At 34.1% G+C, this 72,089-nt stretch overlaps 1 pseudogene; it reads right to left on the bottom strand.

The window, feature by feature from the left end:
* Positions 1-53,620: 53,620 nt before the first annotated feature.
* Positions 53,621-53,749, bottom strand: LOC150101875 (U4 spliceosomal RNA; annotated as a pseudogene).
* Positions 53,750-72,089: the final 18,340 nt, after the last annotated feature.

The following is a 72,089-nucleotide window of genomic DNA, read 5'->3' as shown; positions in this document are numbered from 1 at the left end:
TCCTTATAGGGAGCATTCCGCAGACCTGTCACCAGCTTTGTCACTCGTCTCTGAATCTTCTCCACCACCTTTCCCAAGAAATGCATCCAATCTGTGCACAGTAGTCAACTTGGCCAAATCATAGCCTTATAAAGAGGGATAATAATCTCCCTATCTTTACTTGTAAATGTGCTGTCCAACACCAAGTAATTCTATGAGCAATTTTGCCAACTCATGCAATATGTCCTCTGAACATATAACAAACCAAGTTTAATGAGATGCATTAAGCTTAGCATATTTGAGTGAATGAACTTAAGAAAGTGCTCTTTTAACTTAGAAATTCCTGCCGTACCTCTATAGTAACTTTTAGGAGAGCAAAAGTTTTGAATTGCCAGATTTCCAAAAGGTTCTACTAATTTTTATTCAATATCTTATTCTTTACATCACATCCAATAAGTGACGTAATCACGAACAAGAGTTCAATTCTGAACGGCTGCTGTGTTTCGAATTTGAAACATAGATTGATTTAAGTCAAATACAGTAATTGATTGGAAGAAGTATCAGTTTTACAAACATCCAAAATTGCTCCTCTGAACAATTTAAGTTCTAACTTGTTCGTCTATGAAACGGATAATCTTAGAAATTTTACACAGAACCGAAGAGCCATTCGTAAATATTCTTACTTGAAAAATTCATCCAAATAGATTGTGTCTGTTCCTTCTGAATTCATACACTACGTCTTTCATGTAACCCCATAGATAAAAATCTACAGCAGGGACAAAAAGAATTCTTCGAGGTGTTCTTTATGAAATGTGGAATTTTTTCTCATTCTGGAAATACATCTATTTTATTCTCAGAGGAGACATTCTGATCCATGAGTGTTACAGTGACTATCGCAATACTTTCCACACACACACACACACACACACACACACACACACACACACACACACACACACACACACACACACACACACACACACATGATATTCGATTAAGGAATATTCAGCGAAATATATGTCGATTGAACAGTTTAAGTGAGATGTTCATATTCGCCTTCAAAACTGATAAAATGATTTTATAAGAATATTATAATTTATTTATAATTCATAACTTATAATTTATAATTTAAATTATAAATACATAAAATATATTCTCACATAATTTCAATCTCTAAGAACATTACAAAATTTACCTCTATCATCTTACGATATTGTTTTAGTAGAAGCGAGGTTTTATTCTGATTTCAGATGCTTTGATATCTTTTTTTTTTCGAAAGAAAATAAAACCTTGATACAAAGAATCCTCAGACTCTTTTGCTAACCTTCTAAGATGCTTCTGCTCTTTTTGGGAAAAGTACAAAATAGAGAATTCCAGAGATGGAGTTAAGTATGCCTCCTATCTTCCAGAAAAGAAGATGAAACTGCATGTAAGCTATTTCCTGTTATTTTTGTTCAAACTTAAACTCTCTAGAGATTTTGTTTCTTTGTTTTCGTCAACTCATAGCCAATGGTGTATAACAAATCGATATTAGTGACAGGTGCAATACGGTTTGCTAGACTAAATTCGTCTAAAATATTTTTTGTTCTAAGCGAACTGTAACATGCGAAACATCCTGTCAATCTATGAAAGGTGCCAGTAAAAGCTTATGGTGTGTGTTAAACGTAACTGTAGTGTGCATGAGAGACCGAATTTCCGAAAGCATATCACCAAAATTTCTGATTCAGTTGGCCTTCTGTCAGTTTTGACTTTGAAAATATTTGATGCTTGGAAGGAATCGACATGGAAAAGTTATTAGATAGACATCGAGTGTTCTGCATGAGCATACATATATCCTTAGGGGAGGAACAAAGCGGTAGGAATTTGACATTTGACATCTTTCCGTATTTAAGGGGTTAAACATCTTTCATGTTTATCCTCTTTAGGAAAATGCATATTTTCTCTTATTTATATAAAAACTAAATCAGATATTATTGGAGATGTGATTTAGCTTATGACCACTGTTTATATATTCGTTTCTTTATTTTTGTAACTTCTGTTTAATAATTATTAACTATTGGTGGTTTAGTTTTTATGACAAATTATTTATTTAATTTTTGGGGTAGATTTAGATTTTGATAAGCATTCCGCTATCTGCATACCTATTGCAAAGCATAAGTGCCTCTGTAACCCCTTTGGAATTGGCGATTGTTTCCACAGTCCTAGACTGCGAGAGAAAGAAGACTGTCCTAAGTTCGGTTGTAGTCGCCGAATAAAGCAACTTTTCATTGCCTTTTTTTTTAGTTTCTTCATTTTTACACTGCATATTTACAACGCAGTATAACAAACCCACTGCTTTGATCGTTATTCGTAGACCGAATGCTGCGAGCACAAATAAATAATCGCCAATATTTATATAATTATGAGGATATTAAAGTAACGCAATGCCCAACCATCAACAAGTGATAAGATATCTATATTTAAGTATTTTAAATTGAAATTAAAATAAGAACACTATACTATATTGAACATGCAATAATTATCGCTAACGATAATTATTGCATTAACGATACAAGTTCGAATTTTTCTGTCCATGACTATTAGTAATTAGATTTATGTACCTCCGTAGCGCAGTTGAAAGAATGATGGACAAATGTGTCTTCCAACTGGAAAAGACAAGTTGAATGCTTGTAATACCGAGAGGAATCATTATATCGTCTTTTCCAAACAAGCTTATACTTAGCTGATCTTATACAGATCTTGCAGGGTCCAAGACGAAGTTAGCATTTGCATCTTGCATCTTGCATAGAGGTAATATGAAATCAGAGTAAGCAGTTAACAGACCAAATACTATTAATGCGCAATAGATGCCGTAGTATACTGATTATGGATTACACATGGTGTGTAGATGGTGGATTAAGGAGCATAAACAATGGATTATGTCGTGTGGAATGACTTCTCGCGATAGCACTTGGTGGTGACGTAGAAACCTTCGGCTTTGGTCAATTGCCACAGTACCCTTCTGAAAAAGAGTATTGATGACACAATTATAGTCATAAATACAAGAGGACATTCATTTTCCATTGCATTATAAATGTTTTGCAAAACGTTTACAGTTAAATACTGAGTCTGTGGTTAAAATCTATTAAAAGAAAAATTCATTTGAAATGTGTTTAGAAGTAATTTATATTACTTCTAAACACATTTTATTTTATCCTCGGTATTTAGAAGTAATTTATATTACTTCTAAATACCGAGCTAAACAATTTAGAGGAAGTGTATATGATTTTTTTTGTTCTTAATTTCTCGTGGTTAATGTTTCTCATGGTTATGAAAAATTCACAAAAGAAAAAATCACGTGTACATTCTTTACGAGTTATTTAGCTCAAGATAATATAAAATACTTCTAAATACCGACTTTTATGTGATAATTATCTTCAGTATTAGATATACTGCATGTTCAACTGAATTACCATTTTGCAATACTGGAGATGCTAGTGGCAGTTTAAAGTTATTATTTTAACTTCGGCTATTGAGAAATTCCCAACAATTTCAGGATCTTAGGACATTTCCGTTTGTTAAGTATAATGTGTTGATATTAGAATAAATAAAAGTACCGTTTAAGACATTTCCAGATCTCTAAAAATAATGCAAAATAATGCCTTAGGGGCTCACATTGGTAAGTACGGGCATGGCACACCTGAGACACCCGAGCTAGATCCAATCTTACTTTTTACAACTACAGTTTCCACTATCTAATAAAGAAAAAGGCAAGCCTAGTTGCCTTAAGGCGACAGCCCCACCACTAGAATACATATCGCCATGCGAGTAACTTGACACAGGGAAACACATGTCACTTTCAAGTCTCAACGAAATCTAAACCAGACGGAAAACATGGAAAAAGACTGAACATTTGAAAATATTAACACACTTTAGAAAAAGAAAAACATGCTGAAATATGCTACATGGAACACTAGAAGCACACTACGTGAAGAAGAATTCAATAAAATTTTAAATGAAAAAAATATAGAAATTACAGTTCTTACAGAAACAAAAAAAGAAACTTAAAGGAACCAAAGAAAAAACTAATTATCATGTGGAAAAACAAATAGGTGCGTAATGATTTGGATCCTGAAAACAATTAAAGTAAAAATAACTCATTATACCTACTATAATGAAAGCCTATTAGAAGTGCGATTAAAATTAAATAAAGAAAATTTAATAGTTGTTGGTATGTACGCCCACGATGAAGTAATAGAAGAATAAAATGATGACTTTTACAAAACGTTACAAGGAATATACGGAAAATTAAATAAAACAGATAGTATAATTATAGTTGGCGAACTTATTGCTAGAATACGAATGAAAAAAAAAAAAAAAGATAGAAAAATATGGAGAACACTAAACTAAAATGGAAAACGACTTATTAATTATATAATATATAATAATTTAAAAATGATGAATACATTCTAGAAACAAAAAAAATATACATAAATATACATGGTGTGCAAGAGGAGAAAAATCAATAATAGACTATTTTAAAGCAAATAGAGAAGCAGCAAACCTCTTCCTAGATGTTAAAGTCAGGCGAGGGCTAGAAATAGATACAAATCAATATTTAGCGCAGGTAAAATTAAGGTTTCCACCAAATTGGTTACAAAAAATAAACAAACTAGAGAACCAAAATGCACTATAAAGTAACATTACTAAGCGATTTAAGTATAAGAAATTTATACCAACAAAGTATTAATAACATTTCAGAAAAAAATACAAAAAAATGAAGACATCGAGAAAGAAAGGTCAACAAAGAATATAAACAAAGAAATTAAACAATTAATAAAAACAAGTGAAATGGGATTCATGAGATGAACTGCAAAATACCCTTTATTAAACAAAAAAAGACAGGAACGAAGATATTTTAAAATAACTAAACATAAAATCAGTAGAAGAAAATCTAAACAAATGCAAACAAAATTGGATAGAACATGTAAACCGAATGGCCAACCCGAAATCCTAAACAAATCATAAAATATAGCCTAATCGGAAAGATAAGGCCGGGCAGACCATGAAAGTGGAGATTAGATGGATAATGAGACCTAAACAGACTAATATGGTCTATGTTAGTAATTAACGTTATGATGATAATGAAAAACTAATTGCAATAAGAAGCGCTATGTAATTTTCAAAGTCGTCCACTTTTCTCTTTCCATTTAAAAGAAATGTTCCAACAATGATTGACTAATAAAAATATTTAAAACATTCTTCATTTCAACAGTTAAAAATTCGTGTCTAACAGGGAAGCTTACTATGCCTTTGATATTAACATATTCATCTACCGACAACATTCATTGTCGCATGTACATCTTTTTATTTGTTTTATTTATTTTTTTTTTTTAACAGCAATGCAAGTTTTTTTTTCTGCATTTGTTTGTTTATATTGGCTGTGCCTCGAAAGGAGGAGTACTTTGATTATAGAAAATATTCAAAGCTTAACAGTGCTGTAAATATAATGAAAGATTTATTTATTGAAGATTGAATATTCCTTATTGAGTGCCTGTCGTAAACGCATCATCAGATTAGATTTTCTTCACTTCCACTCTTCATGTATTTGGTATGTGCAAAGGGAATCTCTGAAGATCTTGTGTGGAATGTCGATTCCAAACAGTAACATTCTTTCATGTTAAGCGTTATTCTGGTGTTCTTTATTTTTCTAAACACCTCTGAGAGGCAGAAAAGACGTTTGTGAAAAGCTTTACCTGGATTTGTGCTACTGAGCACAGTTTTTGTTCTCGCTTGCTCTGAACCACTCACACAATATTAAAGGAAATGCTTCCAAGCTTTTTTAGTGTTCGATGTGTAATTTGAAAAAGTGGTGCAGCTTATATAAATATTATCTTGCAATTGTTATTTTCCTTATGAATTAATGCTTTTTATATAGATGAATTTAATTATTTCCGTCATGATGTCGGCACACCAAATATTATTATGTATAAGTATAATATGTAAGATTTATAAAGTCATATTGGCGATCAAGGAATCGACCGTGTGATGCGGTGATTAATACCCTTGGAGGGTAATGGATGGCAATGCAGTAGGCAATGAAGTTCCAATTGAGGCTCGGCTATTGCTGTTACCCTCTTACCATGATCAGATCTTTAATAGCTCAATAACACCTTTTCCCTACACTGTCCTCTACAGATAACGGGGAAGATGAAAAGCATTCTTGCTTTAAGCCAGTCCTTATAAGGATTGGCGATCAATTGTTAAACATGTTTTATTCAATTTTGTCTTGTGGTTTCAATGAGTAAGTGACTTTGGCTATTAATGTACAGTGGTATCGCCCTAATCCGAACGAATAAAAACCGTTTTCGTTCGGATTAGCGAATTTTCTCCCAAGAGAGAACAATAAGTAACGTTTAAGACATAAATAATCAGATTCTAACGGTACATCAATTTATTTCTGTAAATAAATTAACTGTTGGAAAAAAGCTACTGTACTGTAATGTAAGACAAAAAAATAATATCCTGCACAAGTTTATTTTAGTAAAACATTTAATTTCTATTTACCTGTATTGTTGAGGATTCTTATTTAATAAAATTCCATAGTTTAGTACGTAACTTAATTTGCATAAAAATATCACTTTTTTGTGCAGAACACAAAAAAAAATGTCACAAAATAACACAAAAAAAGTTTTTATTTCTTTGTAAAAAAGTCACTGATTTGCTTTTGCTTCTTGGAAACTAAACGTTTTTCGAATGCTTCTTCTCGGAGATGCATTAGCAACAAACTTTTGTGGAATGGCGTATCATTCTGCTTAGCCCATTCTACATGCATATTAAAACTGCCAACTCTCTCTTCATGTTTTACTTTTTTTTCTTCGAGTTCTTTATCATCATCATCGTCTTCTAATTCATTCTGCAACGTCATATTTATAATTTCAGCATCTGATTGATTTCGAATTCACTTTCAGTTCTACCTGTAATCCATTCCGCAACATTTGTTGGTGAAATTTCAAAATCTGGATTTATATTTTTAACCAAATTATGCACGTTTTGAATTTCCTCTTTTTGTGTATATTTGTGATTCATGCTGACAATACAGTACGTACTGCACAGTATAATAAAGCAAGCGTGAACACACAATAAATCAAAATAGGCCTCTAGTATAACCATACAATCGACAGTATGAAAAAAAAAACTGTACTGTAATAATAATAAAATAAATAACAGTTAAAATAATAATTATTAAATAAAAATAATAACACACAAAATAATAATACGTAATAATTTTTTTTTTTGTTTCAAACCGCAGTTCGGATTACTGGAGGGTTCTGACTAAAGAGGTTCGGATTAGCGAGATACCACTGTATTTCAAACTTTCATTAAGAAGATGCAGCACACAAATTGCATTCATTGGTTGAAGCAGTTTGGTTATGAGTTCATCCCACAATTTTCATGCTGAAAGTTTGTTCTCGGTATGAAAAGGTTTATGGATCCCGTGACCTACTCATTTGCATTCATGATAAGACAATACTGTCTCTTTAAATAAGACGTATGTTCCACAATTTAACACATTCATATAATTGCAAATAATTATAAATTTCAAACTATTTATAGAATCAGTAAGGGGAAACACATTCACCCTACCTACAAAGTGAATGCTTATAATATTAGATATTAGATTTTTGTACAAGACCAAACAGTTCACTTTGTGTACTGTTTGGTCTTGTACAAAACCTAGTAGCTAATGTTTTGACATTTGATCATTATAATTACACGAGACAGCGGTTACCAAACAGCGTCAGCAAACAGTTTTCAATCTCTTTCATAAATGTGAGAAAAGGAAAATATAGAATTTGAAAGCCTCTGATTATCTCCAAAGAGCTTCGGGATGGTGGTTTAAAATGTTACCACAGTAAGGAACAACGTACTATTCTTCTTGGATGATTCTCCAAGAATTCTCCTGTCCTCCAAGAACGTCAATAAACATTTGGTAACATCCCTCCTAAATTTGGATTACTGAAATGATTAAATTGACGGTCCGATGATGGCAAAGAGGTTTCGGATGGTTTTAGAATGTTCCCATATTTAGGAGGATTAAGATGAGATTATTTTCCATCCTCTTGACATTCCTCGCTTTCCAGGTCAATATGATGAAAAGGTCAATGATATTCACAGAGAATTTGGGACTTAAGTTATTTGGCATTCAGACGATTCTTGGAGACATCCTTGGGTTAATTTGACTGAACTCTGCGCTTACCTTTTCCCAGTGGTTCTTGTCGTTGGTATATTTGTTTTCATAGCATTCGCTGTTGGAATTGTTTCCGCTAGCAACTCCGTATTGTCATCGAAGACATCTCGTCGAGAGAAAGACGTTTCTTCATGATTCTTTCTGCATGTCTTCTTGAGAAGGCCTTTCTAGTACTATTGGTTCAGCAGGACCATTAGTTACTTTCTACGTTTTCCTATTATGCTAAGTTTGAAACTTAGAGTTAGTTTTCCCTAATGCTGATGATAAACAACTTTCTGGGTCTAATATCTCTTAGAAGAATATTTGTTTTCGTCATTTGTGTAATGATGCACACCTAAATCGTGTCTCAGATTAAAATTGCTAAAATGACACGATTTAGAAGAAATCTGCAAAAAATGATGATATTTTGTTATCCCGCAAACAAAATCGAAATAGAAAACGTATTTCTTCACTTAAAATATAAACTCGGACCATTTAAGTATGTCTAGGGAGGGAAAAGAGAAAATTCTAAAACAAGACCAAACAGATTGCTTATCGAATCATACGAATAGGCTAGGTCATAATTTATTGTCTATACACAAATGCCAGGAGCATTAGAAACAAAGGGGTTGAGTTTGTTGCTTTATTGAATACGATGTGGCCTATGATTGCTCGCATCAGTGAAACCTGGCTATCAGAATTAGATATGGTGAGGGCTCAAGTGTAACGGATGTACTATTTTTCGGAATGACAGCAGAGATAGGAGAGAAGGAGGAGTGCTACTAATGATATCAGATGACTGAAGTCCAGTTAGGGTAGAAATGTAAGAAAACAATGATGGTAACAATGTCCCATGTAACAATATGTTTGCGTCTGGTGTGAAGTGAAGGTTAACAGAATGAAATATATGATGGGTGTTGCTACAGACCTGGCGGCTCAGTTATAGGGGACGATGAAATGCATCGCCAATTTAGCCTTATTGGTACCAGGAGAATGATCCTTATGGGTGACATTAATTTTCCAAATATTGATTGGGTAGAAGAGAAATCTCATGATAAGAAAGAACAGGAAATTGTATTGTTGTGAGACAACTTTCTTAAGCAGCATGTGAAAGAAAGAACTCGAGGTCAAAGAGTGTTGGATTTGCTCGCAGTCTCAGAAGGAATCTCTGTCAAGAATATGGCTATTTTACCACAAATTGGTGACAGTGATCATTCTGTTCTTTCTTGAGACGTATCTACTTGTATTCAAGCTCCTGTTAAAACAGGCTACATGCTGAAATACAAAGCTGTAAATTATGATCGACTTAGAAGAATACCATCTTTGGCCCCATGGTATCAGTTACGGAATGGTAAGAATGTCAGCAATGCATGGGAATCTTTGAAAAAGTGCTTGATTGTGGCGGAATCTGAATGTATCCCTAGTGTTCGAAGAATAAATAGGTTGGGAGTGAAATGGATGGGCAGCCTTATTAAGCTAGAGATCCACAAGAACAGGATGATGTGGAAAGAATATCGTGAGAATACGAGTGAGGGTAGTTATGAAATATATAAAGCTCAGGCCAGAAAAGTAACAAGTATTATTGCTAGAAAAGCTAAAACGGTTAATGAAACGAAATTCACCATGCAAACTAAAGACAATCCAAAAGACGTTGCAAAAGAAAGAATGAATGTGGAAGAATAACTTTATTGAATGCAGATGGTACACGAGTGTCGGAAGCTGAGGAGATTGTTGAGTTAATGAGTGCTCACTTTGGTAAGATATATCAACCAGGTGATTGTAGCATGGTGCATAGTGCTACTACTACGTTGGATGAAGAGTTAGAGGTTCATAAAAATGAGGTTGAAGAGCTTTTGCATAACCAGGATAGGAATTTATCAATAGGGACAGATGGAATATCAGCCCGTTTTCTAAAGGAATGTTCAGCTGAATTGGCTAGGCCTTTCACACATTTGTATAACTTGAGTCTCAGTTCAGGAATGATACTACAAGAATGGAAGTAATGTATGATAGTTCCATTGCACAGGGGTGGTGCAAAATCTGACGTGTCTAACTATTCACCTATTAGTATCTCTGGTGTGGTAGTGAAGATTTTAGAGAAGTTGGTAAGAACTCGCATACATAAATGGGTAGACAAGCATTCTATACTCTGCAGGGAACATCATGTGTTTACTAAAGGAAGGTCATGTTTTAGAAATATGCTCATATTTTATAACACTGTTACTGCTTAGTTGGATAAAGGGAATGGCTACACTATGATAATGTTTGATTTTTCTGAGGCATTTGATAGGATATCACACTATAGGCTGTTGCGTAAACTGGAGAATATGGGATTGGAATATAATATATTGACTTGGATCAGGGGATGGTTGACAGATAGATATCAAAAAGTGATATACAGTGGGTGTGAATCTGCCAGATTTAAGATAACCAATGGTGTACCTCAGGGTTCAGCCCTTGGGCCATTATTGTTCAATATATACATTAATGACATCAAGCAGGATCTATCATCAGATTTGCAAATGTTTACTGATGATGCGAAGAATAGGCAGGACAATCAGGGATGCTACCAGCATTTAGCAATTACAAAATGATTTGAATAGACTGGAAATCTGGGTAAACGAAACTGGTTCTCATTTTAATGTTAGTAAGTGTAAAATTATACACTTTGGCGTGATTACAGTTCCAGCAGCATATTATATTAGCCGGGATATGCTACAAGAAACTGAAGAGGCAAAGGATTTTGGTGTGTTGGTGAATAAGAATTTAAAGTTCAAAGGTCACACAGCAACGTTGCAAATACAACTTAGAGGAAAATTGCTATGTTAAGGCGAACCTTGACGTGTAAGGATAAGGAAGTAATTTTGCCTCTTTATAAGGCTTTGATAAGACAGACCACACCTGGATTTCTGTGCGCAGATTTGGTCTCCCGGGTTCCAAGTGGATAAAGAAGCTGTGGAAAGGATGCAAAGAAGAGTTACAAAGATTGTATCCGGATTATGGCATTTAGATTATGAAGACAGATTGCGTGTATGTGGAATGCAGACTCTGGTTAACAGGAGAAAGAGGGGTGATATGATAGCGGCCTATAAACTTTTGAATGAGTGTTATAGCATTTCAAATGATGAAATTTTTCGTTATATAGAAGGCGGGGAGAGAACACGGGGGGCATATATGGAAGTTAAGGCTGTTCTCAGTCAAGAAAGGATTAAGAGCTAGGTTTTTCTCCCAGAGAGCAGTGAGTGAGTGGAATAATTTGTCCTTAGAAGTATTGAGTGCGCCTAGTGTAAATGAATTTAAGGGAAGATATGCTAGTTGAGTTGGGTAATTAACAGCCTCCCTCGGTGAGTCCTAGACTCCCTGGAGGTCTCGATATAATAATAATAATAATAGTTTTTTTTTTAGAATTTTTTTATTACATTGCATACATTTGTGACAGGTATCATATACATTACACACATTTTTTTTGCTGTGTTGGGAATTAATTTGTTTTTTTTTTTTTTTACATTTAAAAGAATTTTTTTTTTATTACATTGCATACATTTGATTACATCTGATACATTACTTACATTTGTTTACATGTGATATTTACATTACGTACATTGGTTTACATATAATACATACGTTACATACATTGGTTTTCATGTGATACGTACATTACATGCATTTGGTTACATATGATACATCTTGGATGAGAACTAATTACTTGCTTTCATCCTCGAAGCTTATATGTAATATTATCTGAGGATGACACCAGTTGGTTATTATGAATTGGTTTTTTTTTTCCTGTGTTGGGAAGCTGCGAAATCTGTGATTGAGAAATTCGCGCGCGCGCACTCACACATACACGCACGCACGCACGCACGCACAATAACTTGGAATGCATTGATGCATCGCTGAACTGGAAGCCTGAACGAATATATTATGTTTCATTAAGTTTGTATGGTATTTTTGGTGCGTGTTTCTTCTTCATAGTATGTCCTTAGAGCTCTTTTCAGTCCATTGTAATTTGTAAGGTTTCTGTATTCAAAAGGTAATTTGTTTATCATGTCTGGGATGTAGAAGTTTCGCGTGGCCTTTCCGTAGTGATTATTGTATTTATATGTGATATAATTAGTAGTCTGAGGTCTTGTTATACGGTAAGTATTTCTGACTGTTCTGTAGTTGGCATCGAAATAATGTTTCAGCAAAGCTGCATAGTGACATAAATGTTTTGCTGTCAGTATTTTGTGTTTTGCCATTGTAATGTTTATAAGGTCGTGATTTTCTCTTTGTTCCTAAAAGATCAATTTTGTCATTTTGTATTGTAGCGACATTAATCTATTTAATTTGTGGGGTGGGCAGAAAGCATACGTTGTTATAGCGTATCTTAGTATATTTTGGCATAGTGCTTTGTATATTAGCGTTTTTAGGCGTATGGGAACTATGTCTTTTAACCTGTAGAGTTTGCCACTTATTGTTCGGAGTTTGTTGTGTAGATGGTTTATGTGGCTATTCTAGTTCATATCTGTATCGAAGTAAACTCCAAGGTATCGTATTGTTTCAACCTGAGTGATTGTAGTGGTTTTGCTGTTCTGTGTGTTTTGTATGTTAGAAAGTGGATGTGGGATTGTTATATATTTGTTATCAACTGGTCGAGTCAGTGGATTTCTGAATATCATCAATTTTGTCTTTTTTAAGTTTAGGTGTATGGAGTTTTTCGTGAGCCAGTCTATGATCACATTTATGTCATGTTGCATATTGGTTTGGGCTATGCTTGCGTTATTATGGATGGATATTATTGCTGTATCATCTGCGTATTGGAATATCTTACCTTTGAGTGGTAGTTGATTAATATCGTGCGTGTAAATGTTGAATAGAGTTGGGGAGAGTACAGCTCCCTGTGATACTCCACAGGTTACTGGTAGCTCTCTGCTTCGGTGTGATCCGATACGTATGATATGCTTTCTATTTTGGAGGTAGTTTGTAAACCACCTGTGTAGAGCCCCGTCTATTCCAACATGCCTCAGCTTTTCTAACAAGGTTGGATGTGTAAGTGTATCGAATGCTTTAGTTAGATCTATAAAGACTACCATGGCACTTTTGTTTTTGTCTAAGGCGGTATTAATTACGTCTGTAAAGTCTTCCAAGAGAGATGTTGTTCCCTTATTTTTCTGAAAACCATATTGTGTTTTGGGGATAATATGAAAGATCTCAGTGTATGCTGTGAGTTCCTTCAGTATGATCCGCTCCATAATTTGATTGATAATTGGTAATGTCGCTATGGGTCTGTAATTGCTGATTAAATTTCTTGTTCCATGTTTGTATATGGGTGTGATTATGGCTGTCTTTAGCATACTTGGTATTTGTTCTGTTTTAAATATTTTATTTATTAGTTTTAGTAGGATAGGACTTAAACTAGTTGCATGTTGCTTTATATCTTTAGGTCTGATACCATCTATTCCTGGGCCTTTGCTTGGTTTGATTTAATTTATTGCAGAGAGAAGTTCTGCTTCTTTTATGGCTGGGAACCGTAATGCCTGTTTTGATTGTGGTCCAAGTGGAGGGTCTCGTTTTGTGATTGGGGGAATATTTCTGTGTAGTTCTTGGATGGAGTCTGCAAAGTATTGGTTAAAGTCATTTGCTAGTTGTTGGATAGGTTTTGCGTCTTTCACGAAGCTGTGTTTTATGGTTTCGGAGGCGGTGGCGTTTGGAACAAAATCTAGCATCTCATTGATCAGATGCCAGGTTTGTTTCATGTTGTTTTGTGCAGAGGTTAGTTTGTCTCTGTAGTAGCTTCTTTTTGCATTTCTGATTTGTGTTGTAAGGCGATTCCTTGTTATCTGATATTCAGTTTTTAAAGCTGTGTTATTTGGATATCGCTTTAATTCTTTCCCTAAAGCGTCCTTTCTGTATATTTCTAGGATTAAGGTTTGTGTTATCCAAGGATTTTGTGTTATTTTTGAACGAATTCGGATTTTCTTTGTAGCTCTCTTATATATTTCCTCCAGTGTGAGTTTAATGTTGTTGTATAAGATATCTGCTGAATCTGATGTCAGGTGTTCTCAGTTTGTTTTTCTTATTTAGTTGTTAATATATAATAATAATAATAATAATAATAATAATAATAATAATAATAATAATAATAATAATAATTTTTATTTTATTTTTTATTTTATAGTTTATTATCTCTCAAATAATTACTTGAATATACTAATATTTAGGCAACAATGCATCTTTTTCTTGCAAAATGGTTCAGTAAGAATTATAATTTTTCTTAATATCATTATCATTTGCAGAATTTCTCATTGACACAAGAGTAAAAAGTGTGTATTATTACCATTAATAATAATCATAGTAATCGTGTTTATTATTAATGACTCACAAGTTAAACAATATTACTTATGTTGCAGTTTACATAATAATAATTTTTTAAATTTTAAATTGTAAATTAAATATATAATTTTAAACTTAAATATATAACTGAAGTATTACTATTACATTTTCTGTTTACTACTAGAATTCATTACAAAGTATTAAGTGAATAATGTTAGATAAATACTGCTACTGGGATGTAACTCAACTGCACCCTCGAAGCTTTGGAATTAGCTTATCTGAGGGTGATACTGGTTATATATACATATATTTGTTATTGATTTGGTTGCTGTGTTGGAAGTAGGCAGATCTTTGGGAGGTCAAATGAATGATCTGAAAGGTCGGATCAAAGTGAAATTTCCAATATATCCTATGTTATTGCATCTGTCTTGATGGTTCACGTTCTTTTTTTTTGTGGGCTTCTTTTTGAACTATTTAGGAGCCTTTTTTCTTCGCAGTGGCAGCCTTTCTATGTCTTCTGTGCTTTTAATTTGTATCGGCTTTGAAGTTTGTGACTTTCTTATGAATATCTTGGCATCTCTGGTCCACAAAAATTGGTAATTTGTTTTCCATTTTTGCTTTTCTTTTTTGGTACAACAGATTCTGGTTGAATGGTGTTAAATATTCGGATAGGAAGATTGGTGTATTGTCTTGCTGTGCGTTCAAGTCCTTGGCAACTGGTTTTTTCTGCCTGCTGGCTTTTATGACATTGTCTCTTGCGGACTTGCTTTTAAGACGAATTATGACTGGTGCAGGTCGTGGGAAGCCTTGGTTTTTGCTCTTCCTAGGAATCCGATTTACAGTCTGAATGTCGTTAAGCTGTAGGGGATATCAATTACATGGCCTAATTTTAAAATCACGTCTCTGACGTTTTCTGTAGGTGCAGTTTCAGGAAGACCGTTTACGACAAGATCTTTTTTATGTTGTTGCTGATTTATACTTTCGTATTGTAGTTTTAGAGAATGAAGTTCTTGACGGAGTTCGGATGTCTCTTTCATCAAATTGTGTTGCCTGTTTTTTAGTGCGTTAATGCTCATTTTAATGTCTTTTACCGTTCAACACTTCTATAACTGCTAAATTATTATGTTTTACCAAATCTTCATATTCGTTAGATTTTTTTGTTATTTGTTCGTTCTGTTTCTTAAAGAGTTCTTGCACAAGATCTATTAAGCTGGCTTTTATAGTCGCTAGACCGTTTTCTATTAGTATACTTAAAGAGTTTAAATTATAGGACTCACCTGCGTTTTTTTGTCTGTTCAGTTCGTCATCTGATTTTGCCTCCGGTATAATCGGCTGCATCGTAGGTGGCTGCCTTACATGCGTTTCTTTGTTCCTCATGCAGATTACACACTTCCATTCCTCACGTGTTCATCGGGTTCATATTTATGTTGTCCTGTTGTTTCTGAAAAGCCAGCACATTTTAAGTGTAGAATCCTACTGCATTTCGTACAAGTTATATTATTTCCGTCGGACGATAACTCCTCCAGGCATTTGATACACTTCATGACTCACCTTTCTTCCCTTAGGCAGTGAGGCGTGATTATAAAGATGGCGACGTCCTTTGTTCTTCGCTGGTTGTTGACCACGGTCCTCTCTGTTCCCTTTTCAACACTTCAAAATAATAATAATAATAATAATAATAATAATAATAATAATAATAATAATAATAATAATAATTCGTTGAAGTCCAACAACATCTCGTTTTGGAGGCCGTTTTGATCCCAGATGCTTTTTTTTTCCCACAAATTGTAGTGATTTTTGAAAGTAAGAATTCAGCGTAATACATATTTGAGAATCTAATGATAGTTTAAAGACCGAAAGTTTAATCTTTTTTTTTTTGCTGAAATTAGCCACCTTCTGTCAGTTTCATATTGCCTGAAAAAATGGAGCAGAAATACTGAAGTCATTCTTGCACAGCAGACGATCAGTGAACGTGCATTTTTCTAGATCCAGTTGAAATGATAACTAGTTAATAATAATAAGTTAGTTAATAGTTAGTAATTTAATAATAATAAATAATACAAAATGAGAGAGAAAAGTAATTTCTGCCGTTAATAGGTATAATTATGGGTGGACGTGAATGCCTTATAATTCTGCCCTTAGGATAGGATGGCTATCTGAGATTAATAATAACGGAAATGACATCAGAATAGATAATAATAATGATTTTGATTAAAATTATGAATTAAACCTAAGACCAACAATGTTCACTTTCTTTAATATGATATAAATTGATGGATTACTTTTTAGAATCATTGAATAATGGAAACGTTTGAACAGTCGGTTTGAATGGATGAGCACATGTTAATCTCGGCTGGTTATTCAGCTAACATGTTATTCAGCTAACATGGCATTCATAAATAAACTAGAAATCAAGAGTCAGAATTTTATATTGGAAATGAAGACTGACCTGATTCAAGTTGTATTAAAGACGCCATTTCATTGAAATCCAGGAAATAGTTAATTTTTAGAGTAAATATACAAGGTTTATTTCGTCAGAATTTTCATGAAAGATCAGGAATTTCAGATTTCATCTCATCACAATATGAAGGAAATCTTTTTAGAAGTGATAATTGGCGAACTAATAGGTAGCAGATTTCCATGTTTACCCTGTTAAGGCAATCAAGGTATGCTTATTATATCAACGTGTTTATTTACCACATGCAATATTCCGTGCAAAGAATGGTAAATCTAAAGCATTAGCGTGTTAGTTTCAGCCAATGGTGGTGTATAATACACCATGGCAAAGACGTTTAAAAATATTTCATTGAATTACTTATCTTACCAAGGAGTGTTTATTAAATATTTGTTGAGGATTACAGTTTTTTTTTTAATTCAATCATTTCGTAAGGAAAAGTTCTGTTCTATTCTGTCACATCGCTTGGAGTCTACCTTGAGAAGCAGTATAAACAGTCTCTGAGATCCGAAATGATCCCTCATGTAAATATTTTACGTCTTAAATAATTAAATGAAACATGTGGCTCATTATTTGTATGAAGAATCTACGCGAATAGATTCTTCTTCTATTTTGGTCTAATATCGGCGGAAGAACACCAGAAACAGAAAACTAGTAGATGATGCTTTCGCTTAAAAAGTACTCACAACTATCACTTTTATTGTTAGATTACTCGCACGCATGCGCGTCTGTATAGAATTGTTGTAGGGTATAATTTATGGCTATACCTTGAACTGAAAGTTATAGCCATAAATGAAGAATACAAATCAAATCAATAATACCAAACTTAAATTAACTGTTCTTCATCAGTAGCTAGCTTATGGTTCACAATTTCATTCTGATGTATTTTAGTACAGCACGGATAGTGCATTTTTGTTAATCAGATTTTAAGAAATACTTGATCATCAAGAGAGCTTTTATGTAAACTCTTTATTATTCTCCAAGCAGTCCTTTTAGGAAACTTCAAGGAGTACAGATATTCGCGGAATACCTTGGTTTGAAACGTTAGGCTTCTCTTTTTCACACTGTTCTTAAAAATTCCATGAAAGAACTCACGTAATTGTTCTGTATTTTAGAAGCTCAACTATTAGTTGAGCTTCTAAAATTCAAGAATAATTCATTTATTATAATTCAAGAATTATAATAAATTAACAGTCTCTAAGTATGAATCGTACATGTATCTGGATTCAAATGACCAACTGGTTCACTTAAACTGAAACCAAATCTTGTCGGGCCCACCTGAGTGGTCATTCATTTTGACCTATTCAATCCTCACTAGGTTAAAATGTTTATTATTACTATTATTACCTTCTGATTTCAGTAACGGAATTCTTGTTTGAGTTGCTTATCAAAACTAAACCTCACAGTCTAAATATTAAAATGACTTCCAGAAAGTTCTTGTTAATACGAAGCTATCAAAATCTCTGGATTGTTAATAGCTGCTGTCGCAATAAAGTATGCCAAAAGCTTGGTTAGGAAACGAAATAAAATACCCTCTTCTAGTACGAAAGTGCGTGTCAAAGTAATGATATTTCAGTTATCTGTTTAAAATTGCAGACATTTTTAAGAAACCTTTGAATTACCATCTCATTTTAATTCGCTAAAGCATTCAACACAAGCACAGTTCGCCCACGTAGACTTCAAACACGAGGGGGAAATGTATTTAATTGAATTTGTTAAGGTTTAGCTAAATCATTTATTTTCGACGGAAAGATATCATCAAAATTATGTTGTAGTGTTTTTTTTCAGAAGTGTATTACCTTCTCCCCTTTTTATAACGAAATGTACATTATAACTTCCCTCATATTCTGCAACAGTAGGTACTTCTCAACTTGAAAAATGTTCAAAATCAAAAATAATGATGCAATAATACCTTGGGTTCTTGTAATATAAAAGTAAATTATATAATATATATTATTTGATGTCATAAATATTATTATTATTATTATTATTATTATTATTATTATTATTATTATTATTATTATTATTATTATTATTATTATTATTATTATTATTATTATTAGAGATAACAATATACTGTTATAATTTGATATATGTAATGATAATACATGTTAATATTAAAATATATGTTCATTTCTAATACTATTAGTTTATTATGCGTCATTGATCTGCAGTGAAGCAGTAGAGGTGTTGTGTATATCCAGGAATCGTCATATAGTTCATCAAACCTATTAATTGAATCTAGACTATTATTCTATATCTATCTTTATCTTCTTCTTTTCTTTGGTTAGTGGGGCAGTGATGATTGCGTACTAGGAATAATAATAAGTCAAAATGGCTTCCCATTGCCTTCCCTGCCTGATAGGTGTGTTATATTTAAATATGTCTTCACGCGACCGATTTGCTTGTTTCGAGGGAAGAAAAAAAATTGCACTTTTAGGAAGAAGAAGAAGATACGTCTTTCCCCGTATTAGATCAGCTAATCCACGATTTCATCGAAAAAACCAATAAAGATTCTTCCCTTGTAAACGGGATTCCAACACAGATTTTGTTTTTCAACCAAAGGACTGTCGAAACCAACTGAGCTACAGAAGCTGTTTCTTTGTCAAAAGGGAAATAAGTACCATAATTGTTTTTTTTTGTCTTGCATAAAGTATTCCGGTTTTTATTCGGTGTTAGCGTAAGTGCATGAAACTTCCATAGCTCAACTGATAACGAGGATGTCCTTTGGTTGGAATGACGCTAACTTGAATCCTTCCTAGGACGTAAGGAACCTTCAGAGGGCTTTTAAACTGACAGTGAAGTAGTCCATCTCATTCGGATGTAGTTGAATATTACCCTTTTAACTTGGGTGTTTCCTCAGCAAATCAAACCAGCCATGTGCACACCCACACATATCCACAGATATAATACATCCTACCTTAGGGGATGTAGCGCAGGAATGACAAGCCTGCTGCATTAAAAATGGCTGTTCACTTCTAACCAGAGGATTCAGCCTATCGGATGGAAGAGATGAAGAGAGAAAGATAGAATCGCATGAGGACTATCTAATAAATTAGAACTGAAAATTTACAATAACTGAAACTCATAACAGGTATATAAAGAATATGGAGAATACAGAGGGAAATATAGAGACTTTATAAGAGCGTTTATACAGTTTTTTAAATAATAAAAACTTGCATTGTAAGACCAATTGCATTTGCATTTAATCAGATCAGTTAGACTATTGAAGATTAATAAGTGATATGTAGGGAAATTGTTTGTTGAACATTCAAACTTAAATCTTCTCTAGGGAAAATGCACGTTCCATCGACCTTTGCGGTGAAGTCTCCTGTTTTGTAAAATGTAAATAAACACACTGTAAAATGTAAAATGTCACAATGTAAAATGTCAACAAATTGTTTTTTGTTAGAAACAATGTGAATTGAGCTTCCTTATTAGGATATTTATCATATCTGTGAAAATGTTTGTTCTCAGGATATCATCAGAATCTTAGCGAAATTTAAGTTAGGTAACGTTCGCTACGAATGTGGAAAGATTCCTTTTCTTGCAAATATTTCATTGGAATTCATTACATCCACTATTTTATTTTTATTATTTATTTTAAAATGGCAATTTATGATTTCAGGATGTGAAATTTAACGACAAACATTAATCCATGGATAAGTCGCTAATGAAAAAGTACAAAGCAATCTCCTCCAATTATCTAAATGTTTACGAAATTCCATTTAACACAATAAACTGGCATTGGAGTTCATTGCTCTACCTGCCATTTTTCAATAATTTCGTTAAAAGGGAATCCCTGTCTCGTTTAATTAAAGCGTCTCCGTTAACAAAACAGACAACTAAAACTATGGTTGTTTGATGCAGCTCCCTAAGGAATAATCCAGCAGTGTTTCATCAACATGGAGCATTTCTTAACATCGATCACGCTGTGACAACCCTTTTGAATAATCACCTTCCTGGCTAGCTGAATTTGACGAATTATTCCTATACATTTGGCCTGCAGAGTCATCGGAGATGAAAACTTCTATCATCGCCAACTTTATATTGTGCAAAGTTTGCCCTACTTTTGTAACTTAACAGACTTTTTTTACAGACAGCTCTACGAATCCCGTGTGAATCGATTGCATATTCTTAATGGCCAGTTCGTGTTTACGTGTAATGAATTAAAAATCCTACCAACTGGCATTGAATCAGATTCGAAACGAAATTAATGACTTAGTTAACACCGTTTGTTATTTTGCAGTTTAGGCTCCTGTTCATGCGAGTGAAAACTGGGGGTCGAATTAGCAGGCTTTAATCCTCGAACTGTTTCTGTTTACATCCCTTTGACAACACCCTTGGTAACCTGTGAAACACAGCATTTCTTTCTCATAAAATTCTACCTTCTAAAAATTCTAAAGAAAAGCCTTAGATTTAGGTGCCGATTGTGAACAAGAGCAGTTGCTATTTTTTACTAACCTTCGTCGATAACAGTTTGTTTAGCTATCGCATGTACATCATATTGCTTTAGATGTTAATAGCGTAGAGCTTTTTTTTTATCGAACAATGCACATACTGCATAGCGGTTGATAAACAATGGCTAATTTACCTTTAAATGCGCAATTACTTTGCAATTTTGTATTTCTACATAGAATTTATATAGTGTTGTTAAAGTTAGAATCGTTCGTAACTGTGGGGTACTTACATAGGTTTTTAAAACCGTTTGTGTTTTAATCGTTTTACATTTTTCAAAACGTTTAAAAAATAAACACCTCTAAAACGAACGACAACGTCTAACTATTTTATAGTAGGTAGTACGACTTTTTATCAAGTGACTCTTTAGCGGTCCTTTCAATTTGCGTTTTTATTCGGCAGATTAAGGTTTATGAAATGTTGGTGTGTTTATATTTGACTGATTTATAAAATTAACCTTTCAGGGAATTTTTGGAGGAGATGCATTTGTAAACATCTTTCAAATATCAGAAACCCAAGAAAATAATTTACTGCGTCGTAAATCATCATGATTGAGATCTTTTTTCCATCAAACAACTTAAATTTTCACGAAATGTCCTTTTAATTAAAATGAAAGTTTCCCTGTAACCACTCGACTCAGATTCTTTTAGTTGTACTGACAGCACACTTAATCCTCTCGAGATACCCGAAGGCTTTCTTGGAAATAAATTTGTGGATTATGTTGCATTTAGAAATTTTTCTCTGATCGCTCAACTTCGCTTTTGTTCAAGTGAGGAAACTGTATTCTTTTTTTATTTTAGTTTCACTTATGCGCGGTCACGATTAATTGCAGAAATGAAGGATGTAGGCTTACATACACATGTGTGAAGGTTTGCGTTAGATTTTTTTAATGTTCCTTCTTTAATTATGAGATGAAAGAAAGATCCCGAAAAGAGTTGAATTGGCATTACATCCACTTCGTGCAGTAAGCAGGCATAAGCCAAAAGAGTTTCTTTAGTTTAATCAACATTTTTCCAATGCCTGTTAAACAGTTCCTTCATTTTTTTTCTTTTAGTAAATTCATTGTCGAGGACTTCACCTTTTTTTGGACTATTTTCATTTGCAGTGGAAGCTCAAGAATCTCATTTTAAATCAGATTAGTGTCTTTTTACACTATAAAAAATAATCAGCTAACGCGTTTTATTTCCTTAAAGAGAGTAGGTCAGGTATTTTTAACTTTATCTGTCTTTTGAAGCCTAAGTGGGCAGTTCATTCTCCACCGGCAGCCAATCAGATAGCTGGCCCATGACAACCACTAATTATAGGCGGCAGCCGATGAAGAGACGGGAAAACAAGTCCTGCCATCTCATGTTACCTACCCCTAAAAGGATATGTTTCTGTCTTAAATAATGTGGGTTGTACGATCAATTTTCTTGAGTTTACGGGACGAAATGTCTGAGTTTCCAGGAGAAAATAATTCTTGCTTGCCCCTGCCAGAGAACTACTCACTTCCACTGAGTTACACAGGCCTTTTTACACTATGCTGATTTTTTTAAAAAAGGAAGAAACTTCATTAAGATAATATAAGATAGCTGTATGATTGTATATGATATATGCAATATGGAGGTAGATTTTATAATATTTAATTTGCAAGTCATTCTGGGTATAAAATAAGGTTTTATGCCATTTAAAAATCAAATGGCTTACAAATCTCAAGTGTAACAGCACTGGTTTCTTCAAACCCTTCCATGTTACAAGGACGTGTCCAGAGGGAGGGGATGACTTAGGCAAGGTCTGCAGTGGATTGGCGAAATCCATATTGGTGGTTACTGATTAGTTGATATTTTTCGAGGTGCACTGCTGTTGATAACCGCTTCTATTACTTTACAACCTGTATTAACCAACATTCATTGAATAGACATGACAAATGTGAAGACAAAATGACAAAATATTCGATTTGACACAGTTTGAAGTATCTCTCCCTCTCTGTTATGTATTCGTGCTATTTTTCCTTAAATAAACATTTGAGAATACCTCAGAAAATCTATAAGAGGAATGATATGTCATCTATTGCTTAGATCTTCGCCTTAGACGAATACCAAAACTCTTAATAAAAATTGCCACCAGCTTGTATCAATTTTAAGTCACAGGGTGGGAAACGTGCAGAATTGGCATTTCACGTATACCTCCTCTCTTGGCAAGTTAACTTGAAAGAAAGAAATACCTTCACGTCACGGATTGACAGTTTTCATCAATGAAAGAGGAGAAAGCCGTTTTTTCCCCCTTTACAATATAACATTCTAGAAATCTTATAAAAAAAGATACCTCGAAAACTGTTTTGAGGTCTTCTACTTGTTTTAAAAATATATATGAAGATGGACGTACTGCTTGCCAATGACAACTAAGAAAAGATGGACGTTTTAGTATCAAAACGAGAAATATTTCATAGACTATCCCACATTTATTGGTGGTGTTTCGGTGTAAGAACTTTTGTTTTCTATTTTAAGACTTTTTTGTTCCTTTTTATTCTGATAACTTGTTTTCCTTTTTTGTGGCTTTTAGATTAAATAAATCAAATATGTTTTTGATATATCTAGGATTTCTTAATCTAAAAGAACCATCTAAAAAACAAAGATTATCAAAATGTTTAATCTTTCAGAAATTTTTTTTTATCTGAGAAATACGAAACATTTCGTTAGGTTTTGCCTTTCGGTTTTCTTTCTTCAAATACAAAACGTTTGCTATTCTAAGATCTTTCCTATATTTATAATGAACATATCTTCATTATAAATATCTTCATATAATTACGATAAAAGAAAACGCATGGATAAAAGAAACTCTTTTACAAAGAAAAAGAGTTTCTTTCATCCATGCGTTTTCTCCCTGTTATATTAAATACAGCCATCTTTAAAAAGAAAACAAATTACCTTCACGTACTCTCTTTTGATTGCTGAGTTGAGCTCTAATCAATTTCATCATTACCCACAGTGTGGCTGCACGTGCTAATCATTTTTATATCTCTATCAGATATTTCAACCTCGATAATGCGTTTTTACACTAATGATTTTCTTTCCAACTTCTCAAAACGATGATTAGACTGTGAGCATTTCGGAAACACTTTTGCTAATTGCAAACTTTTAATAGTAGTTTGAAGTGGGAAAAAAGGTATGAAGTATATCAGCGACTGAAATGCGTGCATAATTAACTCTGTATGGAATAATAGCAAGTGGATAGCTTAGCGCGACAAATAAATATGCTAATATCATAATGTTTATCAAGTTGTGATTGGTGTCCGTATGGAACAGATTAAAATTTCACCCACGTGATTCTTCTCACATTTCACAGGTGGTGAGCTTTTTAAAAATAATTATTACAAACCGAGTGAATATTTACAGTGAATTTGTAATATCCAGAAATAGTATGACAGTATGATCGTGTTGTCTTCGCAGTGCTTCGGGAATCAGCAGGAATAGTCTCACTCTGTTATCTTCCAAAAAGAAAAAAACAATCCATTTTACGTAACAACAGCAGACCTGGGAGAGAGAAAGAATTTGGTGCTCCCGCTTCTTCACCGAGATCTACAGCTTAGTACTTTCCATGTGTGCGGTGAATCGAAAAATACCGCAACAAACAAGGCATTTTAAGTACTTAAATGGTGCAAAGGAAAGAGAGCTGCCAGGTTGTAAAGAAACCTCCTCTAGGTTTATTGATAGTTTTTTTAAAAATAATTTCTGGGTTGGAAGAAGCTTATTGAAGAAGCCCTATATGGCGTTTGTGATATATATATATATATATATATATATATTATTCGACTATTTATTTTGAAAAAGAAGAATAACTAAGGAACCAAGAATCCATCTACCTTATTCTTCATTGGTTTGAAGTCAATAGCAACAGATTGTTCCTATTGACTTCAAATTTGTACAGAAAATCATCAGTAGAGAATCAACCAGAATAAACTCATACAGAAATGCGAATTGTATCACCAATACAGGTAATTAATTCTCTGAAGATTACTTTTATGTCTTTTTTGTATGCGCGGGGATGGGGGGTGGGGGGAGCATGATGGATATTAGGAAATGCTCCATCTTGATGAAAGACAGCATTGGTTTTGTCCTAAGGGAGCTGCGCTTGTAACCATAGCGTAGGTTGCTGTTTTTTTCAAGGAAAGAATAATTGTCTATAGAAAAAGAAAATTTTAACTTTTGTAATATTCCAATAAATGTTCGGAAACAACATGTGTTCCTATTTAAACCTACACATGGTTGTTGTCTGTTCACTTCTTTGGACATATGAAAGGTTGACAGGAATGCTGTGTCCTCCTCATGTGATCTCCGGTGTCCGTGCAAATCATAAGCTGGCCACTTTGTCGTTCTGTGTAATGGCCTTGCAATAAATGTAAATGTTTAAGCAGAGTTCGTTCGCCACACAAAATAATAGTGTGGTGCACTATGTATCTCCTCCACACGGCTACACTCTCGTGTCGACTGCAGTTGGGAAACGATCAATTGTTTTGTCACTCCCACAAGTGGTTGGCAGGGAGTCGTCCTTTTGCAGATGCCTTCATTTGGTCTCCTGAAATATGTGATACCACTTGCAGTTTGTATCCCAAAGACAACGAAATTCGTGGAGTGAAACTCCAACACTCAAAAAAGCTTGCTTCTCTCAACTCAGCATCCTTCTCTGCACTAAATCAGGAATGATTCATTATTGTGCGTGCTTACACTGAAATATTGCAAACATTGAACTTTTTTCAGAGCTACGGAGGCGCTTTAATTGCCTGAGACATGAGTCGGTTACTACAGCCATCACTGGAAAATGATAGAGCAACGCATTCCAATGCTAGTCTGCTGTGTTGAATGGAATTTCTTAAACCTGGAACTATATATTCAGGGGAGTGGTTTGCTTTTTTATTTTTTAATATTGGGGCTCTTCGAAGAATTAATTAATGTTAGTATTCAAAGCTAATATTTCCACGTGACTAAATGTCACTTATAAAATTAACGAACTGCATTCTAGGTCAGTTATTACAAAAAATAGATTTCTCCATCCACAGTAAGCGCGACTTCATTTGAATTACTCCAAGGTTGTGATAATTTACTGAAAGCGAACAACTGCTTTCGAGATAAGATGAAATGTTTTAAGAAGGATATGCAAATTGCTCATAGAGAAGCGTCACCCTTGTTTATTGTTTCCATTGAAAGCGTGAACGTCATCAAATGACGAATTTAGTTCAACATCTCTTCCAACATTGAAAAGTAAGAGGTCTCCTATTAAGCGTCTAATTAATATAGTCCGAAAGGGTTTAAACAAAACATTAGGTAAAATAATACGTACATTTAATGTATGATTTCATCAGACAATCATTTTACAACATCTGTGAAACATTTTATTATAATGAAAAAAAAGAAATTTACGAGCGATGGTATTATAATGACTTTTTCTTTCTCTCTCTCTCTAAATCTGTTGCAACAATTCAGTCAACACCTTTTAACCGTATGGTAATCAACATTCTCACTGGAAGATTTTAATGAATAAATATTATTTATTGAATAAGAAGAACCATTAATCCCACACCGACACTGCATGCTTCATAATTCATTTGTCGGTTCAACTCCGTGATGCTGATTCACTCCGTCTGTCTGATCCTCTGCCATTAAATAGCTCTGAGGTGTTCGGCGCCAATTTATTTTTTGCTTTGGAGCAAAACGACTGAATAGAACTGAAAAATATGCATGCTGTTAACCCACTACAGCAACTAATAGACTTATCTTGATAATCTCACCGGTATTTTAAGATACCGGTGAGATTTCACGGGTATTTCCAAATCTTTCTCATTCGCGTGATAAAACTAAAGCCGTATTCACACATCGTCAATAATAAATGTTAATAAACATCGCTGAGAAACACTCTTACTATCCTTAGCTATCTAGGTGTTTGAATTTTTAATCCATCTTTCCTTAAAGATTACAAATAATGAAGATGGTATGACTTTATTCGAATATACTCAAGTTAAAACAATTTAAAATAATATATGAAATATTATTATATGTGTTAATAATCTAAATAATCAGAAGATATATATTTCTAACATTTATTGCAAATTCAGTCAGAAAATCTTACACTTCGTGCATCTCCTTACTGCGTATTTATCAGTTTATTTAATACTAATTCACTGACTTTTAGTTGCTGTGATGACTTTTTTATTCTGATTTTATTACTGACTTTGACTGAAATGTACGTGGCTACCTTCAGATGTTATGCTAGTTAAGCAAGTTCAGCAATTATAGCGACAGACATCACTGCAATACATTTAAAAACATTTATCTTGCTTTTCATCTTAATTCCTGTTTTTGTTACAGATGAACCCATTCCTCTTTTTCTCTTCGTTTCTGGAACATCCAGTTCAGTTAAATTGATGGTTTAGTACTGCATTCTGTTAATTAAAAAGATTCTTCTTTTTATTTCAGTCCTTTTATAACAACGCAGTGCCTTTCGCCAACTTACCAATGGAAACATTTTCCCTGGCATTTTCTGGTTTCGTTGCTTCCTGATTTACTTCATTAATTACAGAAAAAGAAACTGCTTACTCTAAAATTATCTCGGTTAACGGTTTGTTTGCAGGGTGTGTTTAGGCTTACTGTGTCTATTAATAACCCTATTAAACTAAAGAGCCGGAAGTAATTTCTGCTCTTTTATGTAATGCGGACACTCTTCAAAGCACACACCGTGACTTACCGAGTAGCTTGACAGAGCAAGGCCTCTCTAGGAACGTTTCCGCGCTTCTTCATCCTTGCGATGCTTCGTTTATTCTCTCCTTAGCACGAAAGAGGTCTTCACTACATTAGTCTGCAAGTCATGAGTCTAACCAACCTGACTGTAGACAGTTTGCAGAGAGGGAGGGATTTCAACTGAAGTTATTATCTATGTCTTGTTAACTGATCATCTTTGAAAATATCATTACGCTTATTTTATAATGCTTGTTGTATTATATTTCAAAATCGGGAAATATTTTAAATTTAACTTTATTTATCCTAAAATTAACAAAATAATAATTAACAAAATGAAATTTCCAAAGAATCTTGGACTTCTAATCGGAATAATTTTTCATTCCGCGATAGCCGAAGTTGCGATAATAATTTTCTACTCCCGGCTCATTCATCCAATATGGAAACAAATCATTAACCAGCCGAATTTAACGGAGAGGGGAGTAAATCACACACAACCTTTGGGAGGTATTTAGCTGAAAATCATTATTAATTTTCTGAAAATATAAATTACTTCTAAATACCCAGCTTTAATATGAGATTTACTTTCAATATTAGACAGAAATTCAACTAAATTACCAATGGTTGAGCTAGACCAATATAAATGTATTGTCTAGCTCATTTCTTAAGTTATCGAAATGTCAAGCAGTGAAAGTGATTTCACCAAAATCAATAATTATTAACATAGAACAATTCCGGTGCTAAGAACATGCTGTCTCGTCAAACTGTGAACTGATCAGCTGAAAAGAAAATAGACATTTTACAACACACCAAATTAGTTGATGTCTGTTTGGAATTTGACCGGAACCTAATACTTGACAGCAAGCGTTTTATAGGCCACTGAAAAATGAAATGGAAAATAAGTATCTTTGATGAGTCTATGAGTCCAGAAGGTATAATAATAATAATAATAATAATAATAATAATAATAATAATAATAATAATAATAATAATAAATATTATTATTATTATTATTATTATTATTATTATTATTATTATTATTATTATTATTATTGATACGGACATTCATAATCCTAGAGGGTGCTGTATACTCATTGTGAGATATGCTACGAAAAAAAAAATATTTTTCGATACGAGAAAATTCACTACACCCAAAAATTATATTCTTACTCTAACTGTATAATTTCTCATAATGATTATTATTATATCGTACCTCTATTGGGAGGATTTCGCACGCCACACAATTCACAGTTAACACTTCTTCATCCCACATTTACACCTAATCCATTATCGTTATACACACACACACACTACATCGTCTACGCCCACCATCAATTTTCCTGTATGTGAGATAAAATCCTAACTTTGGTGACGTTCTCTCCGTATGAAATAAATGGAGCACATAGTGCAGAAAATAATCCATTTTCGTTTGAATAGTACATATAACTCTGATCTTTTTCAATTTAGATGTACATTGATCAGTCATTCTTCAAAAATCGCTACGGAAGTGCGCATATAGGGTTAATAATAGTGAAGAATAATTCAAAAATATAGAGATGATTGTTACATGTTTACTGTAGTGACATACAGGCTGGTCATAAATTAACTTTCCCTCTTTGGAGGTATCTGTAGCTAAAACTAATACACGAAATGAGACAACATTTTAAATTGAGACTTTTGAAGGCATGGGGAGAGGAATTCCGCGAAAAAAAGATTTAGTACCAAAAGTCGCCGACAGGGGAAATTTTGGCGTTGGCGGAGCAGTCAAATATTTGTAGTAAACACAGGTAAAAAGGATTATGCAAATTTTACTGTGCGTACGTGACAGCAGCGCAACAATTCCACTTAAAAAGGGATTGGGAACGTTCAGACAGTTATTCCAATGACTGACGAATTGTGCTCAATATACGTCCTACCTTGCCTCATCTTGCTTTACTTGTTAAGTTGTTTTACCAGTGCAATGCCGTTGCGGCCCTTCAGGAATTTAGAAGGCTTCATAACCTGGTACAGATCCTATGTCAGCTGTAGCACTGAGAGCTATGATTAAGACGTTTGAAGAAAATGGATCACTAGGAGTTAGACCTGGCAGAGGACGGAAAGCAGTGCAAGAAGAGAAAGTAACAGACGTTGCTACTGGGGTGTTCGACGACACAGGGACCAGTACTGGTCCAAGCGCTCGTGCCATTTCTCGCAAACTTGATATGGCTTATGGGTACTACAGTCTGGATAATCTTACGGAAAATGCTTCACTTCTCTCCGCATAAGTTCAGTCGTGTGCAAGCACTAACTACCGCAGATTATGAAAACCGCATGACTTTCCTGCTAACATTTCTTGCCTGAATGGAAGTCGCCAATGACTAGCCTTGGAGAATACTGTTAGGTGATGAGGCTCATTTTTATCTGAATGGGTCGGTAAATACTCACAACTGCAGAATTTGGGCATCTGAACATCCCAAGCGATCCAGCAAGTACCACTGCATTCTTCAAAAGTAACTGTGTGCTGTGGCTTCACAGCCGATTTCATAATAGGACCACACGTGTTTGAGCATATTACCCCTACAGGTCCTGTAACCTGCTCCATTGCTGGAGAGATTTATCGACAAATGCTGGAAAATTTTGACATTCCTGCATTGCAGCAAAGACAATGTTTGGACTTCATAATTTTTATGCAGGATGGAGCACAGCCACATTGAACGTTCAGTACAGCTCCTTTTACGCCAGCATTTCAGTAATGAGAGGGTTATCAGTCAGTTCATTCCGAAGACCTGGCCGCCTCGATCCCCGGACATCACCCCATGTGGCTTTTCGCTGTGGGGGTATTTGAAATCGGTTGTGTATGTTGGTAGCGTTCCCAACTTGCATGTCTTGAAAGAGAACATAAAACGGGCTGTTATGAACATCCAATCCGACTCATTACGCTCAGCTGCAGAGCATATCGCACACCGGATGCGACATGCTCTGCATGTCGCACACCGGATGCAATTTGTTGTACACAAGAAAGGTGAGCACATTGGAAATCGTGTATGTAGGCCAGGGGTTCTGATTCTGATGAATAAAAAATTATTTCCTGTGAGTTCAATCACTACATTAATTTCTGTGTCTCTCGCAAGTTGTTGTTTTTGTTTAATTATTATTATTATTATTATTATTATTATTATTATTATTATTATTATTATTATTATTATTATTATTATTATTATTATTATTATTATTATTATTATTATTGTAACGTGCCACATATCCAGCTGGATGAGTGACGAGGCTGTCGCTTACGCAGTCGAAATGTTATTATTCCATTTTATTTGCCTTTAGTGGAATTATCCGTTTGTTTTCGGCTCCGCAAGCACCAAAATTTCCCATATCTGCGACTTTTGGCTAAATGTTTATTTCGCAGAAATCATCTCCGCATGCCTTCAGAAGTCTCAATATAAAATTTGGTCTCATTCCGTTTATTGGTTTAGCTGCAGATGCCTCCAAAGAGGGAAAGTTATTTTAATGCCCCCCTGTACTTTAACTTGAATGCTAAATTAAAATATAGAAAGTAAATAAATGTGGATCTTAATTCAGTTGATGGCATTTAGTGCTATTGTGTTAACCTAATATCCTCATAATTCGCTGTATTCAGAGTACGATTAACTCTTAATCAATGTGTTTGTTATACTATATTTTAAATGTGCTGTGCAATGGATATGCAAAATTACTAACTATTTATCAAAACGAAATATAGACCGAAATATATTGTGGGAGAAAACCAAGCATCTGTTTCTGGCAAGATTTTAAGCCTTTTTAAAACTGCTAACCTTTTATATGCAATGGTGTAAATGGCTTTTACACACCTTCAGAATCCTTAGCACTTTATTCCTTCCTTGAGGATATCCGTCTGTTCATGCAGAAGGGAATACTCAGTATCCATCTGAGAACTGTTTCCACGTCGCTTCTTTTCAAATATCCAATTTTTTAAAAAATCAGTAGTGGCACAATGTGAGCTACTGAATCAGAAAATTTCGTTCCACTACTTGTCAGAAATTCAGTCTGTTATACGCACTGCATTTGATAACACGTACTAAAAGCTTTTCCCGATAGCTTTCAAAGACTGACGGTATGATTCGCATATTATATCTCGTGGAGAAAGAAAAGAAATATATTTGACAAATGTAATCTAGCAAACCGTATTCACATCGGTTTCCAATATCGATGTGATTTTATGCCATTGCCATATGATTTCACAGTGACGAAGAAAAATAATTCTTTATACAAGTTTAGCTGAATAAACGAAATTATGAAACAGATACTACAGATGAATAGCTTATGTCGTTTTATCTTCCTTTTTGTAGACTGCTTACTTTTCTCCATCTGTAGAGATCTTTGGTATTTTGTACATCGCGAGATGAAGGTCAAAACCATTTTAGGAGTTAAAAAAAAACGAACGAGGATTTTTTTTCTTCAGAAAAAAAAAATGATATGAAAGTCGAATAAAACCTTGCGTTAACTAAATGAAGATCGTAAGATTATCGACGGAAACCTGCTAATAATCTTTGAGACTATTCGTCAGTTCTATTTATGTATTTCTAATTTAAATTAATTATAAATAAATTATAATAATCTTATATTTTTTAACGTTTTAACTTTTTATTTGTTGTTATATCATTTCTAAATTTTCATCTTACAAACCAGTTAAATCTATTTTTTCATCTTTATAGAATTTAGTGTTCTTCCCAGAACATGTTCTTTCCAGCGTCTTTATTCGATTAAGGATAATCTTCCTTAATATAGGATAGTATTAGGATTAAGGATAACATAAGTAATTCATCTATGTAGTTTCTAAATTATTATTATTACGTGACATCTCCAAGGAGTCTAAGGACTTATCCCGGAAGGGCACTCTACTCCGCACCTCTAAGAGTTAGATCTCACCTTCTTCCCTGCTACTTAATTCTCCCCCAATACAAAAACACCACAAACACCGTCTACCGGTCACTACCAATCATGTTTTAATATTCAAGTTTGCTTCTGCATGCCGTAAAAGTCGTGGTCGAGCCTGTTTTGAATAGCTGTTCCAGAATTCTCCTTTCGTTTCCAAGATTTTATTACTAGTTTCATTTCCTCTCTCTCTCTCTCTCTCTCTCTCTCTCTCTCTCTCTCTCTCTCTCTCTCTCTCTCTCTCCCTAAGGCCTCGTATGCCTCTTGTTTAATAGCATTGATATTATTTTTCAGCTTGCTTCATTTGTGTGTTTTCATTAAATCTGTTTGTATGAAACTTCTCTGCTATTTTTCATTGATTATTTTAATTCTTTCTTCTTATAGTAATTCCACCTTAAACTTTTTTCTTTAATCATATTAACCTTTATGCTACTTTTGCACTTGTTTAACCAGGAATTGTAATTTTACGGTGAGTAATACATCCTCTTTATATCAAATGATGTTAGAACTCAGATATCAATTCTTTTTTTTCAGGTTGAATTATTTCTATTTGTTATTATATTTATGTTGGTGGAAAGTTATTTATTTTCAACTCATGTCTGTACACAACTGCAATTTATTTCACGTGTAGGTTTTTTTTTTTGCACAGGATCGCTAAATCTTTGACATATTCCTCAAAGAAGAATGGTTCAATGATAAACGAAGCTGTAAACCCGCGCCTGACACTAACTTGGCATTCACACACTTTGGGTGAATGCAAAGGAATTTGATGGATTGCATGCTGGTTTTGCGTAGTCAGTACCCGGTGATTGTGGGTATTCTGTTCAGGTGAATGAATGAATGAATGAGCAAAAATGCAGAATCTTCCGTAGAAGTCTTTTTTCATCTAGTTGTTTAAGGTAAACCACGTGCACTGCAGGAACCAACGCTGTTTTTCATGTCTGCTCCACAACGGCAATAGCAACTTCATTCACTTGTTGCGAACTGATTAGTTTGCGACCTCTGCAAGGTCTAAGTCCCAGCGATCCCATTTCTTCAAAAAGGACTAATCATTCGCAGCAGAGCACATGGAATCAGTGGACCTCGTCTACATCTGTTCAGGCGACGAAATTTGCGGAGTGCAGCAACAGCAGTGAAATTGTTTAGGTAGTATAGCTTCACAAGCAAAGCACGTTGGTTAATACCACTATGGACGGTATTAACATCCAGAATGAAGGGAAAAAATCCCTTTTCCATGTTTTCAATCATGCTGGCAACTGCCGAGTTGCTTGATATACAAATTCCAAGCATTTGATGCTTACTTCCCTGGCGGTGAATTTCGGAACTACTTTTTTTCCTAAGATATCGTGGCCCATGACACACACACACACACACACACACACACACACACACACACACACACACACACACACACACACAAATGGATTCCCTCAAAGTTTAGCAGCAACTGAATTAGTGGGTGGTGCTCTGCAATGCCTTAAACAGAAATACTTTAATCCTGATCATCTTGTATTTCTGTTAATTTCAGATAATGCTACCATTTTAATATTTCTTTAAGGAATTTTTTAAAAAAAAATACATTTATATTAGAAGAAGAGAAAATTTCTTACTCGTGATCATTTCCTATTCCTTCAGCGTTTAGATCTTCCAGCTATAAAATGAAAACAGAGTGGGTTAACTGTTTCGAGTGTTAGTTATTACTTTTAACTGTGTTGCAATCTAATAAATGCAATAGTTTAGGAAGCAACTTATCCGGGTTTGAAAAGCCAACATTTACCAATGGAAATAGTAATTGCCGATTAGATACACGATATTTGGCCTTATTTAAATATTCCTACTAATAACTGAAATATTTTTAAAAAGATAACCTTAGTTACAGCATTTATGTGAAAACAGATATAACAGAATAAACGAGCAATTTATTATTAACAAACTACGAGCTTTCATTCCTTCTTTTTTTTCTAGGAAAAAGAAAAACGAGAATGGGAAGAAAGAATAATGATGCGATAGGCTTCAGTGTTTCTCAAAAATGTAAACTTTTAAATATAATTTTTTACTCAATTATTCTTATTTTAGCACAGCTTATAATATTGTAACTTAACTATTTTAATCTTATCGTTGCCTATCGACATCATAGTGTTGGCAGAAAATCAGAATCAGTACAGAGATTATTTATCTGTATACTGATATGACGACGATTTTAAAAGAAGGATAGTCGTTGGGAAACACGCTCCCTTACACCTGACAAAAATTATGAAAGAGAGAGAGAGATGCAAGGCCACGAAAGATTGAATTGTCAAAGCAATGGTATTTCTAGTAGCGATGTGTGCATGTGAAAGTCGGATTATTAAGAACAATGGCAGAAACATTTATTCATTTAATGATGGGCGTAGAGGAGACTATTAGGAATCCCATGGACAACAAGAATGACTAATAAAAAGGATTTACAGAATATAAGGACAGAAAGCTCCTTGGAGACGATGATCGCTAAAATGAAGTTGATGTACTTTTGACATATTATGCGAGGCAGATAACAACGACAACAATGAATATATTTTGTAACTTGGTTACCAAATTTATTCATTTCAAGAGTTTTTTTTTATTTTATTTTGAACAATTCGGTTTAAATCAGACTCTTGCCGTTACCGTATAAATGGTCAGAATTGCATTCGCCTCTTTTATTCTCCTTCGCGTGGTTGACCACCGTTCTCTTCAAACTTTGAAAACGTATACCTTACTTATTACTTAACAGATACTTACAGTTTTTACATCAGTAAGTTCGGCTTGGTGAACGGAATTCATTGATATATTCATTAATCCACCAGTAAAAAGTATACTTTAAAACTTAAAAAAATGAGAGCGTGGAAAGAGCGTGCTGGCTCTGCAATTTGCTGCCAAAGCGCCGTCTCATTTTTTTAAAATTTTTTGAAAGACTCTAACCAGCACTGAATATTTATACTACTACTACTACTACTACTACTACTAATTATAATAATAATAAAAATCAGCTAACGCCTTTTTATTCCCGTATACACAGGGAGTAGGCGAGGCCGTTTTTAGCCCTATCTAACTTTTGGAGACTGAGTGGGCAGTTCAATCTCCACTGGTACCCAATCAGAGATAGCTGGCCCAAGGCTATCACTAATTAATCGGCACGCAGTGAAGAGAGACGGCTCTACATATGCCACCATCTCATGGTCCATAACCCGACACTAGTATTTAATGTCTGAAATGATGTGGGTTCTACGGTCGATTTTCTTGAGTTTACGGGACGAAACACCCGAGTTTCCGGGAGAAAAAACTCGCTTGCCCGTGCCAGAGATCGACTAACTCAGGAACTGGTCGAAAGAAGCTTAGAAAAATTTCCTCTAGTCGCCGACTAGACTCGAAACCAAGCCTTCCTTCGTGCGGCCAAGCGCCGTGGTGTGCAAACACCACATCCACTGAGCTACACAGACTCTACTAATATTACTACTACTACTGATAATAAAGGAAACATCATTGTCTGCTAACTATATTTTATTTAGAACTGTTTGACATTGCATCAATATATCCTTCTAACTTTAATCTTCCAATGGGATTGTAGTCTCACATTACAAGTTTTAGGAAAATGAATTTGATACGATCCTTTGAAAACATGGTTACTGGTTTTATCTTATTAGAGTTCCCTTTCCTTAATTCAAGGATAAACTTTCCTGTGACATCATTTATTTTTCTAAACAGATCTCTTGTTCTACCCATAATATTTCTTTCTTTAATTTCCTTGCACCTTTTCTCTAGATGGTTTTCCTTATCTTTCCTGACCTGCCTCTGGAAATCTGCAGTTAGTTTTCTAACACTTTCCTTTTCTGTCAGGAAAAAGGTACTTGTCTCCTTTTTAAAATTGCATTAACAGTAACCAACACCACACTCATTGGCTATTTGTTGGAGAAACGAACACTTCTTCGGATTAATTTATTCGCTATTGTATATGGTCAAAACGTTTTGGCTAATGAACGTAGCTAATTCAGAAAGAAATGCAACAAATATAGTATGATTTTTAAACATATTATTGAACCTAATAAGAAACTGATTAATTAGCTTAATAACTACTGGAAGAAAAATACGATAAATATGATTTTATAATCTATTAGGAATTTGAAATTTTTGTTGCCTGAATTTGGAATTTTAAAAATTTCGTTGCCTTAATCTATGATAAAATATTCACGCTAGAAACAAAATTAACGACATAAAATTACTCTGCTTGGAAATGATGTAATATTCCCTCTTGTTGACGCATGTTCGAGAACTAGTTTAGAGTTTTACTGAAGATTTGCATCAAAAACAGCAAACTTCACCGTACTTGAGTTGCCTTTTGTTTGTTAATTCATAAACCCGCTTAAAATTCTCAAGGTCAGGTTCTCTTTTGCTATTCCAAAAGTATGTTGTCTAGCGTTGTTCTGATGACAAGATTTTGTCTTAAAGTTTCTTGCTTATTTTTAAATTCAGTTTATTCACTGCTGTTATTATGGCTAGAGGAGAATAAAGATGGGAACAATATAGATACTTATATATACACAATCTGTCGATTAATGTGCCTCCGATTAATAGTGCGCTTTCGATTAGTGCGTCGTTTATTTTCGATAACCAAATTCGATTTGTGCGCCTCTAAAATTCGATTAACGCGTTATTTCTGTTGTTTTATATGCATTCTCTATTTAACAAGATTGAATTTTTATTCGAATATTTATTTTCATTTTAAACTAATAATTATCATTGAATTAAATATTGATATTTTATACGTCAGTATATTAATTCAGTGATACATGATTAGGAAATATATAGTCACGACGGCGTTCACAGTTTGCATTAGAATCGGCAGTAACTTCAACGTACTGGGATTTCATGATGCATTTATTTAAATAGTGACTAATCAGTATACAATTATGTTGGAGAAATATAATATCCCCAGTCGCAGTTTGCAATTCTCCGTAAAATCTCTCAACATTTTGAATTATCACATGTGGCATTTATATTTACATCACTATGTACAGTAGTACCACTCGATATGGCCTACATTGACAATTACATAATATACATAATACCATATTTCAAAATAATTACTTGTGTAATTTCAAAACCTGGTCTAATTAATGATATACTTGTAACAATAACTAGTCGAAACTATTCCTAATTATTATTAGGAATACTTACAGCCAGTCAAAGGTATATTGGAGGTTGTGCATACGATAGATATTTAAGCAATATTTAATAAGGAAAAGAAATTTTAAAAGTATAATATAAAAGAATAAATGGCGTGTGAATATAATTTTAAAATATTCAAAGAAATTTAAAACATCAAGTAACTTTCTACTTTACTTACCTTATAACTGGGTACGTTTTTTCATTGACCATGCATATGTAACATCGCTTCAAACTTCTAACAAACGAAAGTACTTAATGTTGAGTGTAATGATGGAGAATTTTGCACTACAAAGTACTCCATAATTACACTCAACGTTAAGGTAGTTTCGTCAAAAGACTAAACAATATCGTAATGTAGACGTGTGAATGTATAAAAATCACATGTTCTTTCTAAAGATGACACATTTTGCAGTTCGAAAATGCAAAGTTTTTTTTTGTTTTCAAGTCGTACTCACTCATTATTCTGAGATTTAGAAATCATAGGAACCCTGAAGTTATTCACTTGTAAAGGAAGGTTATTAGCTGTTAATTGGAGCAAGGTAAATAGTTAACTATTCTGATTACTCATGAAAAAAAAAGAAAACACACACACGGGAAAGCATTTCTGAATATTGTTGACGTCTTTGTTTTAAAGAGAATTGATAGGAAAAGGAAAGAGATAAAAGGTGTACTCTTTTCCGCACCACCTCAGAGGTAGAGTACCAGGTGCGTTTTTTTTAACGTGGTATCCCCAGTAGGCCTATTCCACGATTTGGTAGAAGTAGTAGTTGCTAAAGTTTAAAATATATCGCCACACTAGAGATCCTGATTTGTCGATTATTAGACACATCAATATTTGTACCACCCTGGTGTATTTGGATTATTATTATTATTATTATTATTATTATTATTATTATTATTATTATTATTATTATTATTATTATTATTTCTTCCAGTATTATTAACTATTATTAAATCTTCTCGCATGCAGACGACACGGCTATAGTATCCATTCACAACAACGCAAATATCGCTTATTACCAATAAGCGATATTACCAATTATCAATCAAATTATGGAGCGGATCGTACTGCAGAAACTCACAGCATATACAGAGAACTTTCATATTATCCACAAAATACAATACGGATTTCAGAAAAATAAGGGAACAACATCTCTCTTGGAAGCTTTACAGACGTAATTTAATACCGCCTTAGACAGAAACAAAATTTGCCATGATAGTCTTTATTGAGCTAACTAAAGCATTCGATACACTCACACATCAAACCTTGTTAGAAAAGCTGGGGCATGTTGGAATATATGTGCCTCTGCACAGTTGGTTTACAAACTACCTTCAAAATAGAAATCATATCGCACGACACATATCAATCTTCGGTTTGACCCAATACGTATTGCGTGAAACCGAAATAGAGAGCTATCAGTAACCTGTGGAGTGCCACAGGGAGCTTTACTCTCGCCAACTCTATTCAACATTTACACGCACGATATTAATAAGCTACCTCTCAAAGGTAAGATCTTCCAATACGCAGACGATACAGCTATAATATCCATCCATAATGAAGCAACCGTAGCCCAAATTAATATGCAACGTGACATAAATCTGCTCAGAGACTGGTTCACCAAAAACTCCATACACCTAAACTCAGATAAGACAAAATTAATGATATTCAGAAATCCTCTGACTCGACCAGTTGATAACAAATATATAACCATCAAACATCCATTCTCCAACATAAAAACACACAGAACAGCAAAACCACTACAATCACTCAGGTTGAAACAACAAATATACCTTGGAATTTACTTCGATGCAGATATGCGCTGGAACAGCCACATAAACCATCTACACAACAAACTCCGAACAATAGGTGGCAAACTCTACAGGTTAAAGACATATTTCCCATACGCCTAAAACACTAATATACAAAGCACTATGCCAAAATATACTAAGATACGCTATAACAACGTATGATTTCTGTGCACCCTACAAATTAAATAGATTAATGTCGCTACAGTACAAAATGACAAAACTGATCTTTTGGGAACAAAGAGAAAATCATTTTACCATACCAACTTAATGAAACACAATATATTCGTTCAGGCTTCCAGTTCAGCGACGCACCAAGACATTCCAAATTATTGTGTGTGTGTGTGTGTGTGTGTGTGTGTGTGTGTGTGTGTGTGTGTGTGTGTGTGTGTGTGTGTGTGTGTGTGTGTGTGTGTGTGTGTGTGTGTGTGTGTGTGTGTGTGTGTGTGTGTGTGTGTGTGTGTGTGTGTGTGCGTGCTTGCGTGCGTGTGTGTGTGTGTGTCATCCTAACTGGTGTCATCCTCAGATATGTTTAACAAATAAGCTTCGAGGATGAAAGCTGAGAAATTACATCTCATCCAAGATCAAAAAAAAAAGGGGGGGGGGAAATACAAATCCATATATCACATTTAAGTGCTGTAGTTACATCTCTTAAATATACAAAAAAAATCATAAAAAAATCTGTAAATATATATAACTCATTGTTAAATGAATAAAGGCTGTATTATTATTATTAATACATTATACAGAGGGAAAAAGAAAAGAAAGAAAAAACAAATCTGTACAAAAATCATTGATACAAAAAAAATCAGAATTAAGTCTGTTGTAAATATGTAATCACAATATGTAATCATAATTTTAAAAATAAATAAGTATTGAATTCTTTTAAAAGAAAAATATTTATTCAAGTATCTATCATATGTAATCAAATACATGTAATGTATGTATCATAAGCAATCAAATGCATGTTATGTAAGTATCATATATATATAATGTATGTATCATATGTAATAAAATTATTATTACATATTGTGATTACATATAATCTCGAAGGCACCGGTCTACTATCACGCTTACGAGCCCTGTCAGATCTGATCTACACTCAAAGGAAACAAAGTTAGTAACTACAAGACTTCAACGAGAAACATCAGAATAAAGATGAAACATGGACAATTAATTATAAAGAAGAAATACTAGTGAGAAAACCAAATTCAGAAAATAACCAGTGTATAATTCTGAACCAAAATACAACACAGGGAACGAGATGGACTTATATCGTCAACACTAAACTTCAGAGAATTTTCCAGATACCTTTCTCTAATATACGCAGTCTTATTTTTAACGTTAAAGATATTCACTTCCAGAACCTTATAACTCAGCCCTCTCAAAGCAATATTCATCTGTGCTTTATAACGATAACAAATCCACACATCCTTGACTCCTTTCTTGTCCTAGATGGGGTATGTGGATGTATCCGCTCCAGTATACCATGCCAAATAGTAGCCAAATGGAATCTTCTAATTTTTATCTCCTTTGGCTAAAAATCATTTTAAATGCTCTTTATATGTGGTCTCTCCTCTAGGCAGCTTAGACTACAAACTAGTCCAGGTTTGTTTCATTGTTCTTATTGTTTTATCCATCTATGAGCGCGCTTACAGATGCTTATTCTTCGTTGTGCTGAGTTTATAATATTTCTAATGTTCTCCTTTTTTATTATTGCTTACTATTGTTACATGTCTAGGGTATTTTTTCTTATTGGAACACTACTTTATTGAGAAAAAAATCCATATTCCAAAATTTTTCAAAACTATTTATAAAACTATTAATAAATTATTTGTAGAACTAAAATATTTTAGTTATTTAGAAAATTTTTTAAAAAAATTTCTTAAAAAAATATTAATACTTACTTTTTACCAACTTTTGTTTTACGTAAACTTTCCTAAAATATTTTCATAGAATCAATGTTTTCAGTACCTCTTCAGTTGCTTCAAATCTATCTAGTTATCTGAGCAAGAATTGCTCAGATATGGGCAATTTTTCTACGTTGGTACATCTGTCATAAACATCTATGTGAAATTGCAAGTCATTCTATTAAGTAGTTTGTTTTATACAGCTTTCAGAAACAAAAGTGTTGTCTGTATCCCTTGAAATGGATAAAATTGAGTATCGTGCGGTTATAAAATTATTTGTAAAAGAAGGTTTAACCCCAAAAGAAATTCATTTGAAGGGTTCATAAAAGTTTATGGGCAGTCTTCTCCTTCGTTTTCGACAATGAACAAATGGGTTGCCGAGTTTAAACGTGGCCGTACCAACCTTGAAGATGATCCACGTGAAGGACATCCAAAAAGTGTAACAACACCATAAATCATTGATCAACTGCACGATATGGTATTGGATGACCGGCGAGTCAATGATCGTGAAATTGCTGAGCCTATAGGCACTTCAAAAGAACGTGTAGGATATATTTTGCATAAAGAATTATAAATGAAAAAGCTTTGCGCAAGATGGGTGCCGCGCTTGCTCACAGCAGATCAAAAACGCACTCGCATAAAAATCTCTGAACAGTGCTTGGAGCGTTTCAACAAGAATAAAACTGATTTTGTGCATCCATTTATTACTATGGGTGACTTGGATTCACCATTCTCCACCAGAATCCAAACAGTAATCAAAACAGTGGACAGAAACCGGTTGTTCAGCAACAAAGTTAGTTCCATCAGGATGAAAGATCATAACATCAGTGTTTTGGGATGCTAAAGTTTGTTTATTAATTATCTTGAAAAGCGTAAAACAATAACCAGGGAATAATATTATTCCGATCTTTTAACCAGACTAGACGAAAACATTCGTGAGAAAAGACCCGGTTTGCAGAAGAAAAAATCATCTTTAATCAGGATACTGCACCTGCCCACAAATGTATTTTGACAATGGGAAAATTAAGGGATCTGCCCTATGAATTGTTAGAACATCGTTCTATTCCCCAGATTTGGCTCCCTGTGAATTCTATCTGTCCGCGCGGTTAGGCTAGTGGCTATGCACTTTGCAACTATATGCCTGGAGAAGGAGTGCCCTAGGTTCGATTCCCGTCGGTTATGTGAGGAGCTCAAGGATCTTCCTCAGCCATAGCCATGTTAATCTGTCTCAGACGGGGGCAGCAGGGTTTTTCCCCAGTTTAGCTGGTTTTTTTTTCATCTCACAAGCAGTCAAACCGTCACCGTGAACACATACACGGACCACAGTCAGGAATACCTCCAATAGGGATGCAGCAGAGGAGTGGCTTGTGGACTGCATTATTTCGCCGTGACTCCTAATTAGGAGGAGATCCAACCCGTCTGAATCAGACGGAAGGGAGAGATAGACTTCTATCTGTTCCCAAAACTAAAACTCTTCTTCGCTGGTCAGCGCTTTTCTTCGAATCACGAGGTGATTTCAGCTGTGAAAGGGTATTTTGCAGATCTTACTGAGAACCACTAAATGGACGGGATAAGGCGCGGGAGCTTCGCCGGAATAAATGTATTAGTCTTAAGGAGATTATGTTGAAAATTAAAAATAAAGTTGAAATTATAAATTCGTTTTTTCATTGTTAGACCAAAAACCCTTCCGACGTCCCTCGTATATAGAGGCAAATGGCTTCATATCACTTGATTTAGTATATGTATTTTTGGATATATTATCCTGAAACCTATGGCTTTCAGAATGAGATCAACTCCACAAATTAAAAACATCTCCTTCCTAATAATGAAAAAAAGAAATTGTCTGAAGAAGCACAGTAAAACATTTATTGATTTGAAAATATAAACTGAGCAAGAATTGCAGTAATGCACAGGAGTCATATATGATTCACATATATCTCATATATATGTAGCCGACAGGTGGTCGACCTTAGTAATAAAAATCTCTGAATCTATATATATTGAATTTTGAAAAAAAAAAAAAAAAAAATATATATATATATATATATATATATATATCATCATCATCATCATCATCATCATCATACGTATCAAGGATTTAGACCTAGTATGGCCTGTTCCGGCCCTTAGAAGTCATCGTTGAATCGTTTAAGAGGACGTCCTGGTTTTCTTTTTCCTAATGGCTTGTACTTTAAGGCTTGTTTTGGTAATCTTTCTGTTTTCATTCTTTGAACGTGTTCCATCCATCTATGTTTATATTTTTTAATTTTTTCAATTACTGGTTCTTGGTTTAATTCTTTCATAATATCTTCGTTTCTTTTGTGATCAAATAGGGTATACTTTGCAGTTTTTCTCATAAACTTAATTTCTGCTGTTGTTAATCTTTGTCTTTTTGTTTTATTGTCCAGATTTCGCTTCCATACATTAAGACCGGTAGGGCTAATGTATTGTATACTTTTAGCCTGGTTTGTTTTTGAACTAGGTTTGGTTTAAATATAGAGTTAATTACTCCTGTTATTTTTAAATATTTTGCAATTTTTACGTTTATATCTTTTTCATTTTCATAAGTGATCATACATCCTAAGGTAGTTAAATGAATTCACCTGTTCTAAGATCTTGTTATCTAATACTATTTTAGTTCTTGCTGGATCTTGTCCTTTAAAGGCCATAGTTTTTGATTTTTCCGTTGATATTATCATACCATAATCTTTGGATATCTCATTTAGACTTAAAATAGCTTTCTGTAAGTTATCTTCAGAATTTGTAATTATTATTTGGTCGTCTGCAAAGAGGAGAGTGTTTAAGTTAACTGTAGGTGAAAGTTTAATTCCTTGATGTAAATTTTTACTCCATTTTATTATTATTTCATTTAAGTAGATATTAAAAAGAGTTGCTAGTGTTCCTAAAAATCCATAAAGAGAACACCCCATTACGCCCAATATATATATATATATATATATATATTGGGCGTAATGTTTTTATGAAGAATTGAATTACTAGAACCGATATTTATGCAAAAAGGTTTTAATATAAAAACACTACTAGTTTTTCGGCCTGTAACAGCCTTCATCAGGTGACGTTATAAAAGAAAGAAAGTAAAAAAAAAAAGAAAACTTACAAAAATAAAAAAAGCTACTTCTTTTCTCCCTCCACAAGATGTAAAACTTCTACGTTGAATCAATCTTTATCATCAATAACGCAAAACCACCTGCTGATAACATTACTTCAACAGAACGTAAATCTATTAAAAGTTTAAAAAACAACAGAGATATAATTATCCTGTCTGCGGATAAAGGCAATGCAACAGTCATCCTCAACTCTGAAGATTAACAAAATAAAATGCTTGAATTACTACATAATGATATCCTCAATACTCGAGAGATATCCAACTCGTGAACTTCAACATCGTACAAACAACTTATTAAAAACAACAACTAAATTATCCCGAAACGTTCGCTTATCTCTACGCTCTCTCCATCCGTTAATTCTTCGCATATATGGTGTTCCTAAAATCCATAAAGAGAACACCCCATTACGCCCAATTGTAGAAGGTATGAATTCTCTAACGTACAATCTTTCAAAATATCTTTCTAAATACCTAAAAGGTTTTTCAGGCACGTTACCATCCTTTATCAAGAACACTACAGAATTTTTTACAGTTAATGAAGATGACATCATGGCTAGCTTGGACATAACTTTTTTGTTCACTAATGTCCCAACAGATGAAGTCCTAACATTACTCAAGGACAAGTTATCCAAAAAATGTTAGCCTTTCTTACAGATTGCATCAGGTACGGTTACTTCAAATTTCAAGATAATATATATAAACAAAATTATAGACTGGCTATGGGTAATCCTTTATCCCCTGTACTCGCAAATATTTACTTAGAGAATTTTGAAACCAAGGCTATCTCTTCCTTTATTTTAACACCTAAAGTTTGGAAACGCTATGTAGATGATGTCTTCATTATTTGGAGCCATGGACATGATTCCCTTATGGTTTTCCTCGAACATCTCAATAGCTGACATCAAAGTATTAAGTTTACTGCCGAGCTTGAAACGGATAATTCCTTGCCTTTTCTTGATGTCAAAATGACTCGCTCTTCTGGTAAACTAAAAATATCGATATATAGAAAGCCCACACATACCAACAGATATCTGCATAGTCAGCCCCATCATTTTCCTCCTCATAAGCTTGGAATAATTTCCACCTTGGGACATAGAGCCCGTTCTGTTCTGGATGACCCAAATGAACTGCTTACAGAAATAAACCATCTGAAAACTTCTTTCGAAGTTAATGGATATTCCAAGAGAATCATTGAAAAATTCCTTCTTAATCCTCCTAGACATCACTCAGAAGAAACAAATAGATTCAAAGGCAATATATATATTCATTACATAAGTACTGTATCACATAAATTAGCAAACGTTCTAAGAAAATACAATATCAGAACCTTGTTCACTCCACTTCCAAATATCCGTTTCTTAATAAGCCACCCAAAATCTTGTCATCATCATCAACTCAAATACCCTAGTGTATATAAAATATTGTGTGATTGTGATATTCCTTATTTTGGTAATATCACAATCACACAATGTGTTCTTCCATACGCAAATCTGTCGAATTGCGTATGGAAGAACACATGAGGGACATTACTTACAAGAGACAGCGAGCGAGTGCATTATCCAGTCATATCGTTTTCTCGGCTAATCCTAATGATGAAAACCAAAGTCACAAAGTCTGCCGGGAAAAATCTACTAGCATCTTCCGTTTGCAATGATGAACTAGAGAGAAAAATCGTGGAATCTAGAGATACCATCTCCAATCCTGTTAATCTAAATAATAACTTGAGCTACAACCTCCTAGATAGTCATTAGCTGTAATTATGTACTGGCGTTCACGTGATGCTGCAAGCACGCACTCTCCCAACAAGGCAATAAACGAAAAAACAGCTTTAAATACAACTACAACGTTTTCATGCTAATTATGTATAGTGACTCTCTATGTTGTTCATAGTCTTTTAAACTTAAGTGTTCAGTGTTTTTTCTTCATTCTTTCTTTCATAATGTCACCTGATGAAGGCTGTTACAGTTTCTATATATACTGTATATATATATAATACAAAAGCGAAAGAAGGGAAAGATGCATTTGGAGAGAAAGCAGAGTAGGAATGAGCGAAAGAGTGAGAGAATCGGATTTTGCATGGCAATTCAATTAAAAGATTGGTGATTGAGGAGCGTGCGGAGAAATCGTTTTTTCCTGGTGCTAAGATTAAGGATGGTAGTGATGATGCAAGGATGCAGAGCTCAATGTGAAAGAGATGTTCATTTTGGATAGTAGAAATGATTATCAGGTGAAAAGAGTGGTATGCGAGAAGATATTAAAGAGTTGCTGGTGCATACTAAAAAGAAGAGCGAGGAAGTTAATGTTGAGTTGAATCTGTTGCTACAGTATGATAAAGGCTAAACCAGACGGAAAGCAATGATCGTCGATGAGTCAACGGGCAGATTGTGTATGAGGAATGGTGTGGAGTTTGTTGATGTGTGGAGTGAATTTGAATTTGATGGAAGGAAGGAAGGATTTCGATAAGGTGCATGAATTGCATTTGAAAACCTTGAGAAATGTTGCCCCGTATTGCTCAAAACATTCTACAAATGTGGGATGTTTTGAGGGGGGGGATGCTGGGTATCACTAGTCCAGGCAACCTTGAGATTAGTAAGAGTGAGAGTGGTCACATGATGCCAAAAGTCGCACCCCAGGTTCTTAACTTTATTGGAATAACAAACAAAAGGCGTAAAGAAGGTTGTTCAATTAAGGGGCAATGCAGTTTATGTATACTAATACCAGAAACAATCGTAATAAGCGTCAGGAGTTTTCGGCATTGGCTAGCCAAACTTGGCCAAAGGTTATAGGCATTAGTAAGACTTGGTTGACCGAGAATGACATAGTCATAGGAAAAGAGTGCAAAGGATAGAGTGTTTTTAGAGAGGACGGAAAGAACAAAATTGGGAAAGGGGGAGTTATTTACTAGAGCGGACGAATTGACCCAAGATTGGGAGTACATCGGGAGACAGGAATGCAGCTGGATGTTCACTCGAATCTCTCTGGTGTGAGACAAAGGCGAAGAGGATGCAATTGGTTGACGCCATAATCCAATAAGGGCATGGGAGAATGTAAATGACATGATTTGGCCTATTAGAATGATGAGTGCAGATCGAGTAATTCTTGTGGGAATTTTAGCTATGTGGACATATACTGGTAGGAAGGAATGGTCGCAGGGAGGCAAGAAAATAGAATTTATGAATCTGCTGAGAGTTAATTACCTGAACCGGCATGTAAGGGAGGGACAAAATTTGATATTGCTGTATCTGGTCATCGCTTGAGCGAACTTATATATATACTTTAATGAAATATACACCATTTATGTATTCTAAATAACTCCTTCTGTCTTGTACTTATAAAACAAAGAAGTTGCGTAAATTAAATCAGCATTATTAGCAAACATTTGAAAGAAAAATTACTTATCTTTCAGCAGCGTTACAAACCAATGACGTTCACCAAAAATCCTCGCTCCTAAAAGCGTGATTAGTACTTTCTCCTTTTTTTAAAGCACACGATGCTTCTTTTCCACCATTAAATAATCCGTTTCATTATTAATTCTAAGAAAATGACGCAAGAAATTTCAATATAATTTTCATCGTATTAAAATATAACTTGAAAACATACAAAGGTAAACTTCTAAAGAATAAAAGAATTATTGGTTAACTGAATGTTTCACTCACCCGAGTTCATTTATCTGCTTGAGAGATCGAATTTAGAAATGATAGAAATATTTGAGAAATAGAAAAAATGTAAAGGGGATTTTTTCGAGCCATCTGAGTTGAACATGAAAACCAGAGTAACGAAATCATCTATGAAGCGGGTGCGTTGGATCCGTCTGAAGAGTGATGGTGAAATACTTACCGGAACAGAAGAATACAGTGTACTCGTTATTGTTATCAGAATGATTTACATTTAAATAGTTTTATGAATAAAAAATCTTATTCAAATTTTGACATAGATATAGTACACCTATTTAGATAATGAAGAAATATTTTATAACTATCTGTACCAAAAAATTCAGTTCCGTAATTCTTTGACTACAAAGTCTCTTTCTCATTAAGATGAATTTCTACGTCATTTAATTTGTAAATAGAATTTCCAAATAAAATATAATTGCATTTACAGATTTAACCGGTTAAATGTGTCAATAAATATACCATATAAATAATGCATTTATATTACTTTGAATTACAGGAAACCAGTAAATCAAAGCAGGCAGTATTAAAGAGTGACACACACTCAACATTCTGATTAATATCATCACTAATATCCATTCCGGGGGGGGGGGGATGATAAAGTTCTAAATTTGGAGACCAGCAATACCATTTAATCAAGATTAGAAAATTCTAGAAAAATAAAATAAAATAATAGCGAGATACTTTGGGGAAGAATACTTGTAAATGGCAACTCTACTAAGATAATTTGGTGTTTGGAGCAGGGGAGGGTTGCTAAAACAAAATTTTCACGATCGGAATGAAGTAATTTGATTAGAAAAAGAAAAAGAAAATTAAAAGTCTATTTAATAAAATAAATAGAAATTCATAATTAAAATAAATTTAGACAAGACAAAATGACGCATTTTTGTGTATTTCTAATGCTAACCCTAGTGACGTCAGTGTTCTTGCATAGCTGTTGCTAATTCCGTAACGAATTACAGTCTCTCGCCATCTAGCGACGGCAAAACACCGAAATAGGGTAGTTATTTTGGTTAGCGATGGAAATAGAAATGATAAATATGAGTATAATTATTACAGTATAGCAATTTTAAACTTCCTATTATTTATAATTAATTTCTAAATATGTTATAATGTTGACATTATTATGTGAATGAATATGAAATATATAATGAGTATATTCAAATTTATCAAATATATTATTTCCTCAGGAGATACAATAAAATTAAAATAAGTGCTGTTAATTTAAATAGAATTTAAATTAACAGCACTTTAATTTCTCATTTCTATTCTATCTTTAGGTTAGGACAGAACTAATCCTTTTTTTTTTTTTTAAGAATCACCGTTTACTGTAATAATTTAACATAATCTTTGGTATGTGCTCGCTTATATATTTCATTGAATCGTTCCAATTAAGTGGTTATATGCATCTTTGCAACATTCATTGTTTCTTTTTCCCCCGTAATGTCCACAGCAGTTAGCACTGAGACAATGCCATCAGATTCTGTAGTCGCAAATTAAAATTACTAATTCAAATAAGTTCGTTAACAAAGACAAAGAAAGACTTTAGAATAAAATACATACTATTTAACGTACCAGATAAGTTTGCTGGAAAGATTTTCTGTGTGGATATTTTCATACGAGCAAAAACATTATGGCCAACTGCCCAGTAGCGTTTTTGGTTTGCTTGAGATTGAGATGCATCCATCTTGGCATTCATTCCAGTAGATCACGGAAACTGTCCTCAGATATTTGGACCATCTAGACAGAATGACGCCTTTCGAGCGAAGCACAGGAGTCTGGCGGCAGATTGGACGTTCCAAATGATCTGATAAATATTCGATGGGATTCATATCAGGAGAATTAGGGGATGAGATATGCTCTTCGCACCATTGACCCACATTGTCGACATTAAGTGCAATATCTGCTCCGAAACAATTCTCAGGTAAGAATGAGCAGTCAAGCTGTACTCAAAGGAGATGAGAGGACCCAGCGATGCCAAGAGAACAATCCCAATAGGATTGTTTGCGGATTATTTCGGTCTGTTTCAGCCAAACATTACATTGTAGTTGGTCGGAAACGAGTCCGGTGCTCATTAAGTTTTGGCTCTGTGTGTGTGTGTGTGTGGGTGGGTGGGTGTGGGTATGGGTGTGAAGGGGTTATGACATATATTTATATTCTGTTATGAATATACGCTGTCAAAACCACAATCTGCCTCTGACTAATTTTATGAATATTGCCAAGGAAAAAAATTATAAAAATTAAAATAAAATGAATAAACCTTATTGGAAGATTAGCTTATTGTCCGATTCGTATTGCGATTCGGGATCTTCAAAATTTGGGATCTTCAAAGATATTCTAGACATTCGTTTTGCGTTGCACACAAAATTAATGCTATCCTATTTTAAGAAAGTTCAGTTAATAGCGAAGACCTTAAATAAATGTGAAGGTTAGATTCCATCTACATATTTCCAAATGATAAAATTTAAACTGTTTTTAACTATGCTATACATTTAAGGAGAATGAATGGAAGCAGTATACTCACTCTGTTGCCATTGTAGATCACTGGAAGTTCTGATCTTTGAAGAATTACGAAATTCTAGTGAGAAATGTTCCAGTTTTCGGTAGATAAATGCATGCCTTTAATTCATACATCTCTAATCTAAGCAAGTCTTAATTGTGTATAGAGAGTGATTATTGTCTCTGATATTGTTAGCCAGTTAGTAACAATCACTGATGAGTAACGGTTTGATTATGCTGAATATTATTAGTGATCTATTATTGCAGGAAACAATGCCCATTTTTATATTTATTATCTTTTTTTTAAAATTTTATTTGAGCAAATGTATGTCAAATTACATTCACAAATATTCGGTAAACACCGGCTAACGATAGACGTGAGAATTTGACTTTTGTAGATGGTAACAGATGAAAAATAAGATCTAAGAATGTTATGCTTTAGATGCGGTCTAAATGCCCTTAATGCCATAACTTCTAGGTAATCAATTTCGGCACTACTTAAAAGCTGGTTTGTCATATAAAATATGAAAAATATAGAAATAGGTGGAAAAACAAGCTATACTTTACAAGGAAGGTCACGTCTGAACAATTTGCTCATATAACTGAAGAGGTTAAAGATCTTTGAGTTAAGGTGGATAGAACGTTGAATTTCACAGGTCACATAGCAAAAATTGCAAATACAACTCAGAAGAGAATTGCGAGGATGAAATAAATATTTACATCTAAGGATATTGAAGTTATTTTGTCTCTTTAAAAGGGTGATATGAGCGCCCATATTACTGTACGTAGGGTTGGTCTCCTTGGAGATAAGGAAGTTGTGGAAAGAATGCAATGTAGAGTTACAAAGATGATATCGGATTCTGGAATGTAGATTACCAGGATAGATGGAGCGTATATGAATTGCAAACATGGCTAAACAGTAGAAATGGCGGTGATATGAAAGATCTTTAAACGTTTGAGGAAGCGTCATAAGATATGAGTTGATAAATTTTAAATTACATAAAAAGAGGGCAAACATGCCTACAACGGGATTTAAATTCGCGACTTGGTTGGATAGAGTTGCAATGTGCAACTTTTTTTTTTTAATTTTCGTCCCTAAATTAAAACTGACGTCAACTCCAGAGTTGTTGGTTATTTTTTTATTTATGATTCCCAAATCTTAGGATTATTTGCTGTGTCGAATGCCTACATTGCATTGTCGATGTTTGTGCTGTGAACTGTATTTTGGAAACGTACGGTTTCCGGAAACAATTTGATGAGATCTTTTCGTTATTTGAAAATGTAAAATATGAACTTAAAATTGAAAAATAAAAATATCATAAATGTTAGGAAACGGAGACCTGTGACGGGTCTTGAGCACTACTGAGACTATTTGGTGCAATTATTCTGATTTTAATTTTGCAATTATCTTCATGCCATATTTGAGATTTATTCGCAAATTCCATGATGACTATTAAAGATAAGGATAAAGTTGTTTTTTTTTGTTTGGTGACAGATGGTATTATTGTCATTAACCAGGAAGAATTCTAAAACTGTAATGTAAATTCGAGTATTTGTTCACCAACTGAAATGAAAGATTTAAAAGACGAGGAATCTGCATCGAATTTTGCTTCATCCACAGAATAACTACTGCTGTGACGCATCGAATGTTAAAATACAGAGTTTGAAAGTCGCCGTGGCCGAAGAACTATCGATCGGTGTTCAATCGGCGCACACTTCCAGACAGATGGTAGCACAGCGAATGGGTTTTCACCAGGACAACGCTTTCAGTTTCCTGGTTTCCAAAAACACGAAAATTATTCCTTATCCTCACTCTTCGCATGACCTCGCCCCTTGCGACTTTTACCTATTCCCCAAGATGAAATTTAGATTGAAAGGACGGACGTAGTTCTAACAATACTGAGATCCACGCAGAATTCGAGGAGGGGCGAAAAAGAGTAATACTTCAGGACTTCCAGGAAATTGGAGGAAAAACCTCTGGGATCGCTGTGTACATGCCTAAGACAAAAGCAGAAACACATCCACTATAAAAAGTGAATCTTTGACAAAGGGGTCATTTTCGATGGAAACTACGAGTGTGGTAATTTTTATGGTCAAATTCTCCAAAAGTTTCTGTTCAAGACACTGCTTGTCACCTGTACAATCACTGTACTGTATAAATCCCAAATCCGATCATCTCTGGAATACCAGACTCACATTTGGCATGGTATACCTTATTTAAAGGTAAAGGCGTCTCTAAAAATTCGGACGATCCCTAGGCCACTTAATCGTGAGCGAAAGACCGTCTATCTCAGCGGTGGCCTTCCACCACCACCGAGTAGAAACGCTCAAATTCCGAAGAAAAGCATTCACCAACAAAGCCCCTCACCAGAGAACACTTACCCAGGAGATTCAAATTGCTCTCTTAAGGCAAAAACCTTAAGAGAGCGTACTCATATTTTAGCAATATTAGCAATAGCCGAGCCTCAGTTAAACGTCATTGGCTACAGCATTGCCATTCCCTCAGTCTTAATCAACAACACACTCAGATGATGATCCAACCAAATAACAATCAATGATATTTTTATTTCTACTATCTACATATAAAATATGCAACGGTGCATTTCAGAAATCTTTTATATTTGGAAAATAATTAAGCTATTTTTGATATTACTTTTATTTTAGATGTCTCTATTTTAAGTTAAAATATTACATTACAAAAAGGCAGAAAATATTTAAAATTATTTGAAAAACAAACTTTAAAATTGATTCTTAACTAATATCACATTTTAAGTTCTGCTATACATTAATGATAAATATGTTATTTCCATGGCCGTGTGCTTCATGTTGCTATGACAACACCCAAGACGTGGGAAATTAAGACCCTAATTAAAAAAGTAATAATTTCTGTTATGTTGGTCAAAGTAAGGTCAGAGGAGTGAAATCAACAGCGTCGTAATGAAAGGACAATTGCATTAGTATAATACAACAGCTCAGCGTTATTATCTACAGTAAGCTATTTTCTACATCTGCAAACTCCCGTAGTTATTCTTTGCACTACGTGATATTAACGAAGTATCCACAGCACCATTCATTTATACCGGCTGCTTTCGAATTGTGTGGTCAGGATAAAACATAAATATTATAAATCGATATTGTATTGTGGATCTACCACTACTTGGAAAACGTCAATGATCATCTGCATGGTGCATCGTTCCATGTAACAGTCATGTTTTTACTCGATATAAATTGGAGGAACATGATGCTCCCGAGTCAATGCAATTCTATCCAAGTGAAATCGCTGCAAGAATGGAACTGACGCAGTTTCAAGGGGCAATTTGATAGGATGGCATGCTGCCAGCCTATCTGATCCGCAAATTGTTAACAAACTGGGCCAACTCAGGTTAACAATCAGTGATACCATACACAGCTGGAAGTCCAGCGAGTCAACTGCAAGTATTATTGTTCCAGTCGGTGTTCACGTACATCGAATGGAACACGAATCCGCACAAAACTATTCAGAACCGAGGCTTAAAACATGGCTTTCCATGATAGGACCTCAATACGAAAGCCACACTTTACCCGAACCTGCATGCAACGTCGTCTTCATTGGTGCAAAGAGAATGTACAGTAGGACGCGGAAGCTTGGAACGCTGTGGTATGGAACGACGAATAACGCTAAGCCATCTACCAAGCAGACGGGTGGGTGCTGATGTGACAGATGTATAGAGAATGTCTCTTATATGGAGAATGTCTCTTACCAGAGTGCGCAACTCCAACTATGAATGTCAGAAGTGGCAGTGTGATAGTATAGTCCTGTTTTGGCCTCAGACCTCTGTTTGTGGTGCCATGAACATTAAACTCCGAGAGGATCTGAATATTCTGGACAATGCAATGCTTCCTACGTTGTGGCCTTTTCTACTGAGAATTGGCATTCTCTTTCAGTAAGACAATGCACCGTGTCTGCTGCTGTAACTGTGTGGTCTGTGGACATGAACATAACCACACATGACTGGCTTCCACTGGCTCTGTGGAAGCCAATCATGCTTCCGGTTCATCCAACATTTGTGGGATGAACCGGATCATCGGGTTAGGTAAAGGGAGTCCGCCTCACAACAGCCCAGGACCTTGTTACATGCCTACAGAAAGGATGGTCCAAAATTTTCATTGATCGCTATTGTCCGCTTGTGAAACGTATGTCCCGTATGATTGCTACAGTCGAAAAGAAGTCTTACATCTTATTAAGGTGGATGCCATGGCTGATTGTTCCTCACGCTACGGTGTCTCTTAATTTCTTTCAAACATTGAATTTCATACAAGATGGTATTGGTCAGATTGTCCGATTTCGAGAGTACATTACAAGGATGGTGAGGAACTAGATAAGCTGATTGATTCCATGAACTAATGTTGTTTCCGTATACAGTATTTGGATTTTTACCAGTTTTTTTTATCATATCATATGGATTTACGGTGACGATATATTTTTTTTTGGGGGGAGAAAATAAAGGACAAATCAGAAATTGTTTCATAATAAAAAAAAAGCAGGTTGCGTTTATTTGTTTCTCTGAAACTAAAAAGCTTTATAACATTTATTATAAAATATAACCATATACATAGAATTTTAAACAATCATGTTATTACTTAAGAAATTTAATTTTGATACTTTTCATAATAATGAACTTTTATTTTAATAAATCAGATTTTGTGTTTTAAAAATTCATAAAACTGCATACAATCCATGTCAAAGTTGCATTTGGTATAAATGCATGCTTTCAATATTTCTATTTTTAATTGTTTTTTTTTTCGCTGCTCCACATGTTGTTCACTAATGAAAATATTCGTTCAGTGGGGCATTAGATCCAGGGAGATATAAGAAAATTTAAACGTGTTTATCTGTGAAATATTTAAACTTTTCAACCCATCTCCTTTGACAGGAATAGTCAGTTTGTCGCCATTATTCGACGTTTCACTCGTGACATAACGTTTAATACACGAAACGTCATCAAATAGTTCGCCATCATTAATATTTAAGTTCCAGTGACTGGAAATGAACAAACCACTTTCCTCGATCTTCGCCCACAGAGGGATTTCTCGTAGTAGAACCCATTAAAGTAGGACCTCTTTCATTTCCACGAAGTCCGCGCGATTAGCCTAGTGGCTATGTGCTTCGCAACCATATCCCTGGGGAAAGATTGTCCTGGGTTCGATTCCCGTCGCCGACGTGAGGAACTCCCCCAGCCAAGTTAACCGGTCTTGGGCGTGGACAGCAGGGTTTTTCTCCCCAGCTTATCTGAGGTTTTTCATCCCGCAATCAGGCAAACCGGCCCCCTTGAACACACACGGATCTACAGTCATAAATACTTAACCCCCCCCCATGAGGGGGCTCAAATCGCCCCAGTAAGGACGGGGAAGGAAAAGGGAGGAAAGTCCATAGGAATAAATAAATAAATTTCCACGAAAGAACTATCCCAGTTATTTAAATAATCAATGCAGGTGTGGTAAAATATATGAATTGCATCATTAAATATGTTGGCATCAATATTCAATTTACTATTTCAATTCACAAAATAAAGTACAAAATGGCCATTTTAGAAATAAAAATAAATCTAAACGACAGAGCAGTGAAATAAAGTGCTGCAGGACATATGGTCACCGTACATAATACATCATGCAGTAACCATGTTACGATATGCTGAATCCACTCAACGACAATAACGCAGAACGCAGAACGTTAGTGTCTATAAGGTACATGAAGCCTAATGCTTTTAATCCCTGATATCTGATAGGTTACTGTGTAGGGAAAAATTTATGAGCTACGTGCTCCGCCCGAGTTGGGCAAATTATAGATCTTAAAAGGAAACTAGGATGAGAGTAGGTCGTCTATATTTGCATAATTCCGATTCATCATAATTTGCTGCTTGTTGGACTAATTCATTTGCATGTGAGGACGATTTTGAGAAGTACTTTAGATATAAGGGATATTTGGGTCTCGATGAAGTTAAACATTTCTAATGTACCATGGTGCATTTAAGAGCATGCGTAAGCATTTGCTTTGCAGTCTTTGCAGTTTAAGGATATCAAAATAAACGTTAAGTTTAACATATAATTTATTTGTCTAAGAAATAAAATGTCTTGTTAAGTAATTTCAATCATATACTAAATATTAATAGTTTTTTGAATTTTTTGAACTACTTTATTTATACAGATAATATGTTATAGTAAAATTAATTTTTAATTTTATATCAAAATTGGTGAAATTTTCTTAAATCGAAATTTAGCTATTGTATAAAATTTCTGTATACGAATCAAAATGATATATTTTCTGAATTCAGAATACAATGTCGAAAGAGACATATTTAATTAAGTAAGTAGAGTGGCCAGGACACGCAGCTTCATTGAAAGGGTGGCAGGTATGTCTTATCTAACATTTAAGTGGAATTATAAACTTTAAAAAATATGGAAATCACAATAAAATCGTAATGTTTGGATATTATTATTCACTAAATGTGTAATGTTTTATTTCCATTTTATACATAACGGACATGTTATATTATTATATACAGTTAATGTCCATCAAAAGATTCAATCCTTGAGTGATATGTGTCAAGCATGCATCACGTAGGAGTTCATGGATTTCTACTTCCAAGATAAATTTGAATTGTTTTCCACACCAATGTATCGTTTGAAAAAGATTCTCATTTTGATATGTGATTTTTCATCCTTTTAAAAGTCTATAACAGCACAGAGTTTTCTACTCGCGTGGAGGCGCTGCTGTGGTTCAGAGTGATACTCGTCGAAGAATTTCTTTTCAGATGAAAAGCTCCCTAGATTAAGGGTTGAGCTGTCGAACCGTCCGAAGAATATTTCAGCATGCTGGCAACTGGATTTCCATACAGTTGCTCATCGGGATCCAGGAAAATAGAAATGCTCATCATAGAGTAATATAGGCTTAACAGATAATACAATCAAAACGTGATCATTAAATACTTCATCTTGACTTCCTGTATAGTGAGAAGAACCGCCTAAAGGAATAGTCTGTTTTTTATTCCTAAAAAAGAAAAAAATAATAAAAGCTTTTTACTAAAATAGAATCTAAAATAGCGAGAAAGTATTCAAGGATATTTAGGGGATATTTAGGATATTTAGGCAATATTTAGGGGATAAGCAATATTTTATCTTTTTCCTCATATACTTCTGTCTCAAAAAATCCCAATGACTATTTATTGGTTGAATGGAATTGTCTTGTAAACAAAAATGTAAACAGGCAGATAGGTGAATGGGGAAGTGAAAGCATCTGCCTACCAGATTGAACGAATAGATTACATCTCCGTTCTTAAATCAACAGCTGGGGCTTCAAATCCACCATCTGCTAAGCAGAGGCCTAATGTGGTTTGAAAAAGTGTGTACTTTTGGTCTCTGAAGCAGAGTTTCCCACGTTAACTAATGCTTATCACACCCATGGTAATAATCTATTATTATTATTATTATTATTATTATTATTATTATTATTATTATTATTATTATTATTATTATTATTATATATAAGAAACTACCAACACCAATCTATATAACGGAACACTAGACTCCATATTTCAAAAATCTTCTATACCAAGCAAGGAAGACAAAAACAGAGAAAAACTACAAGTTCCTGTGGACAAAGGATTCCCAGATATTTTTGAGAAAGAATGAAAACACTCGAGTATACATAATTACAAGTGAATCCGACTTACACAGCCTACCAATATAAAAAACTAACTCTTTACATCCTTAAGAATAAGATTAGAACTAATTTAAAAACTATATAATGGAGATCTCAAACATAGGCGAATATATCCAGTCAGACAACATAAACTTCAAGATCTTTGAAGAAATGGTCAGACAACATTTCCACCAACACCAACTTCACAATCATACACACAAACATAAGAAGTATAAAAAAACACTGGCTTACACTGATAACACAGCTCAATTATACCATGATAAACATAGATGCGCTAATACTGACCGAAGTTGCAATAAGCGACACATAAATTTACGCATACAACATAAATAATTACCAAACCTACAACTTATGCAGACCAAATAAAAGAGGAGGTGGTATTGTGGCATTTATCAAAGAAAAATACAATGTGACAGAAAAACAAACTCACATCGAACATGCGGAAACACTAATTTTGGAACTCACAAATAGCCACAATAGTATCAAATACACAATAAACACAATATACAGACCCCCAGATAATAATCCACTCAGTTTTCTTCACGAGTTAGAAACATGGCTGAGCGTCATCGAACCGCGTACAACACACAGGCTCATTTTAATAGGAGACATTAACATAAATACTCTTGACCACGCTTCTTCAACCACTAACACATATCTTGATATAATAAGTCAGTACAACATAAACCCTACCATTAACTCCCCAACAAGAGAAGAAATACTCAATAACTCACTAACACAATCATGCATTGATCATATCAATATACGGGCTCCCATCCATACATATACATCATCAGTAATTAACGTAAAAATTGCGATCACTACTTTGTCTCAACTTCGTTTTATTATGTTTCCTACCCACCCTTGTCCCACCACCACAAAAGTTGACAAAAATCGATCACACTAAAGAGCATTGTCGATAACAAAGTAAAAAATACAGACTGGAATTCCATTCTTAAAATAAATGATCCTATAACATTACACAAGAATTTTCAACTAAAGTTCACAGAAATATACAAAAAAGCAACAAAACCTACACAAACGAGGTGACAAACAGACAACAATCCATGGATAAATGACGACATACTAAATACTATTACTGAAAAAGAAAATCTATGGAAAAACTTAAAAAGTCACTCAGTAACACACATTTACACACCTTATTCAAAAACACAAGAAATAAACTAACAACAAAAATTCGTAGGGCAAAAAGACACTACTACTTCCAAAAATTCAGGGAATATAACGACAAAATTAAGCAAACATGGGCTACACTCAGGAATTAGTAACCCGAAAAAAGAAAACTTCAGCACAAGATTTTATTGAAAAAAGCTTCGGTCAGGACACAAACCAAGAGGAACTGGCAGATTCATTCAACCATGCTTTCGCAAACAACATCACACAACTCAAAAAAGACAAACTACCAGCGATCAACAAAAACCTACCGACACAAAGTCAACGACAAACGATGTATTTTCCACCCATAACAAAACAGGAACTGAAAGAAGCACTCCTAACACTAAAACCAAAGACCACTCCAGGAATAGACAAAATAAGACTCACAGACCTTATAACACACTTTGAACAAATAAATCCAATACTTTTGAAACTCGTGAACATAATATTCGACACAGGCATTATTCCACAACAACTAAAAACTGCAGTAATTACGCCAATATACAAACACGGCAAAAGAAACGATACTCAGGACTACAGACCAATAGCTACATTACCAGTCATCTCAAAAATTCTAGAAAAAATAACACACACCAGACTACAGAACTATTTACGGAAGTACAACATCATTTCACAAGACCAATACGGCTTTCAGAAAACAAAAATCACCATTACTTTATTAGAAGACATCGCCGACACAATAAACAAAGCTCTCGACAAAAACAAGTACGCCGTCCTTGTACTGCTGGATTTAACCAAAGCATTTGACACACTTGAACATGACATACTACTCACCAAACTATACTCAATAGGTATAAGAGGAACACTGCATACATGGTTCAAGAACTACCTCTCAAACAGAACACAAGTAACAAAAATAGGGACATGTCACAGTCGGAGTATACAAGTAAAACACGGTGTACCTCAAGGTGCCATATTATCACCCACTCTATTCAACATATACATTAACGATGTTCATAACATATCCATAAGAAGTCAAATATTTCAATACGCAGATGACACTGCACTACTAGCAATCCACACAGACATTAACACAGCTCTCTGCAAAGCACAACAAGACCTAAACGAAATCACAACATACTTCCACCAAAACGGAATTCTAATCAACGGCACCAAAACACAGATGTTGATAATACACAACCCAAGAATCATGCGCCCCGCATCACTATCAATACATTGTCACACATACCGCTGCATTAACAACAAAAATACCTGCCAATGTTCCGAAATCAAACCTGTAACACAAGCAAAATACCTCGGTCTCTATATAGATTCCCACCTTAAATGGACAAAACATATAGAATACCTACACACCAAACTCCGGATCATCGCAGCAAAACTCTTCCAAGTTAAAGACATTATTCCACCCAACATAAAAAAACTACTATATCACGGTATCTGCGAATCCCTACTCAGATACGGAATAACAGTCTATACAAATACATCAAACAGCCACCTAACAAAATTAGAAACACTACACAGGAAAATCGTGTCAACGGTGATCTGGACACCTTACACGCAACAACCAATATCCGACAAGCATATGGCGATACACAGAATTCTGAGCATTAAAAACCTGAAACACTACATGACATTAACAAGGAATTACTTCAACATCATCTATCGAAACAACAGAGACACATATCGTATAACACGACCTACAACAACCCTCTACATCCCCACACCCTTCAACAACTCATACGGTTCTTTTGTGAGATCACATCAGATACCCACGCAACTCAACAACCTACCAAGAAAGTTAAAACACGTAGATAACTACTGAACATTAAAAAACGAACTCTGGAAAATAAACCAACAAAGTTAAGAAACCATTAACACTAATATACACATCAAAAGTCACTAGCATCCAATGCCTACACCCCATACATAAACAGTAGCAACAACACAAATAGTGAAGGCTAAATCCCACTCTTTTCATAAAAGCTAACCCAAGCTTCGAAGTAGGTGGGATTAACTTGCCTCACTCATCTACAAGTAATCCTTATAAGCAAATGCAGAAATTTGTATGGATAATCACTCTTTCTCAAACTTAAAAAAATAAAATAAATAATAAAAAAATAAATAAAATAAAATAAAAAATTATACAAAAAATTCTGTATAATCTTCATTGTTAATATTAGAAGAACATGTGTTGTAATCACATAATATAAAAGCAAAAAAGTATTATTTAAAAAATTTTAATTGAAATTCCAGTGTAGGAATTGCAGCACTTAATGTTGAACTCTGTGAAACTATAAGGTGCAATGTCACACAAGATGTTTATTGTATGTATAAATATTTTAGCAATCAATAAAAACTATTATTATTAAAATACTTGTACTGTACAGAAAATATGTCTCATGTATACGTAAATACTCTGTATGATAATAAACCTTGTCACTGTCAAAAAAAAAAAAATTAAAATAAAAAAAAATAAAATTTATTATTATTATTATTATTAAAAAATTATTACTATGAAACTTCTACATCCCAGACATGATAAACAATTTATCTTTTGAATACAGAAACCTTACAAATTACAATAGCCTGAAAAGAGCTCTAAGGACATACTACGAACAAGAAACACGCACCAAAAATACCATACAAACTTAATGAAACACAATATATTCGTTCAGGCTTCCAGTTCAGCGAAGCATCAAGACATTCCAAGGAAATGAAGCCTATTAAACATAGATTTGATTTCATAGCTTCCCAACACAGCAAACAAACCAATAAATAATAACTGGTGTCACCTCAGTTAAGCTCACAAATAAGCTTCGAGGATGAAAGCTGAGAAATAACATCTCATCCATGATAAAAAATAATAATAATAATAAATAAATAAATAAATAAAATTAAAAAATAATAAATTATTATTTTTATCAAAATGTATTGTATTAACATAGTCATCTGTGGTTGAATTCATAAAAAACGAAAAAGTCACATAACAATGACTGCAGATCGATGACCAGGGAAAACACAATCCCTCAGATATGTTACCTGAAATTATTTTTTTTTCTCTCTACTTTGAATTTTCCGAACATCTTTTCCCAATTCTTTCAGATGTAGTAATTCTGGGTAAAATTCAGTGTCAGTGATTTATTATATGGTACATATATATGTACCGTATATTAAATTAATATATGATAATATTAATAATAAGATATGCAAACGGAACTTAATATAAAACAATAATGTACTAGTTGCTCTGAAAATGAAGACCTTTTTCAATATTACTTAGAAAATCTATTTTTGGGATGTGATTAAGAAATTAATAAATGAATGCATTATTTATTTATTTATAAATGCATTCCTAATCACATCCCAAAAATTGATTTTATAAGTAATAAAGTATTCGTTTTTTTTCCCTTCTTCCTTTTTTCAATTATTCATTATATTATCATTACTAATTGTTTCCTTTTTTCTTTATTTCTTAATTCATCTCAATATCAAATTGAATGAGTCTTTTGTAATCAAAACCTACAACATAATATGAAGATACGGTAATTAAATGAACATTATTATGAATATTAGTTAAAATTACAAGTTATTCATTTTCAACTTTTATATACAAAATTTATATTGCTGTATTTTCAAAATCCTTATATATTTTTTTTTTCAAATTTTAAATTTAATGCATTTATTTATTAAATTTATTTTACTGCAAGATGCAATTCTTCTATTCTGTAGGATGTGCTATTAAAAAAAATTAAACACATTTTCGTCAACTCTACGAATACTGTGTGTCAGTTTTCCAGAATTCATTTCGTAGTAATTCTTAGAAAACTCACCCGAGTTCTTTCATTTTTTTTTAAAATTTTATTATCTAGGCAGACTGTGCTTCTTGGTATGAAATGAAAGCGTTAAAAGCAAATGGCCTGTTTTGCTTTGTTCACAAGTGCATGTAATTATTTAACGAATTAGAAGACTGATGTTCTAACAATAATAAAAAATCGATTTTTAACTTCGCATTATAAATTTAAAAACTTTGTATATTTGAAGATAAAAGTCACCTTGGCTCTGTTCGATACCAGAACTCCGCTGGAATGTCATAATACACCATTATTTTTTATATATATATAATAAACAATAACTCACGTAAAATATCTCTAACTGAGGCTCGGCTATTGCTGCTACCCTCCTGCCATGATCAGAGCTTTAATAATATTTAATTGTGAAATTTTCGCCTGAGTATCACAGACATGTTCAGTACATTTATGTTTATATTTATAAATTCCAATGGGCGCCATCTAAGTAGCTAATGCAGTGATTTTCAACCTTTTTCATAACATGGCATATCTAGACTAATTAATAAACTTCTGCGGCACACTAAAAATATATTCTTTTAATTTTTTTGATGATCTGGCAAAAAATTGGCATAATTTTGAGTGATTTACACACACAAGAAGACGGAAGACCAGACACTAATAAATACATGCGCAAATTACGACATTATTTCTTGCAATTAATTTGTTTTCATAAATCTCGTGACACACCTAACGACCTCTCCGGCACACCGGTTAAAAATCGCTGACCTAATATAAGATAAGTAAAAAGGTCAATAAATTTCATAACTAAAAAAAATGACATAAAATAAAAGAAATATTGTCAGTTATTGTTCAATTAGCTTTATAAATGTACTGAAGATGCCAGCGATACACAGGCGAAAATTTTACTATTAAATAATATTTTATGTGCTATTCCGTTATTATAATTTTGAATTCATATGTCTGCTCACGGTATTTCCTTATAAAAACATTTTTTTTTTCTTATCTGAAATCCTTATTCAGTAACAAGCAATTTATTCTTCTTTCCACTCCGTGTGGTGGTCGGGATAAGAATACCCTCACTGTAGCCCATGCATGTCGTATGAAGCGACTAAAATGGGTACCCAGGGAGGATAATGGATGGCAATGCTGTAGCCAGCCAGGCTGGCCGACTGGTTAGAGTGTCCGCTCTCCAGTCAAGAGGCTGCGGGTTCGAATCCCTCCGTGGGCATGGACGTTTGTGATTGTCTGTGGAAATACCAGTGGTGGCGGTCGGCGGTAGATGGCGTTGGTGTAGTTGCGGTCAATTGGTGGATTGTGAGTGGTGGAAGCAGAGTTGTAGAGTGGATGCCCTCCCTCGATGAGTACTTGAACGCCCTGGAGGTGACAAATAATAATATTACCCAATCCATACATTTTCTTAACAGATAACGGGGAATATGAAAAGCATTTTTTGCTTCACCCATCGCGCAAAAAAAAAAAAAAAATATCCTTCTCTCCAAGTGTATAGAACTAGATAGTGGACATTTACAAATTTCTGGTTAAAAATAGGTTAAGCAGTTTTTGAAGTCCTTAAGGGTTTCTCTATTTTTGTTTTTATTAATCCAAGTGCTAATTATGGACGCTTGTAATTAATTCTAAGCAAACTAATAATCTTTATGTGCAGCGAACAGATAATTAATAGCAACTCCCACTTGTCAGAAACATAGGCTTGTAATAAATAGGCTTTTAGCTCCTTAAGCGGGATTAGAAAGGTCGTTGGCAGTTGGCTAAGGAATATTCAGAGTTCAGAAGCATCCCGCTAGGGACCATTTTTTCCCGCATGAAAAGGAAATCTTTTCAAGAAACAATTATAACTTAATGAAGTAGCCTGACACTCATAAGATGTCCACTGAAACGGAAATAAATACCTCCTCGATCAAAGATTAAATTTACGATCGACCATCACTTTGTAATTTACAGAGCAATTTCGTTTAATTAGTTTATCATACAATTATTCAACGTATTTAAGCTACATTAGTATACGTTGGTAGCGGAATTTTGTAAACTGCTACAGTTTAAATTTAGGACATCTGACATTGACCTATAACTTACTGCGAAAAAAAGAAATTGTGAAAAATCACAATTTCACGAGAAAAATAATATCAATAAAAGCGGCTCAAAGAGTAGAAAATAATCGAATAGTTCCACTCAATGCAAAAAAGCATTGCATTAAATACGCTCGTTGCCATATTATTAAGGAACAACACAGCTCAAAAAATATATGGTGATTTGTAGCCGCCATAGCGCAAATGGAAGAACAACGGAACATTGCGCCCTTCGACTGGAAAAGACCTGGGATCGATTCTCGTCGAGAAGAGGGGAATCCTTATATGGGCTTTTTCAGTTGAAGGTGAGTTAGCCGATCTCATACGGGGTAGCAGGGTTTTTCCTCCCGGAAACTCGGGTTTTTCATCCCGCGTACAGACAAATCGGCGTTCACAACACACGCAATTTACAGAAAAAAATACTGTTGTTGGTGATGATGGACGATAGATGGCGTTGATGGTAGTAGTGTCGAAGTTGGAGAATTAAGTAGTAGTGGAGAGGATGAGATGTATTTAGCGAAGTAGAGTAGTGTGCCCTCCCAAGATGAGTCCTTGGACTCCCTGGAGGTGTCATGTAATAATACTAATACTACTAATAATAATTCAGTTCGGTGAAAGACGATCAACAAAATTCTTAATATACCTTCGCAGCTCCTTTATTTAAACAAGATTTAAGAATACCATCACGCTACCTTTTATCAAGAATGCTACAAAATGGCTACGCTGCTCCGTGAGCAAAAATCAAAGCGGTTTTTTTTTTACAATTGCATAAAATCTTCAGATTCTTACATCCACCATAACTTCCACATCATCCCGTGGATAAACCAGGCTTTTGCGAGACTCATTATTCTTGTGTCATTTTCTGTGTGGGCCAGACGGGAAGGGCGAGGGAAATCCGCATGTCTGAACTCCGTAAAGACGTCGAAGAAAGAAGACTGCATAAATCAAGTTTGGCATCTCACACAACTAGCACATGTCATCAAGCAGTTTGGCAGCAAACAAAAATGTCTTATGTTGATCAAAATTGTTTTACAAGAAGAAATGCTGATTCCTATACAACGTAACAAAATTCAAGGCTTAATCCTACACCAAAATCTAACTGCGACACGCGCATGCTGTAGAACAGGCATCGGCAACCTTTTCAGACTAGCGGGCCACATTCAACTTTTATTTTTAATAATTGGGCCGTAAGCGTTCATTTAAGAGAAAGAGTAAAAAAAAAATACTTAAGTTATCAATTTTTATTATGTCAATCTTAAAAAACACAGAAATATTAAAAGTACGAGATATGAAACAAGCATGAAAATGAAACTCAATGAAAAATTATTATCACGTAAAAACAAAATAATATAGTGTATCCAACACATTGTATATATATGTCTCCCTGCTTATTGTGAGTTTTATGATTGTTTTCTCTTAGCCAGATTATCTAGATCCACTTTATAACCTGAGGTACAAATTCGAATCGAAGCATGCAAATATACATCAGTCAGTCGAGAAGAAATTTTATTTTTTCTAAAACTCATGGCAGAAAATGGTTATTCGCAAATGTAGGTGCTTCCAAATGCGACTATCATCTTTACGAAACTGATTAATGCTTCAATTTTTTTTTTTTTTTTGGTAAGCATCGATCAATTGTAGACATTAAAAGGGTTCAAACATAATCGCATTTCGATGCTATTTTTTTATAAAAATCCACAAATCTTGTTGAAAATTCCGTTTGTAAATCTTCAATAATACAAGCAAAAGTTTCCTTTTGTTAGTATTTACAAGTTGCAAGGGAGATATCACGAAGTATAGGTATAAAATTATTTTTAATTTATTATTCGTATTATGAAATGTATTATTTAAATAATTCAACATACGGGACACATGCCATGTAAGTATGGTCAAAATTGCACGTTTTAGCCGCATGTGGCCCGCCTGTTGCTGACCCCTGCTATAGAACGTAACAGCAACGCAACAACTAGCATTGTTCCAAAACGTATACAGTAATTAATTTAACGTATTTTATTATTTTTTTATTATGGTTATTTATTTATATGCATGAACTGTGAAGGTATTATAATATCTAATATGCATAATTAATCGTTTATATTCTCTTTTCTGTACAGTTTATAGTGTTTTGCTCATATCCCTGATTTCTCTCTTATTCCTTATAAATATAAATAACTCCCAACTCTATCAACTCTGCTTATTGTGTTGTCTATTTCTAAATTTAATTTGGTATATTCACTGATACTGTGCCTAAATTGGTGAAATATTCTACTTATTCTATAGGCCATCCATTGAGAATTCAGCTAAAGTTTTCTATGTTCCTGCCTAATTTTATAGTTATGGTCTTTTTATTGCCGATGTTGATTTTATGCCTAATTTGTTGCAACTCTCATGCAACTTTAGTAAAGAATCCTGTAGACTTGTAATGAATATGTACATCCACTACAAGGAGTACAGCATCAGGACTACAGCATCATCGGCAAAAAGCAAGGAGTTTGATATCTCCGATTCTAATATCAGCCCTAATGCCATTTTCCTTTCATAATGTGATCCACATAAATGATGAATAAGAGTAGAGATAATGTTTGTCTTAGACATGATTTTAAATAAAACTAACCTCCTTTATTATTTCCTTCAATTCTAACTACTGTCTGCAAATTAAATATAGACGAATCTTCCATTGTGGTATTTTGAGAAGCTTTTCTCTGGGCACTTTCTCGTATGACTTTTCCAAATCTACAAAATTGAAATACAAATCCTTGTCATATTTCCATGATTTCTTAACTATCTGTCGTTAAGTTCATTTGGCCTGAACCCAGCTTGTTCTTCTCAAAGTTCATCTTCCACAATTTTCTCGTCCTCCTCTCTGCTGGTATAAATATTACTTTGAACACTTAATAGAGAAATTCCTCTGTAATTCTAACACTCAGCTTTGTTTTGTTATTTATAGATGGTATTATGAAAGTTGCACTCCAATCATCTGGAATTCGACCTTCTGCCCAATGCAGGGTGGCGACTACAAAACTTTTATACCTCCATGCTTAATATACTGTGGTCGAATATCATCTACTCCGGCTACCTTTCCACATGTCTATTTTTTTTTAGTTTTCTACTTCAAATACTGATATGAACTCTTGCTCAGAATCCTCCCGAAATTTTTCTGCTACTGTTCTATCACTGCTTTTTTTTCATTCTTTCAAAGTGAAGAATGAAGACGTTTAAAGAATATAAAACAAATAAGCATTTACTGAGCTTGAAAAATTCTAGAAACCGGTATTTTCTGGAATCATTGCTTGCTGGAAAGTTAGCAATCTAGTGCCCGCACCTAATGGTTCTCTAAGGGCAGAGAAAGGCGTGATCTATGACATAATGATTTAAATTAGCTTAATCACGATCTGCTTCCATGCATTTTTATGACAACGACCCTGTAACAGTCAGGTAGAATTAGATTAAAAGACTTGATTTCAAATCTCGTCTACGAGATCTTTAATCTTTATAAGGTTTTTTTTTTCATCTTAAGTTGAGTTAACGGTCGCATACGAAGTGGTAGGATTTTCCTGCCCATTTCAAAAGTTCGGATTTTTCATTCCGAAAAATAAAGTAACCTGCTTGAAGAACATACCGATTAAAAAGACAATACACGGTTATCATATACTTTGTTGCTTCGACCATAATTTAAAATAACCCAACCCTTCCAGTCTTTGGAGCCACCTTAGCTCAATTGACTAAACTTTTGTTTGGAAAGACCCAGGTTCGAATCCAGTCTGTGACGAGAGGAACCTTTTCAGGTATTTTCAATCAAATGTTGACTTAACCCATCTCATATGTAGATACAATGTTTTTCTCCCTGAAAATCTTGTTTTCGTCTCTCAGAGTCCCTAGACATATGATACTAATTGTGAAATCCAAGACTTTAGAACCTCACGATCTTATCTTTCTACTCAGTTACATATCGATAAAAGTCAACCTCTTGGATGGAAAAGACACTTGGCAGCACAGGACTGGTCTCTACTCAACGCTGTTAATGTTTGCGACACACTCGGTACTTCTCCACTGGCATCCGTATAATAAAGTCTGATGATCATTATCGCATACGACGGTAGGGTGTTGGGGCGTGGACATCAGAGCTATAAAGTTAGCTAACAGTACGGAGAAGTAAAAGCTCCATTGAAGATTCTCCCTTCAATGCTTCCGAGAATTTTTGTTGCCTGCATTGTTGCTATTGTTCTATTATTATCATTATTATTACTGGCAACCCCCAAATTTTCCTGTTTAAAACTTTATACATCTCTCTTGATGAGTTTAAAAATCTTCAAACAAAATTTACACACAAAAAGGGCATATTTAAATTGTTGTTAAACATGGCTTATTTGAAAGAGGTGGGTTGTACATACTGCAAGGATGGAGTACAGACTATACAAAATAGAAAGAAATTAAAAATAAAGATTGTAATAAGAGCTTATGAATATCTTAAAAGATATTCATCTAACTAGTTTCTTCGTAGAGAAGAAGAAAATGAACTCGGTGCAGAGGGAGTCCGGCTATCAGATGATTGCCTTAACTTGAGGGAAAGGGGTTATTACAAGACATAGAGAAATGCACCTAGCATCTCCACTGCACGCCCTTGATACAAACTATCATAACACTACCATTCGTCACTCTAACCAACAATTAACAAAGAAATGCCAACATTTACAGAGTAACTTAGTTGGAATAAGATTTTATTCCTAACATAATTAGAGTCGAAATCCAAAAGTAAAGGCAATGTATTCATATCAGAATACGCTCTTACTATGAATATAAACGAGTCTAAATGTGTCTTCATGGTCGTAATGTTCGTTGTGTTTGGTGTAGAATCAAGGGTTAAACATTTCAGTTCTCCTTGCAAATTGCAGTTCTTGAGCCATGGGCTGATATTTTTAAATTGGAGTTCGGGAAAAACTTTGAATAAAATTATTAAAGACAAAGAAAAGAGTACATGTCCTTTTTATTCATCCGGAAAACAATATTTTAGCATGACTGCAAAGTAAGAAAAAAAGAAGCTGCATACTTTGCTCAATTTCCTAAATAGAACAATAGTACTGCCTCTTTAGGAAATTGTGGACTAAAATATCCACAGGTTGTTTCCACACATTAGAAACAACCTGTGGACCAATGTATTGTGTTTGGGATATAAGGATACGAAGTTAACACTAAATACAAGTAATAATAAATAAAATTATCTTTACGTTTTTATTTACCCTTGATTATTGTGTGCCCCTTAATAACATGCACTGTTTTGCAGAGATACGGACAAATGTTGGGCCAGTGACCAGTTGACTGCCAAATGATAGACAGCAAGGTATAATAAAAGTCGAAAACGCTTCATTTTTTCAAGCTACGATATTACATAATCTACTAAAAATATAATACACATTTATACTTACTAAAGTGAACTATAAATACGAAAGAAGAATTAATGTACAGATGTTTATTATTATTATTTAGGCTAAGATGTTCAGTAGTAAAAATGTCAAATCCATAGAATGTATTCAGAGATGATAAGGATGTAAACATGAGCTATTAAAATAAAAAATAGTATCAATAAAGTTTTGGCATAGTAGTGGACACTTTGAAATAAAATTTTGTGGAGCTTCACAATCTTTAATAAATAAAAATCACCTTCATAATTCATTAGAAGTTGCTGGACATTCCTAGCTATGGGAAACAGGAAAATATGTTTTAATATGTGGGTCACCAGTCCACCAGTAGAATTTACACACGCTGTTGATCTTTATATTGGCAACGAAGTGAATGGAAAACAATGAATAAATAAAAAACAACGGCATTTGAAATGAAATTAAAGGATGGATATTGGCTCTCTCCGATATTACATGAGAATCACACAGAGGCGTCCTGTGGGGAAAAAGAGGAAGAGATGAATACACAGTCGGTCGTAATAAGAAATGTGAGCTGATATTAGCACACGGAGGATAGAAAGTATAAAAGTCATGTAGAACTTTAAGTGGCTTCAAATATCTGCGAGTTTTCTTGGAGAAATTTTATTGCATTTTCTCTAGTAAAAATTTTACTTTAGACTGATTTCATTTTATAATAGAATAC

Source organism: Typopeltis vanoorti, chromosome 11, assembly GCF_054136105.1.
Source record: "Typopeltis vanoorti isolate ZY-2024b chromosome 11, IOZ_Tvanoo_1.0, whole genome shotgun sequence".
NCBI classification, from domain to species: domain Eukaryota; kingdom Metazoa; phylum Arthropoda; class Arachnida; order Uropygi; family Thelyphonidae; genus Typopeltis; species Typopeltis vanoorti.
Note: the sequence above shows the minus strand (reverse complement) of the source record. Positions and strands in the feature narration are given on the sequence as shown.